General features: G+C 47.0%; 1 protein-coding gene across 1 annotated transcript; it reads right to left on the reverse strand.

Annotated features, from left to right (window-relative positions):
• Window positions 1-14,863: 14,863 nt before the first annotated feature.
• LOC144798116 (anillin-like) lies at window positions 14,864-52,032 on the reverse strand. Its single transcript, XM_078668874.1, is given in 3 exon segments — window positions 14,864-15,539; window positions 49,752-50,816; window positions 51,227-52,032. Coding segments are annotated over 3 exon segments (2,547 nt in total).
• Window positions 52,033-72,089: the final 20,057 nt, after the last annotated feature.

Genomic DNA, 72,089 nt, shown 5'->3' on the forward strand with positions numbered 1-72,089 from the left:
CAGGCATCCCGCCGCGGGGGGGCCGTAGTGGAGATTAAGCAAGCTATTGCCCAGAGCTGCAGAGTGCGAACCCATGATTCGAGTAGGCACCGAGGCGAGAATTATCGAGTCCGTGGACATTTGGGCTCAAGACCCTGCCGCGTCGGGAATTGAACCCTGGTCCCGGGTCTGACCTCTGCATCAGGGTCTGCCTCCTCTAACCAGTGAGCCACACTTCTCCACAGAGTGATGCTGTGGTGGTGCTGAGTGATGCTGTGGTGGTGCTGAGTGTTGCTGTGGTGGTGCTGAGTGAAACTGTGGTGGTGCTGAGTGAAGCTGTGGTGGTGCTGAGTGAAGCTGTGGTGGTGCTGAGTGATGCTGTGGTGGTGGTGAGTGAAGCTGTGGTAGTGCTGAGTGAAGCTGTGGTAGTGCTGAGTGAAGCTATGGTGTTGCTGAGTGATGCTATGGTGGCGCCGAGTGAAGCTGTGGTTTTGCTGAGTGAAGCTGTGGTGTTGTTGAGTGAAGCAGGCTGAAGGAATCATCTATTTAAGCCAACCAAATATTCAATATTGCTGACTGGTGGAAGGGGACATATGGTTGTGAAACTGTTTGAAATGCATACCACGGGAGCAGGGGCCAGTCGCGATGCAGTGTAATTCACATCACTGGCAGTATTCTAGCTTCAGGGGGCAGGGGGCAGGGGGCAGGTGGTAAAGCATGCAGATAAGGAACGTATTAAGCAGGAGAGACTAAAGACCTTTGGGTTTCGGCTCTGCAAGTATGTAGGTCGTGGCTGGTGTTAGTGAACACCACAAATGCTCCCAAAAGCGTGCATAGTGTTTTACAAAACATGCAAATACTACTTTTTAACAAAGATGATCTACGGTGGTGAAAGGCGGCAGGCAAGATGGCACGGAAGAAGCAGACATGGACAGCCAGCTGGGCATTGCTGTCGAGCCCCAAGCTCCTTGAGGCACGCTACAGATATAGGTAGCCACAATAAAGCTACCTGCCTCATGCACAGCCCCCGCCCCCAGTCACAAGTTCCAACAGAAGTAGGGGTGGGTGGTCATAGAAAGAAAGGAGGCGGCTTTGGCTTTCGCCCAATAATAAATATTGAAGTGGGAGCAAAACAGATAAAATTTCTTGGGCATAAATCACACAACATATATTGCAGAGACTAAACTAGGCTTCCTTTCAAGTCGGGTGGGGAAGCAGGGGAGCCAGCAAGTGGGAGGGAATAGCTCTCGGCATTGCTGGGTGGGCGGGGGAGCAGGAGCCTGTGGTGTGAGAGACAAATGTTGGTGTGCGAGGCTGCCTTTCAAGTCGGGTGGGGAGCAGGTAGTCTAAATGCAACAAATGGTAGTCTGGTGCGAGGGGTGGGGGAGGCGGAGCAGGGTAGCAAGCGGGAGTGGGAGGAATAAGTACGGTTGGGGAGTTTTCCGCATATTCGCAAAGGAAACAGCAATAATGGTGATAAAAAACGAGCGCAATGCAGTGTTCAAGGGCCACATGCATTTCTGTTATAAAAGCCGATCAACAATCCTGGATGTACGATGCGTTAAATCAAGGCCTTTAGTCGATCAGGTCCCTGTCACAGTAGTAAATTAAAGCCAACATTGAAACGGTCAATATAGCGCCCTATAACATTCCGTGTTCCTGACATGTGTACCTCTAACAACATTGAAGTAGCGTGGCCGCACCTGTATGGAAATTTAATAAAAAATAATTTTCAAAAATAGAACGGAGAGTGAAAAAAAGGAAAAAGAAACAAGCTCTTGGCATTGCTGTGGGGAGGGGGAGGAGAAATGCGGGGGAGGAGAAATGCGAGTGACGGCCTGGCGGCCGTGAAGTGTGAAGCAGTGGGAGTGGAAGGTAGCAAAGACTTCAAAGCGAAATTCTGAAATTAAAAAGTGTTGTTTCTACCAGTAAACATTACCATCCACAAGACCCAACGTCGAGCCGATCCTTCTCCTATTAGCGACCCTAGGCCCTGGCAGCCGCACTAAAATTATGAACTAAATTGTGCTGATACCTGAGCCTACTAAATCATTTTACAGAGTTCATCTCACTGGTAGGTTTCCATTATAGGACTTAACCACTGAAGGATAAAAGGCAGACACAGCGGACGTGGACCTGCTGAGATGGTTGTTAAAAGTGTGTTGATAGTGCCTCGAGGGTAGTGACTAACGGCACTGCCGTGGGCATTAAAGGGAAAGCAAGGGGTAACAGCGTGTACGTCTGTGTGGCGATGCTTCATTTAGGCAGCTTCTGGGGACAATGCGTGCGTGTGTGTATGTGTGGGAGGGCGGGCGGAAGGGGGTGCGTGTGTAGAAAACAAAAACATGTTAATTTACGTTGGAACCAGCAGTACAAAATATAAAACTAGGGGACACATTCCTTGAACTTAAGTGCAGAAGTGGCATTAAAATTCGGACTGCAGCATCAGGTCAAGATCGGCATTAAGAGCAGGACACTCACTGCAATCTCTTGAAACATGGCGGACAGACACTGCGAGAGCTAGCATTCTTAACCTTGTACACATTCACTTAAAAGTCCCAGGTTGGTACGGTGCCTATGTTTATATACCCCTAATGATTGTGGGCATGTTTGCAAATCAAAAATAATGCTTTAAAATTGTTAGGCGAGCAGTGCAGCAGAAAAGAAGGCGCGCGTGACCGACATGATAAAGATGAAGAGCAGTGTGAAGTATTCTAAAAAAAAAAAATAGAATGTTTGTCCGTAGTAAATAAAAAAAAGAAGAAGGTGCTGGCACCATTTTTAAAGATAAAACGCAACGTTACCACAAGCGCTTTTTGGTAATATAAAGCATCCGCACAAGCTCCCAGAGAAGTGCCCGTTCATAGTAAATGTTTTTCAAAAACGTTATTGGCAATATATTTAAAGATAAAGAGCAACTGTTAATAGAAAGCAACCTGGAAGGATAGAGGGAGTCAGCAGCTGTAGCCAAGGAGGGGGTGCCAGCATTAGCAAATATGAAGAGCAGTTGTATGAGGAGAGGGAGCAAGTGTGGGTGCGAGTGAGTTCCGGAGCATAAAAGAACAAAAAAGGAAAACAAGCATAAGCCGGAAGAAGGGGGTAGGGGGATACTTTGAAACACGCGCACACACACGCTACCTTGCCCTTTTCGGATGCCGGCCGTGAAAGTGAAAGTACGGCCGTGAATAATTAGGGGAGGAGCAGCCAGGAGAGAGCAGGAGCGGAGGCGCCAAGCTGGGGAACAGATGGCTGGCGATTTGCTGCTGTGCACGTGCATTTTAGGTCAATGCGCTTGCGCATTGACCTAAAAGCGCACGGGCACAGCAGCAAATCGCCAGTGTAGGTAAAGTCTGTTTAAACCCCTATAGTCTCGCTCCGCTCAATGCGCATGCGCATTGACAGGTCGCGCGACCTAAAAATGACAAATACTGCCACGCAAGCCATTCTTATTCTGTGGGGGCCTAAAATAGTCGGATTTGTCACACTTGTAGTGTGACTAGTGTGTTGGCTTGGAGTTGTGTTGGTACTGTTATTTGGCTCCTGACTAGGGCGGCCCTGGCACTTATTTTTTTCTCTTACAAATTAAGCACTGAGGTATTCTTGGCTCACAAACTGATAGGATAGACGACTCATGCAAGATTTATATTGCTTGTTGGGAGGCCTATGTTCCCTGGGGCAGTCCTTCCTTTTCACCCCTTGGAAAGGATTGTCTGCCACAATATTACCATCACTAACACAGACCAGCGAGATTTGGCGCTGTTGCTCTGTTTCAAATATGTTTATTGGGTTTTAAGAAATATTAGGATACAGTAGGCACCCACAATTCTACCAGACTAAAGCAAAGCCCTAACAGTTAAATAGGCAATTATAGTGGCTAGATAAACACAGCAATAGCTAATATCTACTTAAAAAGTAAAAGAGAAAAAAGACTGAACTACTCGAAATATAATAGTATCATAGAAGTAAATGATATGTGCAGTAAGTAATTGCTAGGAGTGCATTTTGAATTTTGTGTTCTGAATGTATGAATAAGCCCATTTTCAATGTAGTGCTTAACCGATCAACCTCCCAAGGGCTCCAAGTTTTTGGAGGCAAGGAATTGTCTAAGCTGGTCAGATTGGAACCACTGCCATCCCCTCTTGAGGTCCTAGCAGACAGATCACTGAAGTGCCACAGGGCTATTTGCACCACCTAGGGCATTTCCTTATTACAGAAAGAGCGGCTGTGGAATTACCATTGTGTATTATCCACTGCGCAGGAGACTATTTTGTGCCTTCTAAATATCAAGGGGTTGTTGCTTTATTAGCATGTGGACTCGTTATATAAAAATGAGAGAACACCTTTGTCCCTTCTCCCGCGTGATATTTCTGGAGCAGGTACAGGGACAAACAGGCTCATGGGAGGAATACAAATGGTGCACTCCATAGGACTTGCGTACATGCCAACATTTTAGAAGAGGAAAGTGGGAGATTTAAAGAAAATAATCAGAGAAATGTATTTCACCCGTTGACTTCAATTGAAACAGAGATTTCAGGCGGGACACAGCCAAAATGAAGCAATTTTAGGCTTCAAAAATCAAGACTCTCCCGCCTGAACAGGGTCTATTGGCATGTCTGGACGTGGCACCCAGTTAACTCCCACCAGGTGGGAAGAGGTCGCCGCTGTTGCAGCTGGCCCCAAGCCTCCGTCCAGGGATGGTCAGGCCTACAGGGCAACCAGGCAGTGTCTGATTGGCCTGTCTGACAGTGTGTGGGCCATTTTTTGGTTATTTGTAGGCAGTCGCGGCTCGCTTGACTCGCGGGTAGGGGTCGCTGGGGGGATTTAAAAAATAAAAAAATTAACCTACCTTATGGGGTCCTGCGATGCCTACGCTCCTGGCCAGGTCCCACGCCCGGGTTTTCCTGCTGCTTTCCTGCCTCCGGCAGGAACATGGAGCAGGCATTCCCCTCCCCTCCCCTAAGCCAAGCACAATGCTGCAATGGCAGTGTTGTAATTAGTGTAGATGGGAGGCCATTTTCTCTAGGCTGCATGCAGCCTACGTAGAGAAATAACAAAGTGCGCACGACTGGTTTGGTCGGCCCCAGAGGGCTGACCAAACAGTCAAGGCTCACAGCATCAGGCTAGTCACTCCTCCCCGGCCCGAGCCAACCAGGAATACCATTCTGCTTTCTCGCAGCGCGAGAAGAAGAAACATAAAATGGTATTTAAAATACCATTTTATGTTTCTGCTTCTCGCACTGCGAGAAAGCAGTGGGGTGACACTCCTCCACCCTAATTGTGGTTGGCTAGGCCGATTTTTACTCTTAATTTCTCCCTTTTTAAAACAACATTTCCTGCAGCAAACTCAAATCAACACATCCTTCCATAACTTGCAAAACACTAACAGAATGTGTCTTTACAAGGTCAAAAGTGCCCCAATATGTAAGCATGGTCACTTTTTTTAATAGCTATCTAATGGTACACTCCACTTATTCTTCAGGGTCATATAAGGCACCAGCGACCATTCATGCCAATGTACCCGATTCAGGGGGGAGACTCCTGATTCTCGAAGCCAAAAATTATTTTTTAAAAGGTGTCGCCCCAACTAAAATTGCCTCTGCTTATTGAAGTATATTGATGTCAATAGGGGAAATACAGCACCCTCCCCAACTTTATCCTCAAAAGCACGAAGTAGTCTACCCTCCTTCTCTCTTCAGGTTCCAGCTGCAGTGAAGTGTATTCCTCATTCTTGAGTATATCTTCCACTCCTCAGGGAGGTAGACAAAGTATGCTTCCCCTGGTAACAGCCTTTCTCTAAATAGGTGTGCAGATCTGTTCTAGGTCAAAAGGTGAACTCTAAAAGTGCACTTTTCCACGGTTGTTCTACACTGTCTTGGCACCAGCAAACACAGACACATCGTGATACTGGTTGCCTTGGGACCGATATCCATCCCATAATATTCATTGTATTTTGTATGTTGACACTGACAACCCCCTGATCATTCAGAGTTGTTGTTGGGCTCTTGCTTCAGAAGCAGGTCGGGACACAAAATGCCGGAGATGAGCCGCCACCCTTCTTTTCTATGGTGGCATCAAGCTTTGGCCTTCCTTTGGACAAAGTCAATATTTCAGGTGTTGCACCTCTCAGGGCACATGCTGGACTGGCGTTTCCAGGGCGTGTGAGCACAATCATTTACTGCTGCTCCCTTTAAAGGTGTGCGACTTCAAACCAAAGACACATGCCTGACTTTAACATGGAGGAGATGGAGAGCATTGCAGGAGGGCAGGCAAGGGATGGGAAACGACACCTCTGGCTACCACTAACCTACCCATATGAAGCTCCCGACAGCTGCATACAGGGGGATCCCAATCTGAAGATACCACTCATGCACACCTCTTACACTTAAATCAGAGGCCTCAGTCGTGCAGACGAGAGAGATTTACTCAGGGAGAACAGTAGACCTACACAGCAACCCGGACGTTTTCTGAAGGTAAGGTAAATTTCGGCAGGTCAGAAGTGCTGATATTTCCTGGGTGGAAGTGCCTGGTAAACACTGAGGCATGTGGATTTTGGTGTTTATAAGGACCAAAATGTGCATATTATGCATCGGTTTGTAAGGTAAAACTCAAGAGTAAGTGATAATTGTCACACCCGATAAATTTCGGACTAAGTGCAAGGTTCATTTAATCTGACACCAAGGCAAACGAAACCTATCTTATCAAGTGGCAAAAACGAGATATTAATTGCTGTATAAATAAACAAGCTTTCATCAATGGTAAACACTCAGGTTTAGTTTTGGGTGGGAAGGTATCCATATCTTTATTTACGTTTACGTTGTGCCAGCACAACTGGTGATGGCTTACTTCCATCACATGGCAAGCAAAGAAGGCATTTGGTAGATCCTGATCTGATACAGGTCTATCTGGGCCAAATAACGCAGTGAAACTATTGGTATTAGGGGATAGAGATATATAGTGACTATACAGTATGGTCACTATATATCTCTAACCCCTAATATCAATAGTCTCACTGCGTTATGTGGCCCAGATAGACCTATACCTATACTATTAGCTGTATCGTTACAAGATTTTAGTCACTGCTTTCATGCAGCAAATTGTGTGATCCTGGGAACATCGTGTATTGATTTCATTCTATAATTTCCCAAAGTGTTGAGTGTCTGGAATGATTCTAATCACAGCACACAAAAAAACTCGGACATTTGTGAACTGGAGCAGGCACAGTTCCCTCAGAGGTGCTGTTAGCTGAGAAACACAGTATTTTGAGTGCAATTGAGTTTTTCCGTGCACTGTGCTGTGTGATCCTAGGCAAAATCGTAAATAAAAAAAATAGTAGGCATTTGTATTTATTTTTTAACTGCAACAGACATGGCTCAATTTCTGCTGCTCTGTGAAATGAGCACACCAACTCATACTTCTAGTGGGCCGAGGTCACCAAGGCCACCGAAAAGGTCAACAGCCCCTAATAACCAGTTAGGAGAGGGGCCTGCTGAACTCTGGTCCTAATTCTGGCCTGGAGGTCAGCCTACAACAGCAAGCCCTAAAAGGTTAAGGGAGCCGGGCCTGCCTGCTCCTGCAGGGCCTGGAGGGGTCTGCTGCAAGTGATGGAGTGGAGCAAGACAGAAGGAGGTGGAAGATGTCACTGGAGAGATGTCAGCAGGCAGTGGGGGTGGGGGCAGCTGAAGGGCTCAGAGACCTAGAAATACATGTAGGTCAAGTAATGATGCACTGACCACCGGCTACTAGGCCTCGCCATATTTATGTATTCGTAATTCTGGCCTAGAAAAAGGTCAGCTGTTTCGCCAGCGTAATGTATATATATATAAAAAAAAAATGCTTATATAAATACATTGTGGAGAAGTGTGGCTCAGGGGTTAGAGGCAGCAGACCCGGAAGCTGAGATCGGTCCTGGACCAGGGTTCAATTCCCCGCCTCGGCGGGTCTTGGGCTAAAAATTCCACGGACTCGATAATTCTCGCCCCGGTGCCTCCTCGACTCATGGGTTCACACTCTGCGACTCTGGGCAATAGCTTGCTTAATCTCCACAACGGCCCCTCGCCTGACTTTCACCTTGTGGATACCCTGCTATCTCACAGGGGAATACCAGGAAGGGTTCCCTAAGCAAGCGCCGGGACACCCACTGCGGGTAGCTGTGCGCTATATAAGCTCAACTACATTTACATTTACATAGAAGAGCTTTGGTTTAACGCTCTCCATCCATTAGTCTGTTAAATTGCCTTTTACATTTTGCTTCCAATGTCCACAGCACACACCATGGGGCAATGTGTAATCTGAATTCAGTGCACAGTGAGGAAAAGTATCAATCAATCAATAAAAACTTTATTCGGGTCCAAGGAGCCATAAAAGTGAGCAATACAGATATAAACGATGCATAACAAAACATACAATACACATATAAAACATTAAGAATTATCACACAGCGCCCTGAAGCTCAAGGACATCATTCCCTCTAAAAGCAAATAAGACCATAAATCAGCAAAATACCTCTAAGAAACCCTACAGTGTTGGGCTAAAAAAGATCTGTCTAAGGTATCAAAGCTTAATAGAAATTAATTAATTAATTAAAAACTCTAAAACATAAAAACTGATAAAAATTCAAATAAAAAATACATTAAAACAAATACGAATTCCTGGCCTGGCCTGGGCACAAAACATAAAATCATCCCCTCAACCTGGCAACCTCCCCATTTGTAAATACACCAGCGCTGGTCTTACTTGCTGAAAAGCTTGATCCTTATATAAAGTGATGAACAGTAATTTTCTCTTCTGCATGCGCACATCCAGCTAAAACGTATTGCAATTCGGGGACAGGTTTGGACGGGCAATCTGCTCTTTCATTTATTTGTTTTCTGATTAACTTTCGTGGAGTTGCTCACATTTACTGTTTTTCTTTGCGGTGGTGGAGGGGTGGTGGTGGGGGGGGGGGGGGATTCCTAATGTCTACCCAGAGGTATTTTTGTACTTTAAAATTTTTTATTTCAGGTGCACGTTTTTGCAGAAACAAATAAATACAAACAATTGCAGGCTTGCCAAAGCTAGACCTATGTATTGGCTTTGCTAATGATTGCTGTATAATGCGCCCATCTTTAAATATAAATTGATCCAATAAAATTCTCAACTAACTCAACAGATTACTGTCTGAAACCTTCAATATTTTTTAATCCTAAGAGATGTGTGATATAGTATGGTTACTGTATACATATGAAAGTTGACCACTCCCACAAACAGGCTTTGCCCGTGCGCGGTGCGAGGTTGGCCGCAGTCCTCGGCCTGTGGTCCAGCCCTGCACCCTACCACTCCCTGGCGGCCAACCCCTGCTGTTAGCAACCCTCTGCCGTGCATGGCCTTCTCAACTCCAATGGACTCCCCCCCCTTTTTTTCCCCGTTAGTGCAGAAGCAGGGGCCAGGACTGACTCCCTTTAAACTTTCTTTAAAATCTGACCTCATGTCCAAGGGGTCAGGGTACCACTATCCTGCCCCCTTATACCTTATCTTATTTTAATTTTCAGAGTATGGCCATGTTGTGGCCAGTCAATCTGAGCACGTGCTCCCGCGAGACTTGCAGGAGCCTCTCGCTCACATGGAAGTGAGGCAGCCAATGGGAAAAAAGCTTCCTCTGCCAATCAGATTGCTCTATTATTCGAAGGTATATGGCCACAGGACTCCTGCTGGAGTCCTGTGTAGCCAACATCCGAATATCCATAACATTTTAACCTTAATTTCTCACAAACTACTCAAGTCATTTACATCAAATCATCAAAAACATGCTTTCTGGTTAAAGAACTTGCTTTCTGCCAAATGTGGTGTAATTCATTTCAGCCGTTTGGGCTTAATAACTGTTCAGAAATCTCTATGAAAATTTAATGGGGAAATTGTGTTTTAGACCCACTTTTTTCTTGGTCCCTGACTGATGGATCACTTGGAAACTTTTAAGACAGGCGCTGAGTTAGATTCACTTTTTTTGGAAGGTTTCGTGAAGATTTGTCAAACGGCATCAAAGTTATTAGCAAACCCAAAAATCTAATTTCTATGTTAACCAGGTCCTAACTATAACTACACAGTGACTCGTGAACATATTTTAATTGGGAAATACACTTGATGAGCCCTCCAGATCTGAATACAATATTCCAGATACAGCCTTATTAATTAGTTGCAAAACCGAAGATGAGACCTTGAGAAATGGACAAAATACTACATTTAGGGCCTTGAAAAAGGACTAAACGCTCTAGCCAATGTCTCAAGAACTGGACAAAATATTACAACGAATGTCTTGAAATATCGATAAAATATTCCAGCTAAGGTTTAGGTAAATAGACAAAATACTCCATCTATGACCTGGAAAATGGACAATATTCTCCAGCTATGGTTTTGAGAAATCGTAAAAATACTTAAGCTGAGGTCTTGATTAATGCAGTAAAGACTTCTTAAGAAGCCTAAAGAAATGGCAAATCAGGATAAAACCCCAAGAAAATGTCAAAATAAATACTTCCTACAAGTACCTCTAGATCCACAGTAATATGCCAGAAAATTCCGCAAGAACTGACACAACATGTCAAAGGTAACTTCCTTTAGACCTGTCAGATGCCTACTACTTGGCCATCGCGTTTTGATCAAACCAAGCATGTGATCAGGCAGGGTTGAAACAGGCAGTGGGCAAGGCGACATAGCAGATCCCTACTTTCAAGAACACATTTGAGACCACCCCAGTTTTGTGCAACAGTTTATGCTTACTCTAGGATGTACTTTTTTGGAGAAGGTTTTACCAAGTCGAATTACCAGAAGCAATTAGTTCAACTTTAAAACTAATTTCAGAAGGGTGGACATCCCAAAGATCACAATCAAATGAGTAACAACCTCTCCAGTGGAATTCTCCAAAACCTTTTCGAGTTGGTGCTTGATGATTTCTCAAACACTAAATGACCAGATAAATACATAAACAACTGTGCAGAATACTCCCAATAATGACTCCTGGAATAGATGTGAGAATCCAGATGTTTCTACAGACCTGTGCACTCTACTCCCGGCGAGGATCCTCAAATGGGCACGATGCTCCAGAGGAGGTTTAGTTGATGACATCCATGTCGCTAACATGCCCGTCCCCCCAACTCATCGTGTGCAATATTTTATTTCTTTTGATCCCCCACATCCTTACAATAGAGCTCCCAAATTGCCTCCAGTCACAATCAGCTAACAAAAATATACACACAATACAGTAAATAATGTACCTCAAAAATGATACATTTGGAATGGTAGAGGATGGCCCTGCATAAGTACTAGATGTACCAACTTGGATGGATTTCACTCCAGTGGAACCTATTTGCGAAAAAATTATTTGCGAATTGTGGAAGGCATTCTTCTACATAAGGACGGAAAACGTTTCAGTACCTTATTGTTCCGGAAGACTCTGGAGTGTCATAGAGGACTGAGGGGAACTGCCTGTACCCCAACTTTCCCTTCCCAACCCACTCACCTGACACATCTTCACTGTCGTGTCTATGCTCCAAAGAAGCTCAGGAGACAGGTAAGGATCGTTACTTCTTCATTTGCTACAGCTTGGCATCGGCATGCCCACACACATCTGTATCCCGTGATGTCCAACCCTGAATCCCCTTCCCCACACCCCTGACCGGATGTGGTGTCCGGTTCCCTCAGTGTCCCCCTAGTGACCTGCAGGGTCCTAGTGCCCTGTTAGCAGGTCACTACATCTCCCCCCTTTGTCACAAAGATTTGACGAGAACGGTGAGAGACGCAGTGATGCGTGAGTGGAGACAAAGATAGATGTGGGTTTCCCTTGGCACCGGTCAGTGTGCCTCTCCTCATCACATTTCTTCTATTAGTCGTCTTGGATGTCTGCAAACTCTTCTTGGGCTTGCTTCTGTCGGTTGTTCTTCCTCTGGCCCTTGCTCTACTTGGTCCTTGACCTGGTCTTCCTTTTTGTTTCCTTTTAGTTCTCTGAAGTGCGAACTGTTCCTTGTTATCTGCTGGTGTTCAGACTCTGCCGTTATCATTGGTCCCTTTACGTTCGTCACTAGTAACGGGTCTTTGGAGAACATGCTGTAAGATTTCCTTTGTTGCCTCTGTCGCACTACCACTGTGTCTCCTTCCTTAAGGTCTGGCACAATGGCGTGTCGCTTTGCGTCTGCGTATCTTTTCATTTTCTCTTTCGGCTCTTTATCTTTTTCTGCAATGTCGCCGCGATCCGGTGCCAATGTTGCTTCTAGTTGAGGTAGCCTTGTTCTGCTTGTTCTTCCCAGTACCAACTCTGCTGGACATCCTCCTGTGGAGCTATAGGGTGTGTTTCTGTAGTCACGTAGGACTTGGCACAGAGCTTGAGCAAGCGATACTTGCGCCAGCCTGGCCCTCTGAATGGCCTTCTTGATGTTGCCCATAAATCTCTCTACCATTCCATTTGCTTGAGGCCACAGCGGTGTTATCTTCCTGTGATTTATCCCCAGGTAGTTCATGAATCTTCAGAAATCTTACCCTGAGAACGGAGGGCCATTGTCTGTTTTTAGTGTTTCTGGTGAGCCCCAGGCTGCAAATATGTCATCCAGTATCGTCAGTATCGCTGTGGCTGATGTTGATGGGGCGTGTCGTACTATTGGGAACCTTGAATATTCGTTGATGACCACAAGGAGGTAGTTGCCTGTCTCCAAAGGCCCAAAGAAGTCCGCTGCTAGCGTTGTCCACACCGCTCTTGGAAGTTCCGACATTTGTAGAGGTTCATTCTTTGCCGGTGTTCCTGTTACTTGACAGAGGTGGCAGGTCGTTATGGTGTCTTCTACCATGCGATCTAGTCCAGGGAACCACACTTTCTTCCTTATCAGTTTTTTCGTTGCTACTACGCCTCTGTGGGACTCATGAGCCAGGTCTACCAACTGCCTCCTCAGTGAACTTGGTATCACTATTCTTGTTCCTCTCATCATGATCCCGGTCTCTGTTTCTGACAGTTTCTCATGTATCTTCTTCAGAGCTAGCACTTCTTCCTTGCATACTCCCGTTCCCCAGGTGCAATTATTGTTGACATGCCTCCACTTCTGCCTTCTCGTTATCTCCATGGCCGTTTGCATCGTGGCATCCTTCTTGGTCTCTCTCGCTAGCTCCGCCACTGTTATGTGCGCTGGAGTGTTCTGTTTCAGTACGAAGTTTAGGTATTCTTCTGCCATCGACGTCGTCTCTTGTGTCAGCGGCAGGGGGTGTCTCGACATGTAGTCTGCCAGGTTGTCTTCCTTCCCCGGATTGTGTACAATTGTGAAGTCATAATCCATCAGACTTATGCCCCAGCGTTCAATCCTGGGTGGCAGTTTGGCTGACGGGCTGCCTTAGATTGTCACTAGCGCCTGGTGGTCAGTTATGATTGTGAATGACTTTCCGTAGACAAACATGTGGTAGTCTTCACACGCCCATACCACTGCTAGGCTCTCTTTTTCTGGTTCCGTGTATGCCCTTTCAACGTCTGTTAAACTTTTACTCGCATATGCAACAATCTTTCTTTGTGAGTCTCTTCCTGGAAGGTGCTGCGCTAGTATTGCTCCGAGCCCTACCGGGCTAGCGTCAACCGTTAGTTCGGTGCATAGTAGGGGGTCAAAATAAGCTAGATGCTCCACGGTCACCACTGCTCGTCTTATTTCTTCGAATGCCTTGTTGCATTCCAGGGACCAGATACATTTCTGCCCTTGCTTTGTTAGTTCTCTTAGTGGGGTGCTCACTGTGGCGAAATCCTGTATGTAGCGCGCACAATAGCTTGCGAGCCCTAGAAATGATCGTACTTCTGCAACGTCCGTTGGCGCCTTTGCATTCTTCAATGTTTCAACTTTGCTGGGATCTGGCCTCCTCCCTTGCTTGGAAAAGATGTGACTGAAGAATACTAGTTCTCCTCTTCCCAGCTCACATTTTCCTTCATTTAGCGTCAGGCCTGCTCGCTCTAGTAGTGTGCACACCTCAAGTAGAGCTGCATCATGTTCTTTGTCTGTTTTTCCAAATACCAGAATGTCATCACTGTAATTCAGGCTGTTCCGTACCGGTCTTATCACCTGTCTTATGGTCTACTGGAATATATCCGCTGCCGATGATACTCAAAAGCTCAACCGCTTGTATCTGAATAGAGCTAGGTGTGTGGAGAATGTCGTGATGTATCTGGACTGGTGGTCTAGTTCTAATTGATGGTACCCTTTGCATAGGTCCAACTTCAAAAATCGACAAGCCCCAGTGAGACAGCTGATCATGTCATTAAGGTGTGGTGCCAGGTGACGTTCCCTTGCTATTGCAGTGTTTGGGATCCTCATGTCCACACAGATGCGGATCTTTGAAGTGTTCTTCTTCGGGACTGCCACGATCGGAGACACCCAAGGCGTTGGCCCTTCAGCATGTTCAATGATATCTTGTGCCAGTAAGCTTGTTATCTCTTCTTCCACCTGTGGTTGTAAGTGGATTGGTACTCTTCTGTGATGCTGGGCCACCGGCTTGACCTCTTCATTGATGTGCAGAGTAATCTGCTTTCCTTTCAGCTTCCCAAGACCTTTCAATATTGCTGGGTACTCTTGTAGGATGCTTCCAGTTTCTGACATGTGATTTGTCATGGCCAGTAGTCCCATTATCTGAGCTGTCACGTTGCTGAGTAGGCATGGTGCTGGAATGTCACCTTTGAGTACATGTATTTCTTCTTTGTATGCTTTGCACGTTATGGTTTCTTTGAACTTCCCCATGTTTTCTACTGGCCGTCGGGAGCCCCAAGTGAACACATCTACTGTTGACGGTGAAAGTGGTGGTTTCACTCTCATCTTTTGGTATTCTGATACGCACATGATGTTGCAAGTTGCTCCACTGTCGAGTATGAACTGTGCTTGGTGGCTTCCCCCGCCAATGTCTACAGTGCTGTTTTCTTTATTTGCTTCTTCTCCCCGAGGTGAACGTGCTCCATGTCATGGTTCTCTCTTGGTGCGTCTGACATCAGATATAGCCTCTCCCCAGTCACAGGTGCTGCCGTCTCTTCTGACTCATCTGAGGAGCTGCGATTGGCAGTTTCCATGTGCCTTGCATATCTGTTACTTGTCATCCGTGGTCTCATCGTTCTGCTTCTTTCGTGTCTGAATTGTCTGGTCATGCGCGTGCTCGAGAAATGATTGTCTCTGTTGCACTTCCTGCACTTTTGACCCATTGCGGGGCAAGGACAGATGTGCGGGAATTCGAGGCCACATCGATAGCATGTTTGTTCGCCTTTCTTTTGCAGGACCGGCCCCTGGTACTCTTTCTTCTTGTAATTCCCAGTGACGTGATGTGCTACCTCCACTCTCTTCTCTTTTCCCATTACCATCTGCTTTGCGTGTTCCGTGGCCTGTGATTCATTTCGAGCCATCATCAATATTGTCGCCAGCGTTGCTGGTTCCTTCAGAACACGTGCTCGGAACTCCACTGATTTGCAACCTTCAATGATGCAGAGTCTTATCGCTTGCTCATTGTCGAATGTTACCAGCTTCCTTAGTCTCGTTGCAAAATCGTCCAGGCTCTCTTCTCCTTGCTGGCATGCCGCGTTGAAGGTGTATCTTTCGAAATCGACATTTGTGTGAGACACTGCATCACTCCTTTGTAGGCCTCGGTCTGGTCAGCGGGGAATGTTAGTGATAGATCTTCTATTTCGTCCCCAGCAAAATTCATTAGTAGTAGTAGTTGCTTGTTTTCCGGGACGTCTGTAGCGATCATGTAGCGTTCAAACTTCCTGACCCATCTTTCCCACCTGATGCCTGCTTGCGGCTCTGGTAGGCGGAACGGTAGCAGCCTGCAGAAAATCGCTTTCGTGCTCTGTTTCTCATCATTGTCACTCATTTTCTTCTTTAGCACTCTTCTTCTCTTTTTCTCCTTTTTATTTTCTTTTATTTCCTTTATTTATTGCTTTATTTTCTTTATTTGCTACAGCTTGGCATCGGCATGCCCACACACATCTGTATCCTGTGATGTCCAACCCTGAATCCCCTTCTCCACACCCCAGACCGGATGTGGTGTACGGTTCCCTCTGTGTCCCCCTAGTGACGTGCAGGGTTCTAGTGCCCTGTTAGCAGGTCACTACATCTACCGAACTAGGTTAGAAACTTAAGAGGGAGGCAACACATTTTCTGCCCAGTATTGGAGTGGATTATGTACCCAAGTAACAGGACTTCAATAAGTGGCACATGGATAGGGTCTTGATTATACCCTATGCATAGAGCCCAGCTGAGTGTCACATATAGAATTATAGATGGGTAACAGTGATTTATGGGGATGCTTTTTACCAAGGGGTTCTGAGTGACATCAAACAGACAACAAGAACGAAGCTCAAGTTGTCTATGACATCACTCAGAACTCCAAGGTGAAAAATATCCACGTAAATTACTTATTACACATCCATAACTTTCTATTTTGTATGTCCCCAAAACTTATCTGCTCCTGGTTTCAATTGTTGCCACAGGACAGAGGAGTATTGAAGGAGCTATACATAACATGACTTCGCCTCTCGGTCCCAAATTTAAAAAAAGATCCATGGCCTCCTGCAGCCCACCTCCACCACTCTCTGTGTCTCTGCTTCCCTTTGCTACAAAAGCCATGCTCCCTGCTTTCCAGCACTGCTCTGACAAGCTGTCAGAAAGCAGCCTTCCTTTGAGGGCCGGACTGGGAACCAAAGCACCCTGGCAATGTTAACGGACCAGTCCCCCCCCTGTTGCTTTTGTTACTGGCTGCCGATGTAGGAACACTACTGCAAAACCGGCCCCCCATCCTTCCAGCCTCCCGGGGAAATGCCTGTTGCCCGCTACTGCCAGTCTGGCCCTAGTTCCTTAACTGACGTAAAAGGTCTGATGGAGATTGTAAAAGTACGTTTGTGGATTACGCACACACATAAATGCAGAGCCAGCAGTTCTGTAACTGCATTTCCCAGACTATGTTCTGTGCAGTTTTGCATTTATTCTGTACTGTGTCTTATTGAGTGACGAGCTCAGCTAAATGTAGCAGTGCTTTCTGCTGTTCCCAGAGTTCCCTGGGGAAGAGACCGTGTTTATTCTCTTTTATTGACTCAGGACATGCTTTTCTTCACACGGCATTGGGAGGCACTACTTTGAATGACCGGGAGTACATGACGTGGTACTGGACGGTCTCTGCTGCTCCAAGTCAATCTGATGCCAGGTCATAGCTTTTCTGGATTTCTCTCTGACTCCATGTTGGGCGGCCTTCAGTTCTCTGCAGGAAGTCTTGTTCAAATGATACATAGCTTTCTAATGCATAACCCTGGCTGTGTCTCCTAGCAGGTCCAAGATTTGTTATGTGACCCTTCCTGAGGCTCTATGTAGGTCAAGGACTGCGTTGTGTTGCCTGCCATTTGTCTCTCAGTAGGTTACAGATTAGTAGTATCGTCCTAGCTGTGTTCTCCCACTAGGTGAAAGAACGGTTGTGTTACCCTAGCTGTGTCTCTAATATGGCGGGCCAAAGATTTGCTCCATTGCCAAGGTGGCCGCTGGGCTGGAGCTCTGTGATGTAGCTCCGGGGCTAGGGATCACTTTTTTGTGAATATTCCCGTTCATGCCCGCACGTCCACCCGTATGCTCGACACCGCCACAGAGAGGACTGTTTCCGCTTTGCTGTGGTCTGCTTCACTTCCCCGCAAGGAAGAATATGCCGTGGTGGCTGCAGATTTTCCTGGCAATCTACCCGGTAGCCGACTATGACGACAAGGCTCCCCTTGAACTGCTGCGGACCAGGAAGTGGATTGCCACATCATCGCAAGGAAGCTTTGGACGTATTTGCAACTGCTCTCCCTACAACTGACCCGGATACTCGACGAAGATGCTGATGATCATCGGGGGCTATGTCGGTACCGTGAGTGGATTGGAGAAGACTGAGTCCCGACGCGCAGATGCTGGTGAGTCCTGCGGATGCATTGAGGCAGTCTAGGCTCTCTGAGACTGATTGCACCCAGACCACTGGCAACCTACCCCTGCTGGCCGTCCTCTGCGAAATTGCTCCCTTGGGACCCACTTTGGTACAGGAGCTGTGCTACACCCGCAAATCCTGACTCCCCAGCTGCTGGGTGAGTTGGTTCTCCTCGCAGCATGACCCGGGCTCCGAGTGTTACAGAGGCTGATTGCTGGGCTCTCAGGGTGTTCCTCCCACCCGCCTGATCCTTGATGGGGGAGCGTGCATGAAGATTCGGGCTGCCTCCGAAGCATACCCCGTTGTTGTGGCTTTTCATTCCCTTGTCTGCCGACCACCACGAAGCCTCGCTTCCCTGACTTCCCGAGAGCAGTAGTGCCTTGACCCCAGGTGCTTCTGCACCCCCGCCCCGTTGATCCACTCGCGCCCCACCTGACCCCAATATGGCAGAAAATCATGGCAGGGTTGCTTGAAGGAGGGCCAGGCAAGGGCTGTGCCTGTCCTTAAAAATGGTGCCCGGAGCGTGATTTCGTTGCTCACATCAGGGTCTCCACAGCGCAAAAGTCTTGCATTGGGACTGTTTTTTACACTTAGTCTTATGTCAGCCTCACTCACACTGAGAGGATTGCTTGGGGCAACAGCTGTGTGCCCTACAACCCCGGTCCTACACATTCTATATGCCTGACTTTAAGGTGGCTGTCCTGGCCTGTCCCCAGGAAGCATTGTTATCGATTGCATATCAACCCTACAGTAAGTCTTGGCCTCCCAGGAACTCCGGGATGGGTGCAACCAATTTGATCTATAACAATGCCCCCCGGACAGAAACCATGAGCATTGTACATTCCGAGCCGGATCAACAGGGCCCATAACCGGTGGAAATTTGATGGAACTTTCGATGGACTTTGGACGATGCCCCCTGGGCGGATGCCAAAACTGTTTGTACTTACCTTGGTGCACGAGCAACCCTGGCCGATGCCCGGTGGAGCTGTCATATGCAGCTATAGAGGAGTCTTGCCCTGGTTTCACCCACTCGGCCGTCACCTACTAGGCCGGTCATTTCACATTGTTTTCCTTGTTCCCCCGTTGTGTTTTCTCCCTCCCCCTCCTCCTCCCTCCTCGATTCTTCAATTTAATTGATGTAACTATGTAACCCATAACTCGCTGATCCTCTGAAACCTTGAACATTGTACACACCACGGAGCCGGATCAACAGGGCCCTCACCCGTTGGAACTTTGGCCGATGCCCGGTGGAGCTGTCATATTAAGCTATAGAGAAGTCTGGCCCTGGTTTCACCCCCTCGGCTGTCACCTACTAGGCCGGTCATTTGACATTGTTTTCCTCGTTTCCCCGTAGTGTCTCCCTCCCGCCCCTCCTCCTCCCTCCGTGATTCTTTGATTTAATTGATGTAACTATGTAACCTGTAACTCGCAGATCCTCTTGTAAAGAGCTCTGATATCTTCAGGTCTAGTCAGCGCTATATAAAACTTTTCAAATAAAATCAAATAAATCTGTATCGCTCAGGAAGTTAAAAGTGTGTTGTGTTGCCATAGCTGTTTCTCTCCGTACATCAAAGATTTGTGTTGTGGCCCTTGCTGTGTCTCCCAGGAGAGGAAGGGTTTGTTGCACAGCCTTCGCTCTGTCTTCCAGCAGGTCACAGAGTCCTTTGCACAGCCCTAGTTCCTCCCCGAGGTGCAAAGAGTTGTTGTGATTACCCTTGTGGTGGTTCTCAGTGGGCACAACAGTTGCTCCGAAACGTTATCTCTCCCCAATAGGTTAAGAAATTGTTGTATTTATTTATTTATTTATGCATTTTTATATAGCGCGGACTTTACCCGAAGGTGTCATAGCGCTTCACAATAGGAACAGAACTGATACATGAGAACATTACAAGTGAACAAAATACAAAAGCAAACGTTACATTAAATGAAGCAAAAATGACAATCGTGAGCCAACAAAATACAAGAGGTTGTACTGCCTCAGCAGGCCTGAGTAGGTGAAAGAGTTGTACAGAGCCCTGGCTGGCCCCATGAAGGTCGGAGGTTTGCTGCAGTGCCCTTGTTGTTGGTCAGAGGGGGCCTGACCCGGAAACGCTTAACGTCCAGTGAGTTTGGGCAGTCAGACGCATGGGGGCCGAGCCTGACACGTAACTGGCCCTACCCCAGCCTTCGGGGGCACTACGTTTTCTGCAAATCTACCAGTTTTGCAGTAGGCCTGCCCAACTCTGCCCCGAAACGATTCCTCTCTGCCCAAATTCCTTTCTGTATCTCTGGCAGGGTTACTGCCTTGTCCAATCCAGGGTGTCACCTCCACACCCAGGGGGGAAGCGCGCCAGAGCAGGGGGCAGAGGTGTTGGGGGATGACATCCCTTTGGGGCGCAGCGAGCACACCACGACTGAGTAACTCTCACAACTTTCTCATGGCACCCGGACTGCTCATGCAGAATGCCCTTTGACCCGCTCTCCGTTCCCTGCAGCCATTTGTCCAGCGCAGCACAAACAAGTGCTTTGTCCGGAGTCCCTGCCAGTGATTCGCAATGGGTCGCCCTCCCCCATGTCAGGTCACTATTGAGAAGGGGGTGGACCCGGCCTGAGATCTATTACCGCCCTGCTGACCTCTCCACAGGGCAGGTCAAAGATGAGGGGCCTGGAAAAGAAATTAGCTTGTCATGTACAGTCAGGTGTCCAGACTCGGCAATAAAAGTGTTACTTTTACCGCTAAGTGAGTATTTTAGCAATTCGGCTGGGTGGGGAGGGAGATAGTGGGTTTGAGGGGGTGGGTTTTGGTGGGGATCGGGGTAATGGAAGATAAAAGTTTGAGCTGGGGTGCTACAGGCCATAGAAAAGTAGAACATATTCAAGAATCGCAGCAGTGTTCGCACACATTGTGCCCCTGCATGGGAGAACCTCACATTATAACGTTTTTTGCAGGTATGGGTAGTATGTTGCGTTGTATGGTGGTTAATGTTATTCGCTTATGTGTAGCGCCAAACACAATTGTTATAATCTGTTTTTGTTGCACGTAGTTTGTAGAGTAATTTTTTTTAGAGTTTTATATAGCGCGGACTAGACCCAGGTATCAGAGCGCTTTCCATAGCACCAGTTTCGTTACACAAGGACACATTCATTTTTGTAAGGCACGGGGTGATGAAGTGATTTGCCCAGAATCGCAGGCCGTGGAGTCCAGACTCGAACCCGGTCCCCCAGCTTCGAGGTCGACCGCTCTAGCCTTAATACTACATCCTCTCCCCTATTTGTCCACCCTCGAGTTTTATGATGGTTTGTGTTCGTCTGGAAAACAGATTCGTTTGATCGAGGAATACTTTGGTGGTGTATTAGCTGAGTGGGTGCGTGCTTGCCTAAAGAACTTTCGGGTTTTCTCCCTTTTGGAGAGTAGGGTCAAGGTTGGTGTCTCATGTGATTCTGTGCGCCACTGTGTGTGGTTTATGGCGGGTTCTTCCGCATGTTCTAGCGTTGATGTGGTTGTTGCGTGTAGCAGTGGCTTTGATTTAAAAATATATGGCTTGGGTGCTGCTGTGCGGAAGATTTTGAGTCGTTTCTGACTAATGGGTGCTAAATGAGTTTGACCATTTGTTGGCGAGACTTGTACACTAGTGTGCAATTTTATCGCCAGCAGACTTTTTTTTGGGGGGGATGGTGGTTATGGGCAGCGGCGGTGCGTCCATTGGGGCGTTGCCCTCCCTATGCGCACTGCCGCCATCCGGGACCGCCACTGTGTGCCTAAAATTAAACATTCAGCAACTAGTTTCTGTCCGGCCGGTCACCGGGCCGGACCAGAAACCATCAGGAAAGGGGGGGGGGGCTGTGCAGACGCGCTAGTATGCGTGCCTCTTTCGGACAGGTCATTTTTCTGCCCGGCAGGAACATGCACACTAGCCCCCCCCACCCCCCCACCCCCCCTCGAGAAACCGGTGGTTGCCTCATGCGCAGACCCCAGCCTCCTAATGGGGCGGGGAGTTTGGCTGCTCCAGCCAATCCTGAGCTGGGGTCTGTCCGACCTGCCTGATGACGTCTGGCATGACGTGACGTCACCTCCTTAGTCACTCTCACCCCGCACCCGCAGCCACTGCCACACACAGTGCTGCCCGCTTCAAACGTGGTGTGCGTGCTCCTGTCCTGATGGTAACTCTTCCTGCCTCGTGGTCGTGGAGGTGGACTATCGCCGTTACCGTACTGTAACTGGACATCGACAACGAGAACTACTGAGGTGAGCCACAATGGTGATCACAATGGTGATTACCGCCCTTTTGTATTGTATTTCAAACTCCCACCCGTTAAGTATTACCCATGATCCCCCACAGCTGTACCCCTGAGAGTGCCATGGCGGGTTTGGGCATCCGGCATCATTCGGTCTGTAAGGTTTTTTGTTTAAATACAGAGCTTCCTATGGCAGGTTTGATGTTTTGTAGTGCTGCGACTCTTGTTCCGGATAATTGCCCGGGCACCCGGCTCACGCCCAGCCTCTGCCCGGCCATTGTATTATGGATGTGGCCACGGTTTCGACTGTCCCAACCACTAATGGAAGCAGATAATATCAGGGGAGCTTGAATTAATGTCCTTAGAGAAGCTGAAGCGTTTTTTTCCATTATGCCTATGGATACCTTGATAACGAAGATTCTATGCATGATGGTTGCCGAGGCAACTTAAAGTATTTTGGTGGAGGCCGTTACGCAGTATGAAAGTTCCCTGGTAACCGTTTCTGACGATAGTAGATGCCTGGTGTTAGACGGACCGGGAGGGTCGGCCGAGGATACGGGGAGAGGTCTCCGGGGAGAGCCGTCTCCAGTGAATCGTACAGACAAGTAACTTCCCCCCCACAGACGGACACCACACAATGATAAAGTTCAACGATACTTTATAGACAGTTCTTCAAGTACGGTAGAATGGTACAAGGAGGTCTGGACTCAGGGGTCCCCTCTATTCTGGTCTCTGTTTGGGAAAAGGGTAGCGGGACAGTCTTGTTACCAAAAAGATGGAAAATAGCTCTCAATCCTCGAGCTCGGTGGTGTAGATGAACGGGCCGCGGCGGAGCCAGCAGGTCCCGAGATGGATGAAGGAAGACGACGGTCCGCGGCAGAGCCAGCAGGTCCCGATGAAGGTGGTGGTTACAAACGGTCCGCGGCCACGCCAGCAGGTCCCGACGATGATGAAGGATAGGGTGGTTCCCAAAGCCGCGGCAGCGCCAGCAGGCAAGACGAGGGTGCACAAGACAGAGCTACGGCAGCGCCAGTAGTCCGTCAAGGATGAGTTCTTCTTTGCGTCTCTCGACTCCAAGATACAACTGCCCTCCTGCTCTGGAGCTGCCCCAGTTATAGGGCTGGTGTGCTTTGATGTCCGGACCCTCGCACTTGGAGGTCGGGAGGTCCGGGATGAGGGGGTTCAGACACCCAGCAGGGGGGTGGAGCCAGCGCCCGGGGAGGCGATGGGCGAGCGGCACTTGGCGGGGGAGAGCCATCGACACCTCCTGCTCCCATTGACTGACCAAGTAGCCCGCTCACCTCCTGGGTGGATGTTGGTGCCGGAATGTCTGAGGCCTGGCCAGGCCCAGGGTTGAGGTCGATCGGGGGCCAGGCGGCCTCGTGGTGGAGTGTCCAAGATGGCGCCCAGGATGGGCGCGCAGGCCGGTAGTGGGTCGGCCTACGCGGTCAACAGGTTCGAGTGTAGGGGTCCCTGCGGGGACGGTGGACGTGCAATGGTGGTGGGTGGTACTTTCGTGGCTGGTTCGGGCCTGGTTGGGCCGGGGGAGAGCGGCCCTTCATGTGGCCTGTCCAACATGCGTCCCCCCCAGCTGAAGGCGGGGAGAGTTACCCATTCTCTTGGGGACTCTTCTCGTCGAGGCGGAAGAACCGGGACAGGCCATCTGCGTTGGCGTGATCGGGCCCAGGCCGATGTTCAACTGTGAAGTCCATCCCTTGTAGGGAGATGGACCAGCGTAGTAACTTCGGGTTTTCCCCCCGCATCTGCATCAGCCACTGCAGGGGTCGGTGGTCGGTCTGTACCCGAAAGGGTGTGCCAAAAAGGTAGGGCCGGAGCTTCTTGAGGGCCCATACCACCGCGAAGGCCTCCCTCTCTATGGTGCTCCAGCGTTGTTCCCGTGGTAGGAGTCGCCGGCTGATGAAGGCCACCGGCTGGTCATGGCCTTCGGTGTTCACTTGGGACAGGACTGCCCCAATGCCATGGTCGGAGGCATCCGTCTGGACGATGAACTCCCGGCTGTAGTCGGGGGCCTGGAGCACAGGGGCGGAGCACATGGCGGCTTTCAATTGTTCAAATGCAGCTTGACACTCTGGGGTCCAGTTGACTTTCTGGGGCTGATTTTTTGACGTGAGCTCTGTGAGGGGCCTCACGATAGTACCATAGTCTTTCACGAACCTTCGGTAATAGCCCGTGAGGCCCAGGAAGGCTCGTACCTCGGTCTGGGTAGTGGGGGGCTGCCAGGACTGGATGGCGGCAATTTTTAGCTGCAGAGGGGCCACCAGGCCGCTTCCCACCTGGTGCCCGAGGTAGGTTACAGACCCTTGCCCAATTTGACATTTGCTGGCCTTGATCGTGAGGCCAGCTTGCTGAAGGGCGTGCAGTACTGCTCGGAGGTGGTGGAGGTGCTCGGACCACTGGTTGCTGTATACAGCGATGTCGTCTAAGTAGGCGGCGCTGAATCCTTCGAGCCCCGCCAGGACCTGATTGACGAGCCGTTGGAACGTTGCTGGGGCATTCTTCATGCCGAAGGGCATGACTGTGAAATGGTAATGGCCATCGGGCGTGGAAAAGGCAGAACGTTCTTGTGCCCGGGGTGTGAGGCCGATTTGCCAGTAGCCCGCCGTCAGGTCGAAGATACTGAGGTAGCGGGCAGCTCCCATGCGGTCGATTAGTTCATCTGCCCGGGGGATGGGATGTGCGTCTGTCCTGGTGACCGCATTCAAGCCCCGGTAGTCGACGCAGAACCGGAGTTCTGGTGTGGTGCCGGGGGCAGCTGCTTTGGGGACCAGTACTACAGGGCTGGCCCAGGGGCTGTCTGAGGGCTCGATGACCCCGAGCGTGAGCATTTTGGCTACTTCCTCCTGGATGCAGGCCCGTACCCGATCTGGCACGCGGTAGGCCCGGTGGCGGATAGGGGGGCTGTCCCCCGTGTCCACATCGTGCGTACACCAGGAAGTGACACCTGGGGTGAGGGAGAACAGGCTGGCGAATTGTGACAGGAGAACTTGGCACTCCTGGTGTTGCTCTCGGGTGAGGGCCTCTGAGAGTCGGACCCCGTCTACGGAACCGTCTTTCTCCCGCGTTCGTAGGAGGTCCGGGAGGGGCTCGGAGTCCTCTTCAGCCCCATTGTCTGTGGCCATCAGGAGGCTGAGTTCTGTCTGTACAAAGTGCGGTTTCAGTCTGTTAGCGTGGAGGACCCGGAGGGGGTTCCGGGAAGATTCCAAGTCGATGAGATAGGTAGCCGGACCCTTGCGCTCGACCACTTTGAAGGGCCCTGTCCACTTGTCTTGTAGGGCGCAGGGTTCGGTGGGGGACATCACCCATACCTGTTGCCCAGGTTCAAATTCGATGGAGGAGGCATTCCGGTCATACCACCTTTTCATGTCCTCCTGACTGGCCTCTAGGTTGGCTTTTGCTAGTTCTCGGAATCGCCGGGTCTGGTTGCGGAGTGTTAGGAGGTAGCGGAAAACATCTGGTGGGTTCTTTAGAGGGGGCATCTCCCAGCCTTCCTTAACTAGGCTGAGCGGCCCGCGCACGGGGTGTCCATATAGCAGTTCAAATGGGCTGAAGCCCAGGGACTTCTGGGGAACCTCTCGATATGCGAAGAGAAGGCACGGCAACAGTACATCCCACTGGCGACGGAGGGGCTCTTCCAACCCCCCGATCATCCCTTTGAGCGTGCGGTTGAACCGCTCAACGAGTCCGTTTCCTTGAGGGTGATAGGGGGTCGTGAACCGGTAGGTAACCCCGCACTGTTGCCAGAGAGATTTCATATATTTCGAAATAAAGTTCGTGCCTCTGTCACTGACGACCTCCCGGGGGAAGCCCACCCGGGAGAAGATCCCCATCAGAGCTCGGCCGACTACCGGGGCTGTCACAGTCCGCAGGGGAACAGCCTCCGGGTAGCGGGTGGCGTGGTCCACTAGCACCAGGATGAATCGATGGCCTTGTTTTGTGCGCGGGTCCAGGGGCCCTACGATATCGATTCCGACCCTCTCGAACGGGGTGGTGACCACGGGAAAAGGTTGCAGGGGGGCTTTCAGTTTGCGGCCGCTCTTCCCACTGGCTTGGCACGTGGGGCAAGATCGGCAATGCTGGTGTACATTGTCCCTCATTTTGGGCCAGAAGAAGTGGGTCACCAGGCGGCTATAGGTTTTGTCTTGACCCAAGTGTCCTGCCAGGGGGACATCGTGGGCCAGGTTTAGCAGAAAGTCTCTAAAACGGAGGGGTACCACTAGGACTCGGCTGGCCCCCAGCTCCGCGATTCTTTGCTCACTGTACAGCAGATCATTGTCCCAGTAGACCCAGTGGGTTCCGGAGGTATCCCCTGCGCTTTGGGCTAGCGCTTGCTGGCGGAGTCCCTCGAGGGAGGGACAGGTCTTTTGTTCTTGGCGAAATTGTTCTTGCGTGGGCCCCCCCTCTTGAGGCCACTGGTCGAGGTTAGCGAGGTCTGGAGGTTGAGCTGGTTCGGGGGGGACGTCACGGTCGGTGGTTTCGGCGGGGGCGACCGGAGGCGGTGGCGCCGGCCATTCGAGTTCCTCTGGGCGGGTGTTGGCACGGGCGGTCATGGACCGGGTGGTGACGCTCGCCCAGTCCGGGACGCCCAGCATCCCCAGGTGCTCTTTTCGTTCGACTGCTGCCCATGGAGAGCTTTCCAGGTCATTACCCAGGAGGCAGTCTACGGGGGCATCATCTCGGACCGTCACCTTCAACATGCCGGAGACCCCTCCCCATTCGAAGGGGACGCAGGCCATCCGACACAGACTTTCTGAGTTATCGGCTGAACGTACAGGGCAGAGAATGTTTGGTAAGTATTGTTCGGGGGTCACCAGGTGACAGCGGACGGCTGTTACACTGGCCCCAGTGTCACGAAGGGCTTCAGCCCGGCGTCCATTGATGCCCACCCATTGGCTGTACTTCTGGGTATTAGCGGGTAGGGGGACCCGCGGGACCATGTCTCTCCCCCCTAGGCAGGCGAGAGCCATGGCGGCTGGCTCCCATTCTTGGTGTTCCTGTTCATATTCTTCTTGTTCCTCTGAGATCCGTTCCTCCCCCAGAGCAGCAGCGGCTACTTGGCGGGGTCTTGGGCTCTGGTACTGGGGGCAGTTTGGGTCGTTTGCATAGTGTCCGACCCGTTGACATCGATGGCAGGTAACATTGGCTCGATGTCCCGGTCGCGCTGGGGTGCTGCCCCGGTTGGCCGGGGGGGTGGGGCTGGTAGTGGGGGTGACCGGAGCGTTGCTTCTTCCGCGTCCTTGGCCTCCACCTCCTCGGGGACGGTGCTGACCATTGTTGTTCCGGTTCTGTTCGGAGGACCCATTTCGACTCACTCTGGTGATCTCCCACCGGTCTGCTTCGGCTGCGAGCTGCCGGGGATCCGTTAACTTGCTGTCGAGGAGGTGCTGGCGAAGTTCAATGAAGCAATTGTTCGACAGATGCTCCCATACCATAAGATTGAACAGTTGTTCGTAGGTTGTGACCTTGCTTCCTTTGATCCAGCCCTCGAAGGCTCGGCTAAAGTAATTGACATAGTCCACCCAAGTTGTACCTGGGATGCGGGTGCAGTCTCGGAACCTCTGACGGTACATCTCGGGTGTGAGGCCATAGCGGGTGAGGAGTGCAGCTTTCATATGGTCATAGGAGGTCATCTGCTGGTCCGGGAGTTGCAGCAGGGCGTCGCGGCCCTCATTGAGGAATCTCCCCCACAGACCGGCCCCCCAATCGCTTCTATCGATCCGGTGTGCAGTCATAGCGATTTCATAGGCCTTAAACCATTGCTGGATGTCGTCCTCTCGGAAGTATTCTCGAACGACATCCTTGGGGATGTGTACCTTCTTCTCTGTTGCCCCTGGAGTGTGGGGTTGCTCGGGCACCCCTGTTTCTTTATTCTGTTTGCGTAGGTCGATTTCAGCTAATTTCCGCTCATGTTCATATGCCAGTTTCTTTTCCTCGAGCTCCCTTTGTCTCTGTTTCTCCTCTCTTTCTTCTCGGAGACGCAGGTGCTCTAAGTTGATTTTCTGTTCGGCCAACTTTAGTTCGACGTCCATTTTGAGCCGGGCCATTTCCAGCTCGTGTAGTCGGGTTCTTTCTCGTTCCTGGATCTCGTCTGGCGAGAGACCCGTTCTTCGTTCTTCAGGGCCCATGGGGGTTTGTGCTGCGATGTCTTGATCGGGGGTTCCGGCAGCCCCGGTTTCTGCCCAAGATTCCAGGGCCTGCTTAAAGTCATCTTTGGTATTTAGTCCGGTGGTAGCGATACCTAATTCGATACAGAACTGTTTAAGTTCACGATGGCTGTACTCGCCCAATTTCTCCATCTGGAATTTCTCCGTTGATCCGCTGTCTTTAGTTGACATCGTGATTCGCCGTGGGGTGAGCTACTCTCTGTACGGTTTATGCGGTGATTCGGATCCCGTCGCTGGCCACCAATGTTAGACGGACCGGGAGGGTCGGCCGAGGATACGGGGAGAGGTCTCCGGGGAGAGCCGTCTCCAGTGAATCGTACAGACAAGTAACTTCCCCCCCACAGACGGACACCACACAATGATAAAGTTCAACGATACTTTATAGACAGTTCTTCAAGTACGGTAGAATGGTACAAGGAGGTCTGGACTCAGGGGTCCCCTCTATTCTGGTCTCTGTTTGGGAAAAGGGTAGCGGGACAGTCTTGTTACCAAAAAGATGGAAAATAGCTCTCAATCCTCGAGCTCGGTGGTGTAGATGAACGGGCCGCGGCGGAGCCAGCAGGTCCCGAGATGGATGAAGGAAGACGACGGTCCGCGGCAGAGCCAGCAGGTCCCGATGAAGGTGGTGGTTACAAACGGTCCGCGGCCACGCCAGCAGGTCCCGACGATGATGAAGGATAGGGTGGTTCCCAAAGCCGCGGCAGCGCCAGCAGGCAAGACGAGGGTGCACAAGACAGAGCTACGGCAGCGCCAGTAGTCCGTCAAGGATGAGTTCTTCTTTGCGTCTCTCGACTCCAAGATACAACTGCCCTCCTGCTCTGGAGCTGCCCCAGTTATAGGGCTGGTGTGCTTTGATGTCCGGACCCTCGCACTTGGAGGTCGGGAGGTCCGGGATGAGGGGGTTCAGACACCCAGCAGGGGGGTGGAGCCAGCGCCCGGGGAGGCGATGGGCGAGCGGCACTTGGCGGGGGAGAGCCATCGACACCTCCTGCTCCCATTGACTGACCAAGTAGCCCGCTCACCTCCTGGGTGGATGTTGGTGCCGGAATGTCTGAGGCCTGGCCAGGCCCAGGGTTGAGGTCGATCGGGGGCCAGGCGGCCTCGTGGTGGAGTGTCCAAGATGGCGCCCAGGATGGGCGCGCAGGCCGGTAGTGGGTCGGCCTACGCGGTCAACAGGTTCGAGTGTAGGGGTCCCTGCGGGGACGGTGGACGTGCAATGGTGGTGGGTGGTACTTTCGTGGCTGGTTCGGGCCTGGTTGGGCCGGGGGAGAGCGGCCCTTCATGTGGCCTGTCCAACACCTGGGTTGTCTGGAGGCAGGCACCGAGCCACCAAGAAATGTTTCTGTTGAAGCTGCAGTTGGAGGGGAGGAGCCAAGCTCGCGTCCGAGATGGCCGCGCTTTAGCTCGGCTCCGTCTACTTTCCTGTTCGAAACATAAATCCTGCTTTTATCCTGCCCCGGGACGATACTTTCTGCTACGCTGTGGATCTGCGACGATTTATAGGCACTCACCGTCTGTTCCGGTTGTCTCTGGGTGCCGTGGTTCCGGAACTGTGCCTTCGCTCGCTTCGGGGCCTCCGGAGCGGACTGGCCTGAGTCTCCTTGGCGGCGCCCGGACGGGGCGCTACGCTATGGCCGGCCCTTGATGGCGCAGTGGGCTCAACCGACGAGGCGGTTGTGCGGAGAGGCCGGATGCGGCTTTCTGGCCTGATCAGGCGGTTCCACGGCCTGGGGTGGAGGCGCTGCCTTCTGTCGACGGGACTCACCGTAAATGTGGCTTGTCCCCCCCTTTGTTCTCCGGTCCGGCCATTTTGAGTGCCTTCGCCCGGACTCGGAGAACGGGGCCGGTGGCATTGGGGGGACGGCGATCCTCCTTCTTCTGGTGGCCCCCCGTCCTGCTCAGGCCGTGCCTCTGCTGGTGGTTGACTGAATTCCGTTTGCCTTGCTGCGGCCCGGTCGGGGGTCGAGGATCGCTGCGACCCCGCCGGGCTTCCAAGATGGCGGCCGCCACTATATATCTCAGCCGGGCCGAGATGGGCGGCGGTGGTCCACGATGTGGCACAGAAGCCGGATACTGTAAAGGTGTTCCTACACTTGCCGACATCCTCGCCGCCCTGCGCTCCTGGGGTACTCCTGTGGCCGCACCCGCTGTTCGCACGGAGGAGGCTCGTTTCGCTGGGCCGTTTGAGCCCCCCTTGGCGTGTGCGGCTACGTCGCTGCTAGCTGCGGCTGGAACTATCCTGGAAATTGTGGACCCGGAGACTGCCGTCTCTACGGATGTGCGGAGTTCCGCTGCCCTCCATCTTGATGTGTCCTCTCCTGTGCTGTGGGTCGGTGGGCCGGGTCCTGTCCGAGCTGGTCTTGGTGGTTCTTCCTGTTCTTCATCTCCTCGAATGGCCGAGCATAGATCCGGTGCTGACTCCGCTGGATCGGCTTCTTTTAGATCCTCTTCGGAACTGTGCCTGCATTGTGTACAATGGTTTCTGAACGTTCCGGTTCATCCGAGTGGTACACGAAACGTCTTCTGTGGATTGAAGTTTGACCGCCCTGTTCTCTGCCTCCTGTTCCTCGTGGTCTGGTTCTTCGTGAGGCGGACTGCCACAGATTTGGAAAAACAAGGACAGGGATGAGACGATTTTGCCTTTGTGGACTGATGTCTTGTAATGGCTGGATGATCGGCTGGTATGGTATGATCATGTCGGATTTTTGTCGTATTCCTGGACTGTATCCTTAAAATCTTTTTCTTCCCGTGGACATTGATGTTTCGGACGGGAGGGCGGGAGCCTATGATTCTGTTTTATGGCCCTCTCCCGTGTTCCTTTTTCCCTTGTTCCTTCTTTCCCCCCCCCCTTTTTTGTCTTTATGGTTCTATCTTGCTTTAGCTCTTCTATATTTCGGGTTCTGATTAGGGCGACAGGCACGCTGCTGGGGGGTAGGCCATAGCCTTCTGCAGGGGTGCAGGGTGGGCTTGCGGGGTGGGGGGGGGGGTCTGTTATTTCTTTGTGGGGTTTTTCTCTCCCCTCATTTTTCTTAACCTTTTGGTTCTATGGCTCTTGTGTGTCCTCTTTTTCGGGACGCGGTCTTAGCATGTGTCCCTCTGGGTGGCTTATTTTTGATACACTAGTCGTTTGATCCTACTGTGACTTTGGCTCACTACGTAATTTTATTCCGGTTACTACTGGTGCTGTATACCGATCTGTGGTTTTTGGCCTCGTTTGCCATGGGGCGCGTGCTTGAGGTTGCGTTCTTTCTTTCACCTTTTGTCCCCCTTTTTCCTCTTTCTTTTCCCTTCCTCCCCCCTCTCGTGGGGGGTTTTTTCCTTATTCCCTGGGTTGTGTGACGGAGGGCTTTATTTGATAAGCTTTTTCGACTTTGTTTGATATATGTTCTTGTTGTGGTGGGTGGGCGCTGAACGGCGGTTGTCACTGTTTTAATGGCGATACTCCTATTCTGATTTTATCGATATGTGTTTGATACTATTGAGTTATCCTGTATTTTCTGCTGCGGCTTGTTCGCGGCCCACCACGGCCCTCCGAGACTTCCTACCTGTTATTATCCTGTCATACCTGTTATTGTATTAGAAAATCAACCTTCTCGTATCCTGCCCCTGTGGGTTGCTGTATGGCTTTAAGCCCTTATTTCCTGTATGTTTTGTTGTGATATTCTGTATGCGTTTCTGTATTGTTGACTATGTTCCTTATTTGTGGTGGCCGGCCCGCTGGGTTGTAGGCCCGTATTTGTGAGCATTCTCTGTACAATAAAGGTTTTAAAAAAAAAAAAAAAAAGAAGCTGCAGTTGGAGATGCAGGCCCCTCCAGAGAATATGCGAACTATGATGTGAATGTGGTCAAGTGAAGTTATGTTCGGGCACGCGCGCCGCGCTCGCGAGCTACAGTGCGGAAATCATTTTCCGCCTACCAGGTTCAAATGTCACCAGCCGCCACTGGTTATGGGTTATTAGAGATGTGTTGCATATTTTGCTTGTGGTAAGGGTTACCTACAACATATTGACAGTGTGGATGTGTGCCTGCTTAGGGTTTAGATTTCCACAGTAGTCAGATAAAAAAACAGTTGTTCTCCAAAACTCAAATCGCTCTTATATATTTGTGTGACATTGAGTGTGATTTCCATTGACATTCAAATTAAATATTTGAGTAGTGTGTCCAGTATCACACTTATCGAATACGAGCTTAGTGTGATGTAGTGTAGTTCCTATTATCCCAATAGGCTCTGCACATTGGAATAATATCTTCAATAGTATAGACCTAGGGCAGAGGTTAACTGGGTCTTCTACCGACGATATTAGACTTAAAGTTTTGTGTTTGCCAGCTAGCTCAGAGTTCACTAGAAACTTTCTCGAATAGGCAAGGAGGATTTTAACCTCCCTGGATAGACAAGAAGGGATTTAGTTTCTGACAACCATAGAACATGACAACTTTGCTCTCCCCTAATCAAGAGTGTATCTCTAGAGTCGTGTGAAAACAATAGACAACTTATTTTACTCAGTCAGTACGTGCATTCTTAGTTTCACCAGTTTGTAGAGAAATAAGAGATGGGCGTGGTTCAATAAAAGATGTTATTTATTGATCAGTCTCTTTTCTCATACAAGAGAAATGAATCGCTATTATTGCAATACTTGTAGTTAAGTAAAGTGCATACAGTAGAGACAGAATTATAAAATAATACTGTAAAAGCATTGATATGGTTTCTGAGCCATATGATACTTTAAAATGGATAAAATAGATACATACATATATACATTTGACTAATCGTACTCAACTGGTGCTTCTAACCACGCCTACCCCAATGTACCTGACCTAAGCCTAATACATGGGCGGGAGTAGATAAGTAGCAGTTTAAGTTAAGTTTGGTTTGCCAAGGGACTGACTCGAGAATTCTCTGCAAGGGGTTATTCAGTTCTGTACCTGAGATCTAGAATGATGGAGGGCTGGTATCTCTTATCCCAGGTCTTGATATTCCAGCTGCCTGCGAGGGCTGCTTGGAAGCGCCGGAGCTGGATTTCGCGGCAGGAGAAAGGCAGCGTCTCGTTCTCAGCGCGTCAGGAAGGCGGGGCAGCGTCTGTGGGCTTCGCTCTCTGCTGGGCTCCTCAGCACGTCTCGCTGCTCCGATCTCGTCACCACCGCATGTGTTTGCTTAAGGCAACGTCGGTAATATTTATACCTGAAAGGTGCCGAGATTGACGTAAGGATGGACATATATACGTCAATAAGGATGTCATATGAACGGGCTCGTTCGCACATTCTTTTGCTGAAGTTCTCGGTGAAATCAAAACAATGGCTATGGGAATTTCCCAGGTCGCTGTAGGTTTGATTTGTTTTGAGAACTCCGTATGCCTTATCAGGGGCTGGAGGAATATCGCTTGTCTAATTAGATGGCATGCGTTATGACCTAATCAGATAACGCGCTTCTGTGCCGTGGTGTGGCTTAATCAGATAACGGTTTTTGCACCGTTGGATGGCTGCTAGTTAATTATTAACCAAACCAGGGTCAGGAATAGGGGAATCGATACAGTACCTATAGGAATACATCACACCCACTCCACGTAGACTATGTCCATATTTACAAATCTAGGCATAGTGAATATCAGTAGCGTTTGTGTATACCGTACCACCCCAAAAATACATTTATATGCATTCCGGAAATTGGATTTTATAGAATATATGAAACACAATCACATATACTGTCACGTATACTATATGCACAAGCTGTCTAATAATGCTAAACATATAACGCATATTTCTAAATTCAGCATCAATAAACGCGAAAATTACACATGAAATGGCTCTAAATACAGAAGAAAAAAAAATGCGAGACCATTTCATCACAATCATAAATTTATGTATAACAGTGCTAGCATAGCGAATGTCTTGTGACTACCTAAAAATAGAAATTTAGTTCTCTAAGAATAACGTCTACTTTAAGCAGAAGATAAGTGTCCCAAAAATCGTAAATATTTTGGAATTGGGGAAAAGTTCTTGCAGTCTGAAAATATTATGAGAGAATTTTTCATATCGCTTTTCTTTAAAAAGTTGAAGGCCAAATTCAGCATGTAGGGAACTCCGAGTGCCAATTTGCTCAAAGTTATTCCTGCTGTTCTGGTGAAAACATCATATCATTTAGACTGTTGAAAAAACTGTCAACAGCTTCTTGCGTAAGTTCCACTAATTCGGAAAAAGTTGTTACCATGCATTCATGAGCTTAAGCATGATTGCCTCCATTGATGTTTTGATCAGCATAGCTGACTGAAGGTCGTACCTGATCGATGCTGCTTTCATCTTGTACTTCACTACCCCTCAATCGTAGTGGTGAAGACTCCACGAATGCCGTCATCAGGATTGGTAGCCGCTGGGGACAGCACAATGCATGAGCCGTTACCGGACCCAACAAGGTATCTGCGTCCATTGGCACATCCGATTGTAGTGCCAGACAGGTGTCCAACACGCATTCTTCGCCGCATAGCAAGCATCTTAATACAGGCATAACACAACTTTGCCACATTGGTCTAAATGAAAGAAACCAAGTCATGTTCAGGTCTCTAAGCCGGGATAGTCCAAGGATTTTAGTTACCCGGTCCCGGTAGCCAATGGCTAGGATAATTTCTTCCCTTGTCGCAGGTGTTTTGTCTGTGACATGGTTTGCCATAGCGAAATAACAGGATCAAAAATAGAATACCCGCTACTAGTCCTAAAAGGAGAGGAAGTCCGCCAAAAATGGAATGGACAAAGTCTGGAAAAATACCCAGGATGGCTTTGAATGGAGTTAAAGCACCCGAAAACACTGCTTTAAATACACTGGAGATACCAGTGGTATCAGAAATATTTAAGATTTCGTTCAGTATTTTTGCGAAATGTATGGGGGAATTAGTTGATAACAATGAATGAATCTCTTCTGTTGTCCTTGCAACTTGGAGATCATACGTTTCTTTTGATGACGTGAGCCTCGTCGGCGTCTGTAGGAGCACAGTCTTCATTCTGCTTAAAGTATCTATTCGAATAGAAGCAATTTTCAAATTGGGCCATAACCTTGCCTCCCTGTCTGCAGAGTCGCTGGGGAACAATACATGTTCACAGCACATGACCTTCCTAGTCACATTTATGAGATAAGGTTTTCCGGGCAGCAAACTACAATATCTGCGATCTACAATTAGAATGTAACTACCGTTCGAGAGTCTCCTAAAGAATGGTTCTATTCGTGTTGCAGGTGTGCCTAGCTGGTAACATGAAAGGTTATTTGGGGTCCCTTCACAGGCTCCGTGCAAACTAATACCCTGACACAGAAGTGTACCGCTCAGTGATCTTGCACAATTATCGCCACTGAGAAAAACTTTCTGGCCTTTATTGCTGACACATTCGTGTGTATAGGGCAAGTTCCATATTGACTTAATGTATCCTTTACCCAACCTTTCATACTGGCCTGCTGGTATATATTTTTGGCAGAATTGAAACTGGAAAGTAGTTATCGGAATATTTATTATTCCATGTATTATCCATTCAATGACAGGTCGTTCTGACATTGTCAATGGTAATCTCTCAAGTTTTTCAATGCTCAGAATTGTATAGTCAGCACCCTTCTGTGCCAAACTGATTTGTTTATCAGTGAGATTAAAGATATTAAATAATGACGTTGTGTTGATTAAACGCCAAGGCACATAGCCAGAACGCAAATTTTGTAACGTCCAGCCAAGCTGTACAATAGAACGCAATTGGGACTGACCGTGTTGTAACATCAGTAAGTCTTGCGATATTATATCGATTGCTGAAGACACAATGCTGTCCAGAGAATATATTCCGGAGGACAGAGTCATTAACCCATTGTCCACCACAGAAAGTGATTTTTCCAAATTAATACGGTCAATTTCCCGTATTTTTTCTGCTGTCTCAATTTGAGTTACTTTCCAAACTTCGTTATAAGCTGCATATATAGAGGCCGCTATGAAACGTTTTTGACGCTGTTTGCGTGGTCCCAATATGAAATCACGCAAGTCAGCACCTTCTGTAAGTAAAGTTAGGTGTTGCTTAATTTCAGCCAGTGTGGACGTTTGTAGCCATTGAAGGCAGAGCTTGCCCACGCTGTAGGTTGTTACTATCCCTGGATGTTGTCTTTGGGAATATCTAGGGTCTGGCCTAGTCAATGTGAACCCCTGTTCTTTGTTCAGGAATCTGTCTTGACAGTTATTTGTATCTGTGGGCCAGATCAACCATTTGTTCCATTCAGGATGTGTTCTGTTTTGGTTTAATATATGGTTTACGTCTATCTCAACATCTATAGAGCTATTACTGTTCACTGTTGGCTTTGGAATAGACGGTTTGTTCAAATCTTTGATTTTGGCTAAGCCAAGACAGGTAGTTTGTTGAATAGTGTCGTTCAAAAATATAATTTGTTCTGGGATCATGCAGGCTCTAAACAATGATTCTATACCTTGTACTTGCCAATCTCTTGTACCCCAAACAGTTTTTGCTTCAATATTATTTTTCCAGAAATCAAACCCAAATGTATTCATTTGTTCAAAGAATGAATCGGAATATATCAATTTTGTGTTTGTAAGCATGGTCTTCATACCTGTCTTATTGGACAATTTGAAATAAAATGTTTCTGCATTACTTGTGTTAAACCCTGAAAAGTATGAATATTTATCATAAAATGTTTTTGAGCTATCTTTTGGAGGAGTAGCACAATGTTCCCATTGGTTATAATTTAAAACATTTCTAGGTTGAGCAGATTTATGTAGATAATGGTTACCATAATGGTTGTAGCAGAACATCTGATCATAATTAGACGAACCCTGAAAATAATCATGTTCTGTGAATTTAGCAGACATAACAAGATCAGACATCATATCATTGATACTTTCAAAGTCCCAATCATCTGCAAATGAGCTTGGTTTTACAAAGTCACTCAATGAGATCTTGAATTGGTGTGGATACTTCAGGATTGCAACCGGACCATATATTTCATAATCAGTTTTGTCCCATGCTACACCGCCTGGTATAGGATTGGCTGTGAAGTTTACTGAAGAAAGTTCTCTTTTCTCGATGTGTGAAGATGTGTGTGGTTTAAGGACCAAGTTGATTTTCTGGCTTGCTGTGTCCATTTTAGCATATTTCCCCTCAATGAAATGTCCCAAACATAGTACTAGGATGAGCCAAAGAATGAGGATAAATGCACCGAAGGCCACCCAAAATTCAATCCATGGAGAGATCAGATAGGTTTCTTTCAGCTGTTGAAAAAGTTCCTTAGCTTTGTCTTTAAAAGTTTTTGTTGATGGCTGTTTCTTTGCTTCACTCAGGTCTTCAGATGAATCATCGAAGTTGATGAAGTAGCCGGATGCTGTTCTGTCAATTGTTCCAATTGTTTTTGGATTTTGTTTTGTTTCATTAGCAAAGTCTGCAGTTACATCATCATAGGTTGTTGTTTCTTGATGAAAAGTTTTAATTTGGGTTTTAAGAGGTTCAAGTTCCATTGCTTTGTTGCATAGTCCTTGTTGATGCACTGTAGATTTCCCAAATGTGATCAGTCTTCCAGTTTGAGCCTCTGTATTCATAGCAAACATTGGTGTTCTTCTACTTCTTGGGAGTCCACTTGGCCTACTGTTTGTTATCGGCCACATGATTGTGGTTTAACCAGGTCGATGGATACAACTCGGTTCTCCTTTTTACCAGCAAGGGGCGGTAGTACTACTGATCTTGTCCCGTTGACAGACAAGACAGGAACTGCTTTTCTGTAAGAAGGCCCAAATTCCTTCTTTACCGCGATCTTCTCTCTGACTAGATCCCCGACTTTTGGAATCCAGACAGGCCTTGCTGGGACAGGTGGTTTCTCTTCTGTGGTTGTTGGCTGTTGTTTCAACTTTATGTTGCTCAGGTCTTTTCTTGTTTCATTTAAGTCCTGTAAAATAGCCAAACGATCTTTGATATCAAAGCTTTTGTCTTTAACCACTGAAGTCTGACTATCAAGATCTTGGATTATCATTCTAGTCCCGAACAATAGTTCGTACGGACTGAACCCTTTCAGTGAATTCCTTGGCAGGTTATTTAGACTACGTTGGACACTTATTAGATGTTTGACCCACCCAGTACCCGAACCTAATACCTTTTCCGTTATAGATTGCTTTATGTCTTGTTTTTTTCTTTACACCATCCCGTATCCCTCAGGAAGGAAGTGAGAAGAGTCCCGCTATGCTATGCTCATTTGGCCATGCTTCCCCATAAGCTTGAGGGCTAAAGGGAATACATTAGTCAAAATGTAGCATGCTCCTAGCGTATATGCCATTCTAGACTCGCAAATCCTTGTATAACAGTCCAGACGTCAGCCGAGCGCTGGGGTCTACATTATAAGTGAAAATTAATCTTTTTATGTTAATATAACGATTTTTCGTGATGGGTACTTTCTTATTGTTGTTCTTTTTCTGGAGTGAAGTGCCATGGTAATAGCCCTCCTCGCTCGCAACTGCGATCTCTATTGCAGTCTGGGCAGTTTTTTACAAAAATGTGATGATGCAGGCTCATGCCTGGCCACCAGTACACTGATTGTAATTCCTCCAGAGAATCTTTTAGCTTAAGGTGTCTGAGACCCTCACCCATATGTGCGTCTGCTATTAACAAGCCTCTCCTGTCCGTGTTTGGAATCACTCTATCCCCCACTCCAGGGATTCGAGCAAAGGGAACGGAGTTTGCATCGATTATGTATGTATAATTGAGTGGATAATTGATCGGTAGCGCAGAGCAGTCGCCTTTTGATGACGTTTTCACCGCCAGCACAGTTTCACCGTCAATGTGTTTTTCTGTACGCTTTTTTGTAGCTACGGAAGCCGGTTTAGTTGCTACCGCTGTGGCTGTCTCAGCCAATGAATTCCCTGCAACGTGAACGCCATCACGCTGATGACTCAGTGAATGTATCACGTGAGTTTTTGGTAGTTCTTTCTGTAAAAGAACTACTTGTTCCCAAAGCACTTTTTGCTTTATTGTTGCACCTGTGTCATCTTTGTAATCGTTTTGAATCAATTTCTTCAAATCGTTATTGTATGTTTTGACGCAGTAATACGAATCGCACACAATAAGTGTCGGGAATTCGCGATCGGCATTATCTAGCGCCATTTTTAATGAAATTATTTCCGTTTGTTGTTCTGAATTATTTTCCACTGAGTGTGTTTTTGTAAGTAGAGGTCTTAATTTACCTCAGCGCCACACTTCTTTTACAATTTCGCATGTGGCCTTGTAAGCCAGCTCTCCCCAAACTGAGGGTTGAGCATGCCCGTCTGTATGTATTACACAGGCGTACTGTCGTAAAGGCAGAATGTCGATTGGCAGAGGGTATTCTTTCTCATATTCTAGATATTTTAATTCTTTAATTTCCGGGTCAAAATAGTATTTTACTTTGTCTGTAGCAACAGAATTTACCCATTGTATCCATTCTGGATTTAGTGCAGTTGTCGGTAAATTACATGGTGTTGTTAATGCCTCAAAAGCTGATTCTGCTGTTCTGACTGTAACCTGTCTACCGTCTGCTTGGTATTTTTCTTTTTCTACAGCTGTTTGAACAGAATGAACAATGTTTTCCTTAATGCTGAACCTTTTTTCCGCTTCTGTGTACAAATGTGATTTGTATGCTATTGGTACCTTCTCTCCCTCATTAGAGGTCAGGTATGTGAATCCGCATCTTCCTGGGATGACTCGAATCACAAGGTTTCGTGTGTTGTCACGTGTTTGTAATTTTGTTTTAACTAACATATCTGTTTGTAAAGATCTCAACATTTCTGTGTGTTTTTGAGTCCAATTGATTCTTTTAAAATCTGGTTTTATTAGATCATAGAGAGGTTTAATTCTCTCTGCATAATTTATAATGTAAGTTCTTCCGAAATTCAGGAAGCCTAAAATTGATTGTAGGTTTTTTAGTGTTCTGGGTGCTTGGATTACAGCACATTTCTCTAGGAAATTGTCAGCCAGGCTTTTGCCTTCACTTGATAGTTCATATCCTAAAAACAGGACTGTTAGATGGGCAATTCTTGACTTTTTAAAGTTGAATTTGTAACCCTCTGCTGCAAACCCAAGTATTATGGTGTTCACTCTCTTCAAGTGAGTATCCAAGTCATCGTCTGTTAGATAGATGTCGTCGACATAAGATAATGCCTCGTCATCATAGGTTTGTAGTAACTCTGTTAGCCTCGCTGAGAATAACCCTGGGCTGTTCTTGAACCCCTGGGGCAAACGACAGAAATTCTTTTGCGTGCGATTTATTGAGAACGCCGTCAAATATCTGCTCTCTGGTGCTATATTTTGACAAAAGAAACCATTAGAAATGTCTAAGGTTGTTTTGTATTTTTTGCGCACTATGTTATTCATTAGTGCAGCACTGTGCGAGTTTTGTACTGCAAATGTTTTGCAACATGAGTTAAGGTGTCTGTAGTCCAAAACAAGACGATATGAATTGTCTGGCTTGGAGACAGGAAACAAAGGGTTGTTCATTTGTGAGGTGCAAGTTTCAATCACCCCCTGGTATTCAAGTTGATCTAGGATCTCTTTTACCTGTTTTTTAGCTTCTTGCTTAATCGGGTACTGCCTCTGGGCAGTAGGTTGTGATTTTAACTGGATTTTGTGAGGAGGAGAGTCCTCATCCCATCCCACATGATTTTTATATAAGGCAGGGGCTTGAGCTACTGCCCACTTTCTTGCAAGTGTATATTTTTTATGAATTGGAATATGGTTTGAGAAGGCAGGCATAATTATTTCTTCGCCATGTGGGCACTCCCTGACAAACTCTGGAGGCCAGTCTTGTTCAGCTAGAAGGATGTCATAGCCCTTGGACAAATTATCCCAAAATAGTCCCCTTATTTTTCTAGTCTTATCCCCCTCTATACGCAATGTTATTTCATATATTTTATGAGGTTTGCTAACTCTGGTATCTGCAGTTTCCACCTGAATGTATTCATTCGTGTCCACTGTCTCCAGATGATTCATAAGGACTTTGCGAGCTATGCTCACTTCTGCTGCGCTGTCTAGCATTGTCTGAGCCCATTCTCCGTTTTTCAGCTGTGTCCTCAGTATTCTCGGCATTGTTGATTACTTTAATACTGGCTACCTTCTTTTTTGGAAATTGTAATTTTTTATTCAGATGAGCAGGTTCTTTGTCTTTGGACTTGACGTGCTCTTTCCTTTGTTCTGATCGTCCTCTTCTTTCCGATTTCTGCGGGGAAGTCTGAAAAGATTGAGAGGGACGTGTATCAATATCTTGATATCTATCAGGTTTCTTTATATTACCCCTATTTCTAAGGTTGTATTTTTTCACAGAGGGCTCCCGTTGGGGAGACTTGCGTCCTTGGTCGGGAGATCTTTCTCTCTGCCAAGGAGACCTTCCTCTGGACTGGAATCTTTTTTCTTTAGGATTGGATTGTTTATTTCCATCCCAGCTCTTTTTTGATTGTTTAAATTATTTTTTATAAATACCTTTTCAGGACTTTCAACTAGTTGGGGTTTCACTGGTATTCCACCCAAACTATCTCTTCCTAGTTCTTCATAGGTTTTTTCTATGATTCTGGCAATTTCAGATGGTTGGTCTGCTATATTTGTCTCTTTTAACCTCTGGCGAATTGCCACATTTGCTGCTTCTCCCTTTATGTTGGCTAATAATATTGCCGAGACTTGCTTGAAATCTTTCAGTAATTTCATACCGAGAGTTAAGGCGGGTTCTGGACCGTATTCATCTTGAATCTGTTTTAGCACATCTGGTATTACTGACATGGATGGTACACCATGTGTTTTTGTGTAAATGGAAGCAAAGACTGTTCCCCAAGTGTCACAGTCCTCCACATGTGGTGCGATTCCCATTGGAAGACAGATAGTCAGAATCCTATGTTTCTCAACAGGGGTGGTATCTGGAAACACCGCCTCTATTTGAGTTATTTTTTGTGCTAGCCAGAAAGGAATTTGTTCCCGTTTTGCGGGGACCTTACCTAGACAGGACTGTATGTTCTGTGGTGTAATTTTATTTGTGTTCCCCTGATGACTGGTCAGCTGTGGAATTTTAATTGCTGGTTGGATTGTTGAAGTCCGCATTACATATTGGACTAATTGTCTATGTATTTTTATTAATTGTTTTAGCTGTGTTAAAAGCTCTGGTGCAGGCATTTCTTCAATGTCTGGATGTGGTGTATATCCGGCTAGGACCGGCCACGTTGCTCCTGGTCTACCTAGTGGACCGAGCCTGGTGATGTGATTATTATGTTTTAGGGCGCCATGAAACAAGAGCAGGTGCTCTTGGAATTTGAGTGGTATTTCCACTTCCTCGAAAGGAGTGTACTCACTAGGAGGTTCCTCTATTTTGTAATAGTGGAAGTCCTTTGTTACAGCGTTTGCTGCTGGAAAGTTTATCCATGAATAGAATACCTCTGTCTGCCGATATTCGTGTGCCTCAATTACGAATATGACTGTACCACCTCTTGGTGTCAGTCCATTTTCTATAAGTTTTAAGGTTATAGATTTCCTTATGTTGACCGGGATGAGTATTGCATTTGGGTCATTTTCCAGCAGAGTATTGTCTGCTTCTAGGAGTTCAGCTGCTAGTCTAACTGTCTCCCTTTCTTCTTCACTTTCTGTCATTTTACTGACAGGAAGGTTATTCTGTTTGTTTGCAGATCAGGTTTCTATGGAAACAAAGATTAGATGCACAATATTTTGGAACAGTGTATCCTTCAACGTTGAATAAACCAAGAACCATACATAGGAGTCTCCTCCTGCGAGGTTTGGCGGATATGACCTTTCACCCACTCCAGACGTCTTTGGAGTATTATGGGAAAAAGGGGTTCTGTGTGAAAAAGCACGACTGAGTTACTCTAATGTCTTGCGTTAGTTTTCTCGCCTATCCAAACGTTGGGCGCCATGTAGTGTAGTTCCTATTATCCCAATAGGCTCTGCGCATTGGAATAATATCTTCAATAGTATAGACCTAGGGCAGAGGTTAACTAGGTCTTCTACTGACGATATTAGACTTAAAGTTTTGTGTTTGCCAGCTAGCTCCGAGTTCACTAGAAACTTTCTCGAATAGGCAAGGAGGATTTTAACCTCCCTGGATAGACAAGAAGGGATTTACAGCCTGATTCATGTAGCCAAAAGCGCTCGCAAAAGGGCCAGATTCTGAGAATCTGGCCCTTTGCGAGTGCGATTTTTGCATTTGGTATTCACAATCCCAAATGCAAAAATCGCTATGTAAGAATTCGCATATTTGCGAGGAATGGCATTTAAGGAATCTCTAATAGAGATTCCTCAAATGCTATTCATGACACAAAAAAAAATTGCGATTTTGCACTTTTGGGCCGCTATTTACCGAGAGGTCAGACCTCTCGGTAAATAGCAAAAACTCAGAAAAATGCTTTTAAAAGCATTTTTCTAAGTTGCATGTTGCACACACACATGTCCTTTGGACATGTGTGTGCGCAACACCTGTTCAAATGTGCATTTTAGGGGTGCTACAGGGTGTCCTTTGGACACCCCTGGCACCCTTAAAATCGCTATCTGATTTGCGAGTAGCAAATTGCTACTCGCAAATGAGGGATACTCCCCATTCATTCCTATGGGCCTTTTGGCCCATAGGAATGAATGGGGAGTTATTCCTTTTTTTGCGAGTAGCAATTTTCTACTCGCAAATAGAGATCATGTAGGAATCGCTATTTATTTAGCAATTCCTACATGAATGCCGTTTTGCGTGTCCTCAATAGCGAGTCGCTATGATTCGCTATTAGGGCCACGCAAAACGGCCCGTACATGAATCAGGCTGTTAGTTTCTGACAACCATAGAACATGACAACTTTGCTCTCCCCTAATCAAGAGTGTATCTCTAGAGTCGTGTGAAAACAATAGACAACTTATTTTACTCAGTCAGTACGTGCATTCTTAGTTTCACCAGTTTGTAGAGAAATAAGAGATGGGCGTGGTTCAATAAAAGATGTTATTTATTGATCAGTCTCTTTTCTCATACAAGAGAAATGAATCGCTATTATTGCAATACTTGTAGTTAAGTAAAGTGCATACAGTAGAGACAGAATTATAAAATAATACTGTAAAAGCATTGATATGGTTTCTGAGCCATATGATACTTTAAAATGGATAAAATAGATACATACATATATACATTTGACTAATCGTACTCAACTGGTGCTTCTAACCACGCCTACCCCAATGTACCTGACCTAAGCCTAATACGTGGGCGGGAGTAGATAAGTAGCAGTTTAAGTTAAGTTTGGTTTGCCAAGGGACTGACTCGAGAATTCTCTGCAAGGGGTTATTCAGTTCTGTACCTGAGATCTAGAATGATGGAGGGCTGGTATCTCTTATCCCAGGTCTTGATATTCCAGCTGCCTGCGAGGGCTGCTTGGAAGCGCCGGAGCTGGATTTCTCGGCAGGAGAAAGGCAGCGTCTCGTTCTCAGCGCGTCAGGAAGGCGGGGCAGCGTCTGTGGGCTTCGCTCTCTGCTGGGCTCCTCAGCACGTCTCGCTGCTCCGATCTCGCCACCACCGCATGTGTTTGCTTAAGGCAATGTCGGTAATATTTATACCTGAAAGGTGCCGAGATTGACGTAAGGATGGACATATATACGTCAATAAGGATGTCATATGAACGGGCTCGTTCGCACATTCTTTTGCTGAAGTTCTCGGTGAAATCAAAACAATGGCTATGGGAATTTCCCAGGTCGCTGTAGGTTTGATTTGTTTTGAGAACTCCGTATGCCTTATCAGGGGCTGGAGGAATATCGCTTGTCTAATTAGATGGCATGCGTTATGACCTAATCAGATAACGCGCTTCTGTGCCGTGGTGTGGCTTAATCAGATAACGGTTTTTGCACCGTTGGATGGCTGCTAGTTAATTATTAACCAAACCAGGGTCAGGAATAGGGGAATCGATACAGTACCTATAGGAATACATCACAGTGAAGCTAGACACACAATGTAAGTAAAATTTTTATAGGTCTGGTTTTTAAAAGGGCAGCTGTTAAAGAAACCTATTGTTAACAACATGCCTAGAGTGGGCTTTGGGTCCACCCTTTCCTATAATTGGCTGTCTTTGACCAGCCTCTTTCACCTATTGATTTGGGACTTGGTCACTCATGTCTTTGTTCCTCCCAGTGGAGTAGTCATCTCTTACCTAATGCTATTGGCTGTTTGTGAGAACTCTTTCACCTCCACGTGATTGTTTGATTTGGACCGTATGATGGGCTACTTCCTAACCATAACCCTCGCAGCCTGCTCTTGATGGCTCACTCACGTGTCATGCACTACCATGCATGAAGCTAGTACATTAAACCCAACCCCATTATTTTGCCTAAACTCGGTTGTATAGTCATTGCGATGCACTATTTATATATTTCCTTATCCAAGCATTGTGATACATAATTAAACACGTATGCAATTAAATTGTTGGTTTGCTAATAAATGTGGCACTGTCTTGTGACTATGAAGAAAGACTGTCAATCCCTTGCCATGTGCAGCTCATATGGAGTTATTAAGGAGCATTTCCTATTTAATTTACCTTGGTATTTTTAGCTCGCTATACTACCAGGGTAGTGCTGTTTTTTCTAAATCTTCATTTGGTTTAGTGTAACTCACAATTTTTTAACATATTAGAATTTCAAAAAAGGTTTCAGGCGGGCTTCCAATGGTTATTCATTGGTTTGTTTTGACGAATAGTATGTGGCTGAAAAAATAACACAACAGACCAGGAAGATGTGTGCCCTAAGGCTCTCTAGAATGGGAGTGGAGTCAACATTATGGACTGCAAGGTGTCAGGCCAATAAAAGAAAGCCCTTGGTTGGACCTGGCCCGCCACCCTATATTACCTGAGCCTGCGTGGAAACTCACTTTGGCTTGGAGCGTGGCAATATGGCTGCCTGGGGTTAAAAAAGTCCAGTGAGACTGGACATGGTGTCTATGTTCCTGTCCTGTCTCGCCGAGAGGACCGTTGCCGCCAGTCACCACGAGACCTTCATCGCTCGGAAGCTGCCGTAGAGCCGGCGAGCTGTTTTCTCCTCCCACTCATCCCGTAGCTAGTAGTTCCGTTCTTGGCATCAGAGACGTTTTAAGGCATGGGCAAAGTGGGCTCTGGCTTAGGGCCCCAGCCTTTCAGGAGCCCCCTGATAGAGTCAGCTCTCTTCTGCAGAAAGTCTTTAATTTCATTTTCATTTTCATTTGAAAAGTTTTATATAGCGCTGGCTAGACCCGGAGGTATCAGAGCGCTTAACATGAGAAAGGACAGTGTTTCATAACATGTTTATAAAGTTACATCAGTTGCTGGAGTATCGCATAACATAGAAGGGGAACAGTATAATGTAGATACAAGAGCATAGAATGAACATTAGAAAACAACGGCAAGGGGAAAGTAGTTCAGGGGAAACAGGAAAGTCAGGCTGGAACAGGGGAGGCAGACAAAGAATCATGGAGGGAGGAGGCGGGGAGGGGAAAGAAACACAAAGGGGAGACGAGGAAAACCGTGTCCGATGTCCGGCTGGGTAGGTGACAGCCGAAGGGGTAAACCAGAGCCAAACTCCTCTATAGCTACAAAGGATAGCTCCACCTGTCATTGGCAAAAAATGCGTGGGCACCGCAGTACCAGTACGTTAAGAAGGTTCTGATTTCCGCCTAGGGGGCATTGTCAAAAGTTCCATAGAGAGCGCCGGTCATGGTGCTGTGCTCCCAGTGGTAGTGGGACCATTCCCAACCCTCTGAGTGAATCCCTTGTCACTGTGGTCTCTCTCAGAGGGGTTGATGAATCTCCAGGGAACAAATAGCTGGATCCCTCCCCAACAAGGTGAGAAGGAGTGCTTTTATTGAAGGCCCACTCATGGCGGCAATCTTAGTGACAGTCAGTCCTTCCACTGGGGAGTGTCGAGTTTATAGCTCCTGTTTCTCGCCAGCCCTCATGTCACCATAGTGACAATAGCCCCAGTATCTCTCAAGGCCTCTACTCTGGTACCATTAAATCAAGGGATGCTGCCTGTATTTTTGCGTATTAGTGGACCAGGCCATGCAGGATAAGTCTATACCTCCCTCAAAGACTAGAGTTGCCTCAGTGGGGTAACTGACATGCATGTATTGCAGGTTGGCTAGAGGCAATTTTCTTATTTTTACAGCTAGGGTCTCCAGTTTTTTGTCCCAATGACCTAGTCACGACACCAAGCATTTTTGGGATCCCAGTTTTTCCCCTGGTACCCCACCCTTTGGCTGTGAAGAGTCTCTGTGCCCACACCCCTGAGCAGAGGAGGAAGGAGGGGGGGCTTTTTGGCCTCTTTCTTTTAGTCTTCCCGACCAGAGTTAGTCTTGGTCACCCTTGTCTAGACCCAGTGGTCTGATTTCTTGCCTACTTCTTGAGAACATGGACCTAGGTATACCAGAATTGATGTAGTTTCTCTTGGTGACAATTATTTAAAAGATGATCCTTCATTATCAAGTGATAAAGCCCTTGAAAGTCATGTACATCGTTACCATCTAACTAACCACCAAGTGATTTCACGGAATAATCTACAAAATCGACGCAGGCCTGACTCTGGGTTTTTCGCGCCTCGCTGAATCTGATCCTATTCTCCTGACTAGTAAATGCGAAGTCCTCAATCAGGGTACCCTTCATGGGCGAACATATAACGAAGCATCTTTCTCATGGAGTGTAAGAAGTCTATCCCTGCACTTCCCTGAGATCATTTTCCACAGGATACCATTCCATAGCGTCCTGTTTTCACGGGGCACCTTTTAGGTGCCAACTGGGGACATATTTTTATACATCCCACACTGGCATCAGTGTGGGTTTATTTAGACAAACTGTTTGGTACCAAACACTCCTGGGTTCAGTGAAGCCATCATGATTCTGGGGAACTCGAGTTGTCAAGTTTCCTGCCCATGGCCTCTACTGCTTCCGTGGCACTTACAATATTACGGAATAGACCTAAATATTGTAGGGGTATATCGGTTCATGTTGATATGCCCACACGTGATAAGTGAACCCTGCTTTAGTGCTTGTAAGGCCTGCTAGATGGGTGACTTACCCACACCTTAGACAGTTCTGGTTTGCATGGCGCACAGGCAGTGGGCCATGTTGACTGCCATTTTTTACTGCACCAAGGAATGCAAGCTGCAGTGGCATGACCTTGATGAGTGGTTCCTAGGGGACATTCTTCACTTTCCATGCCCTAGGTACCAAGGGTACCATTTACTATGGATTTACAGAGGCCTGAAGTTGACTTTATGGAGCTGGACCCCTTGGTTATTGCCAGCCGTGCCAAGCAATTAAATATAGCCTACACTGTCGTCTGGTGGAGAGGGACTGGTAGGATATAGGTCAGGATCCTTGTCTGTGGGCGAGTCAGTGTTTTAGTCATCCAACTCATCTATAGGTCCTGGCTGACCATCTTCCCCCTCACCCTGATTGTCAGATATATGTGCTGGTGAATGCTCAGGTGAAGTTAGCCCAGGTAAAGACTGAGGCGAAGGTGGTGATGGAAGAGGAGAAGTAAGAAGAGGGGAAGAGTTTGTTCCAATATTTCTCTTCAATGTAATATGATATTCCTCTCGTCGAAAAAGCGCTTCAACGCCTCGTCAGGGGTAATAAGCACTACATAAATGCAATTCCAATGCAATACAACCGCTGCTTTAGATGGTATATTATCACCAAAGTTATGAGCCTTGGGTATGACATTTAGCTAGATACTTAGGGGGGGGGGGGCTCGTTTGAAGGAAGGGGTGGGGGGACGGTGGGACGGAGGCATTGGAAATAAAGAACAAGCATTTGCAATGCAAAAGGTCTCGCATTTACCCAAGACCTATTGCATTGCAAATGGTAGGCATCACAACGGGAGGGTGGGTGTGGGAGGGCTGGAAGGCAAGGACAACGGGAGGGAGAGCGGGGGGTGGAGAAGGCACGGACAACGGGAGGGTGGGGGGATAGATGGCGCGGACAACAGGATGGTGGGGGTGAGAAGGCACAGACAATGGGAGGGAGTAAGGGCAAGAAGGCAGACAACGGGAGGGCGGGGGCGAGACAGCACAGACAGCGGGAGGGCGAGGGGGGGTGGATTAGAAGGCACCAAAGCAAGTCGTGCCTGCAGTAGGAGAACCTCATTAAAGAAAATAGTGCTCACAGTTTAACAGTACCATGTAACAACTGAAGAAAGGGGTCAGTCACCATGGGAGGTGACAAATGAAGAGGCAGACCTAAGGAGGGACTAAGAAGCCTGTTGACGAATCAGAAGACAGCATTTAGGACAATGACTAAAGCCAATAGCAAATATGGGTTGAGCTTCTATTCACCTGCTCCTCTACAAAAAGCCTCAGAGCAGTGCATGCACGCTGGCTCTAGGCTCGACCTAAAAAGCAGGGACTTGAAGTTACTCCAGTTTAACAATGTTTGAATGTCAACATTTGCCATGTAATTAAAGAGGTTCCAAAGCATGTCCATCTAGACAGAAACTACTTACAGTGTTACTGAAGTAGGGAAAACGATGGCATCTCCACAAAGTGCATCTTGTACGCTGGCAAGGGGTGTGGCCACTATGTAATGAGATCCAAAGCGAATCAGTAACAGGAAGTAGTGACTAGGTTTTCCTGTCCGGTTCATCACAGAGCACAAGTAGTCCATTTTCAGGGGCAGACTGAGATCAAAAATAGTGACAGAGCCGCGGCATGGTTCTAGTCCTTGTACAGACTGGGGCGAGGAAGAGCCTGGAGATTCTGCAGATTTTAGATGTATCAGCATGTTCAGCAGTGAGACACGCTCCTCAGAGGAAACAAGCAGTAAACGTTCAGCCTCTGCCTCTTCCCGAGACCCTTTGCCGTGCTCTTCATCAACACAGCAATTTAATGCTTGGCTTGTCTGCTGAATAATGCGCTGAAGAGCAGCCACTTCCTCAATGACAAGCTTGATCTTTGCCTGCAGATTCATGTTCCTGCTATCCAGTACACTTTCTGGTGTCCCTCCAGCAAGTCCCAGAAGGGAGGGTTTCTTTTGAGGTGGTATGTCATTGACCCTGGCTTGTGCGAGATTGCGCCGCAGAGATCTATATGCATCAATGCTGTAGGGGGGACCAGCATCACCGTAAGGTGAGACAGGGGTGCTGGTGGTAGGAGTGTTATCATTGGAAGTTTCACTGAGTTCAGGCAAACTGGACACCACAGATTTCAATGGTGTGACAACAAACTCTAGGGTGAGAGACTTTCCGAGTGGTGATAAGACGGAGAAGGGAGGAAGAGAGTCTTGAAGCTCATCCTGAGCTTTTTCTTCTGGCTCTGATTTCTCAGAGTTCTCACTGTCGAGCATTCCCCTGAAGATATGGTCTATCATGGCAGAGTTATTCATTGCGCCATTCTGCTCCATTTCGGTGTGGTCATCTGGCTGGTCAGATTCATTTTCTGAAGACTTCTGAGAAATGTTTGAAATTGAATCACCATCTTCATACCTTGTGGATGGGATGATTTCAGATTGTGATGCAATGTAAGGTGAAACAGGGGTGCTGGTGGTAGGAGTGTTATCGTTGGAAGTTTCACTGAGTTCAGGCAAGCTGGACACAACAGAATTCAATGGTGTGACAACAAACTCTAGGGTGAGAGACTTTCCGAGTGGTGATAAGACGGAGAAGGGAGGAAGAGAGTCTTGAAGCTCATCCTGAGCGTTTTCTCCTGGCTCTGATTTCTCAGAGTTCTCACTGTCGAGCATTCCCCTGAAGATATGGTCTATCATGGCAGAGTTATTCATTGCGCCATTCTGCTCCATTTCGGTGTGGTCATCTGGCTGGTCAGATTCATTTTCTGAAGACTTCTGAGAAATGTTTGAAATTGAATCACCATCTTCATACCTTGTGGCACCGCGGAGTCCTCCGTACTTTGCAGAAATGAAGCACTTGTTGATGTCCCTTCGCCTGCCTGGGCGCGGTCTTGTAAGCTCTGCACACTAGACGGCACCGCGGAGTCCTCCGTACTTTGCAGAAATGAAGCACTTGTTGATGTCCCTTCGCCTGCCTGGGCGCGGTCTTGTAAGCACTCCGCACTAGACGGCACCACGGAGTCCTCCGTACTTTGCAGAAATGAAGCACTTGTTGATGTCCCTTCGCCTGCCTGGGCGCGGTCTTGTAAGCTCTCCGCACTAGACGGCACCATTTCCATCAGACACTGTTGTCTTGAGTTTTGCTGATTAGTCATCGCCTTTACCCACAGATTCTTGGGCTCGAATGTTCCACAAAGCGATGCTACCTCTGCCTCCCACTGCGTTCGCAGGCGGATGGCACTGGATAGTCTAGCTGAGGCCTGCGGCTGATTCAAGAGTTTCATAAGAATGGCACTGGTGCCTTCCGTTTCGATCTTTAGAGGTTCTGGGATTGAGGTTGGCATTGGATCTGGAGTCTTCCGCTTCTCAAACAGGTCAACAAGTGATTTTACTACCACCTGGTCAGTTTCTTGACTGCCGTCTTCATTTTCCACAACCATTGAACCAGGATTCCACATACCAGCATACTCCGCAGGTAAAGGATAAAGGTCACTCTGGTTGTTTCTAGTCACAGGGGCTTCAAATACGCCATCTGGTTTCACAGTAGATTCGTCTGCCAGCAGAACGGACGAGGGGCCAGGTTTTGGCGAGTTTAGAGAGCCCGCAGACTGCAGTGGATTTATGTTCTCTTATTCCTCCGTTTTCTCTTGCTTACTCTTCTTGGATGGTTCATTCGTTTGGTCTGAACGTGGTCTCTTTGGCGCCTGCCTTTCCGCCATCTTGCATCTGTAGCCCAGCTGCTGAGGTCGAGTTCAGTTTTCTGCCCTCAAATATCAGGCATAATGCCAGGACGAGATGCGGTGTTCTGGTCACGTAGGTGACATTGAATCATTCTTAAACAGATTGCTTTAAATACAGTTTTCCTTTAATTCATTTTAATGTGGGTGATGTGTGAGAGTCGATTACAGACATTTTGTAGAGAAATGTTGTTTTTATATTTTGTGCAACATCCATAAAAAAGTTTCTTTTAGATCAAAACAGGACCTCATATGGGTAACGGTAGAGTATCACAGGTTATTTGCAGTAGTATTACTGAGCCGCTACTGTTACAATATTGAATCACACTAACATTATCCCTGAAATTAAATGTAAACACATTTAGAATTGGGAATACTGCGCCTATGCACTGTCAGTGACCTGGTCAGAGGGGGCATGAAAGAGCTGAAATTTGATCATAAGTTCAAAGTTGTTGCAAATAGGTGCCCCCAAAATGTGTTTGGGCTGGCGCCCCCAAAACCCTTAAGATGCCCCTGTTTGGCATAATTTGGTCACATTGCTCTATACCTTGTTTTCAGCTGAAATGTAATGACGTCATCTGTTTTAAAGCCTCATTCATTGCAAGTGAATTCTATGTTATCCTGTAGTATGTTTATTATGTTATACCTTATGTCGCAGTGGGGCAGAGTGATTTCATGGTTGGTGGGGACCCTTCAGGTCATCTTGGCATCTCACATGAGGTTGGGCACAGAGATCACTAGTGTCTCCTGGATCTCAAAGGTAGTGCCAGCAGTAATAAGTAAACTGTTTGCTATTTGGTTGGGACTGGGTCAGTCGCTATCACTGTCCTTTACCGACCCTGCATGAATGTGCAGATGACATTTGGAAAACTGGACTCCTGAGGGTTGTTGAGGGATGCGGCCTGCAGAAAGGGACCAAGGAATTGCCCAGACTAGCTCTCCGGCAGCTGTAGTGGGTGGCACAGGTAGGGGTGCTCTGGGGTGAGTGGATATCCTGCACAAGTTTAGACAGCAGGGATTCTCTTAAGAGCGATGGTTCGATTGTTGCTCTGAGGAGAATAGGATCCAGAGGTGCATAGGAGGACTGGGTTAAAGGCCAAACAATGAGTTCACGGAATGGTTTAATGCATGGGGAGGTAATGGGTTGTAGGTGTGTGTGGTTGTGGTTGTGGTTGTGTGTGTGGTTGTGTGTGGTTATGTGTGGGTGCGGTTGTGGGTGCGTGTAGGAAGGTGGATACCTGACTATGGTTACCCCAGATTTTTTGCCTAGTGTTTAGCTGGTTTTCGACTTAGTTGGCCTGGGATCCTGCTAATCAGGGCCCCAGGCTATCTGCACTCTCTTTAAAATGGACTCCATGTACCCTAGGTGCATAACTAAATTGGATTGGGTCACCTTATCAGCCCCTGTACAGTGTACTATAGGGACCCAGGGCATAGGTGCATCCAAGGCCTATCAGGGGCTGCAGCATATATTTTACCACCCCTGGCTGGCCATCCAAACTGACACAACTGGCTGATCACTCAGCTGGGGCAAGGTGGTGTAATCACCCCTTGCTTAGATATAGTATACCTATATCTAAACCTATATCTGGACACATATATACCTATAAGTCACTCCTGTGGCAGGCCTTAACAATCCTGGAGGCAGAGTGCTTGGTTTTATGTGAGATGGTGCTCCAGCATGAGCTGAGCCTGTCTGCAGCGTTCGGAACCATTTCCTTACTGCTGTTCCAGGGTATTGCCATACACATATACTCTTAAGTGCATTATAATCCTCGCGGTTATTGCTAACTTTGGTTTGGCTTTATCAAAACATGTCGTGTAAGGTGTCATACACTTTGGAATACTACCCCCTTGCCAGTTCTGGCGACAGGGGTAGTATTCCACCCTTCTAGAGGGAGAAGACATGTTACTTTACTTAAACGCGGTTAATTCTAACCAGAGCCTCAGCATCACAAAATGGATGCTGCTGCCCCGACACAAGTCTGACCTCCTGCTGCTGACAGAAACTTGTCAGGGGAGGCCTGGACAAAGGGTTTCCTGTCACAGGGAGGTGCTACACCCCCCCAGACAGGAGATAGTGGATTGGAGTAGGGAGGGTTGAAAGAAACTAGACACTGCCTGGGGCACACAAGGTGTCCCATGCAAAATCCAGTCAAACCGGTTCTGGGGCACTCCAGCCCCAGCTCTGGCACGAAACTGGACAAAGGGAAAGGGGTGTAACCACCCCCTTCCTGGGTCCCACCCATAGGAGGGACCTAGCAGGGAATCCAGCCCCTTGATTTGGAATAAAGGTAGGAGCTGTGCCAATGCACATCAGATTATCCTGACTGAAACTTATGAAACGAAACTCTGGACCCTTCGACATCCTACTCGGCGTAGAAGACTGAAGAATCTCCCTTGTGGTCAAGGAGTGACCACCCTGTGCAAACAGGCACCATCCAGCGCCCAACAGTTTGCTTTGTTGCAGTTCCCGCCGGAACTCGAGCAACAGAGATCAACAAGACCCAGCGTTCCTGCGTTCCAACAGCCCGATCCACAGTCCCAGTGAATCTGAGACCCGTGGAGGCGACCTGAAGCGTGGGGCCAGCCATCTTGGAAAAACTACGAAGTGCTGACCCTGCAGCTTCCGAGGCTCCCTTGAAGCTGTGCATTAGGGTTTGAGAAGCTCAAGCCCCGAGCAGCTTTTGCACTGAAAATCTTCCCTCCACACTCACCGAGTGCTGTGAGGGGCCCTTTTGCATTTTCCTGCTTGACGCATTGGTCCGGTCGCTTGCCCGTTCGCTAGTGGCCCCAGTACCAACGAACCTTTGAATTTCCTCTGCTAGTCTGGTTGCTCCAGACTGGCCCTCGCTCCCCTGAAAAGGAGCAACCTCTATGACCTTGCTGGTCCGAGAAAGAAGCGATCTTCCAATATTGCGTGGGTTGCACTTACCAAGGCTTATTACCTCCGATCCGGAAGCCGACACCGCCGACAGCGAGAACCTTTGTGGGACAGCTTGTGATTCACTCCAGGACATCCTCGGTGCCCCAGAGTCTACGTGGCAGCGGAGACAAGCTTCACGACAACCACCTGATTGCGCCCGACATCGCCTGGTTCCTTCCTGGTCACTGGCTAGTGACCCAGACTCTGTCCCCTCTGCTTTCAGGTACTCTACATCTTCGAGCCACCCTTGATCCAACCGGACTCTTCTCTCCTGGCCGCCTGCAGCATCTTCATCTCCAGGCACCATAGAACTGCACGACGAAACCCGACACACATTGGCACCTATGCACCCGCTTCCTGTGGGTGAGGTAACTCGTGAACGCTGGTGCTCTTGTAGTGGTTTACACCTCTAGTGTCCTAGTTTAAAGTGTGGTAATTCTATTCCAGTCGGAAGACTCCTAAAACAGTAACTTTGTAACTTTTACGCACAATTGACTTTGCATTGGTGCATGCGTGTGCTTTTAGCGCTGCACCCGATTCCCGTGGGCTACTCCCGTCCTAACTGCTGTTAGTCCAGTGTAGTCCCAGCGATTCCCAAGGCCCTAGGCCTTACGACTGATCGAATAGTGATACTTATACCACTTTTTTGATATATGGTTTGAGTGGCCACCGGCCCTATCCATAAACGTGCAACTTTCATATGTTAAATTGTGCTTTTGTTTAAACGCTTGTGCTTCTATACTCATAAAGAGTACAGGGGATTATTCTAGTAATAAATACATATATATTTATAATATATAACTTGTGTGGTGTCCTTTCATTTGATATTACAGGATTGCATATGGTAAAACAACTGGCTTCACATGCCTTCTTGAGTTAAGCCTTTAGGCTGCTTAGTCCATGCTACCTCTAGGATAGCTTGACTATATGGTTGACTTACAACCACCACCATAAGGGATTGTTTGGACTGATACAAGGTGCCCCCAGAATTGGAGACATCATACATCAGGCCAACTTCTCACAGTGCGGGAGTGGGTGTGTGTGTGGTTGTGTGTGTGGTTGTGGCTGGGTGGGTGTATGGTTGTGTGTGTGTGGTTGTGTGTGTGGTTGTGTGTGTGGTTGTGGTTGGGTGTGGTTGTGTTTGTGTGGTTGTGTGTGTGGTTATGGTTATGTGTGTGGTTGCGTGTGTGGTTGTGTGTGTGACAGTAATACTAAAAGCATCTCAAGTAAAGGAACACAAACATTGAGTGTGTGGAAAAGAGAAAGCACATTGTAAGTCAAACGGTGTGTGGTTGTGTGTGTGTGGTTGTGTGTGTATGTGGTTGTGTGTGTGTGTGTGTGGTTGTGTGTGGTTGTGGTTAGGTGTGTGTGGTTGCGTGTGTGTGTTTGTGTGTGGTTGCAGTTGTGTGTGTGGTTGTGTGTGTGGTTGTATGTGTGGTTGTGTGTGTGGTTGTGTGGTTGTGGGTATGGTTGTGTGTGTGTGTGGTTGTGGGTGTGGTTGTGTGTGTGGTTGTGCGTGTGGGTGTGGTTGTGTGTAGGGTTGTGTGGTTGTTGTGTGTGTTGTAGTTGTGTGTGTGGCTGTGGTTGTGTGGTTGTGTATATGTGGTTGTGTGGTTGTATGTGTGGTTGTGTGTGTGGTTGTGTGTGTGGTTGTGGTTGTGTGTGTGGTTGCGTGTGTGGTTGTGTGCGTGACAGTAATACTAAAAGCACCACAAAATAAAGGAACACAAACATCGAGTTTGTGGAAAAGAGAAAGCACATTGTAAGTCAAACGGGCGCAGCAAAGCATTAACACAACAACATGTTCTTTGATGTTTGATTTGATGTTTGATGTTCTTTGAACGAGAACATCAAAAGGGGCACTGCTAAAGTGATCTCGGGCGCTTAATGAGTATGACGAAGTTTGCCATTTGGCGCCTCAGCTCCTAAGCGCGCGCCCGTGCACATGCACAGTAGTTGTAGGCTGGCCAGGCTGGCCCTGGTAGCATTTTTTGAGCCCTCACTAAATGTCTCACCAGACCAGCGCATGCGCTGGGTCAGGCGAGACCTAAAAATCGGTGGACATGGAGGGCATGGTGGTATGCTACACCTTGAAGTTGAGCTTGGGTGAGTCCCGCAGTGGTAGTGGTGGAAATTGCTAGCTACTTCCATAAATACCTATATTTAGCTGACTTTGGAAACAGCCTACAAACAATATATATTTTTTTAAAGTATGAGGGGTCTGAGTGTATCTCTTTACCCAGAACCATAACTCTAGCATTGATCTTTGGGACAAAGCATGGACCTGGGCGCAGTGTGGGGGCACAGAGACAGCCCTTCCCTAGTAGCTGTAGTTATTGGTAGATATTGGCTTCATTTGCAGCTGTAATATATATGTTTATGTATTGCTTATAATTTTCTTTGGTTTTGCATTACAATTCTACAAGAAACATTCCAAATCTTTATAGGCCCACATGAGTTTGTTCTAGAAAAGTTTTATACAGGTTGATTAAGGGTGAGGAATTTATATAGCGTGCCATATTTTCTTGTGGAATTATTAAGAAATGAGACCAAAAAGAACGATTTCCCGTTTGCTATGGATATTCACTACTGAAGGCCGAATAATCGCTGCAGGGTGTGGTTGAAGGGTACGTAAAGTGATCAGTACTCTCTGAGCCCATTGGACATTGGGTTTAAGTGTAAACCATTAGCTTTTTTCGATCAACCTCTTTCTGGAGAATTTGTCAATCACATCTTGACTCACTCCAGCGGTGTAGTAATATTTCACTGAATGCAATAACAGTTTGAGCGTACCCTTCCACTAACACTCGACTGTTTGCATTAAACTTCATAAGGAACTACTTTTGAACTATAGAAACCTATGTCTACCCTTGCTGGCTGTCACTCTAATGTGCTAAAGCTAAATGTTAGAGTTAGCACATTTCACCGTAACCTATTGGATTTGCTCATGCTTGTTCAACCCTGCCTTTCTCTTTCTCTGTCTATCCTTGTATTCACTTACTCCTTATTGCTCCTTTCCCTGAATTCCCCCCTCTCTCTGATGCTGGGGGTCAAAGTTTGATGATGCAAAATAAATTACAAACAACATTTGAAAAAAAGATGCAAATATAATTATTAAGTGATTACATTATGCCATGAGCATTGACTCTTTGTAAAGTTAGAAAAGGCAAGTGGATCACAGGAAAGTTCATAAAAGTTCATTGCTGGCATAGAGAACATGCTGATGTAATATACAAAGCGAAAAAACCCTGGCATTAATAATCACGCTTTGGCCTGCCAACGGGCAAGCCCTTCGAATTACAAGGCGGCTGAATAGGAAGTTCGTCCAGATACAACCAGAAGTAATGAACTGTCAGAAGAAATTGAAGAGAAATGTCAAAAAGCCGCAGATAGACCCATTGTCGTGTCAGTGGACAAGGCGTGCCATTGTCAGTGGCTTCCGTCACACAAACGCGCAGTGCCCTTACATTATAGCTCACTGTGAAAGCAGCCATAGAAACAAGCAAGTGGCCTTTCCACCAATCAGTAAATTGTATTTGTCTTGGGGACAAAGGAAGAGTTATTGGGGTCATAAGCCAACGTTTTTTCCTTGCCACAGAAAATACTCTGTCTAAAAAGGTCATGCAAATATACTGTGCAATTCAGACATTTGAATGTACTGTATTTTGCCCACTGGAAATATGGTAGTATAACCACGCCATTGGCATAATTAATTTGCCCTTCCTGCCCTACCCATATTCTCATGTCCTCTTCCTCCTAATGCAAAGTTACAGACAAACAATAGGGCTCCTCTACTCTCTGATACCATCATGGAGCAAAAGCAAAAATGTAACTCAACTGCACTAAGGCGCATGCACCGATATGGGAAGAAAGCTGCAAAGCAGTCTAAAAGATGGGAAAACAAGATAATATTTAGGGCAGAGGAATAGCCCGACATCGGTGTTATAGGGGCTGTATGAAGCTTAGCCTCAGGGTCCAAAGAGTTGCCTGTCTCTGGAAGAATCTTCAACCACTGTTATCAATCACATCCATTGTTTTATAACTGCACTAGCTAATAGAAGACTACTCCTGTTGGCAGGTCTACTTGGAGCCCATCGGGTCGACTGCATGGGATTCTTTACAGTGAGGCTTGAACTAGAGGCCTATGCCTGACTCCAAAATGGCGCAGCCTAACCCTTTTACTGCTTCTCTGACTGGAAAATGCTGGAAGGGGTTTCCTCCCATCTCTTCCCTTACAGGTGTTCAGTCGGCCTGCTGAGGTAGCAAGTTTGGTGGATTGGGGTCACAGAAGGCTGCAGAATTCTCAACTTGTTGAAATCTTTCACTAGTCACCTGGTTACAAATTGTTTGTGTCTGACCTTATGGCTTCTGCATCAGGAACATGCTTGCAGAGATTTCCCCTCTTCTCCCCTCTGTGGGGGTCTCCTGTTTTTTTTTCGAGATGGTTTGGCAGAAAGGAGCACCACAGAGTCATGCAACATGCTCACTTTGTGTTTTTACCCAGATTTGGCAGCAACATGACAACTCCTTGCCCTCTTAGTGCTTCTCAGCCCGGAACATGCTTGTTGGGATCACCTCTCTTTTCTAAATATGCACGAGGCAACAATGCCACAATAACATGACTATTTAGAGTCTAAGAATGCCTTGGAGATGAGACTGTACAGCAGTCATGAACTGATTAGCGATGCTTAGAAAGAAAGGCAGATGAGTTGCCAGAACAACAAAAAAAGATGCATTGACTGACCTACAATCCCCTGCAGGTCTGCCTTGTAGAGACCCCTTTAAGGTACGGACACTAAACGTTTTTATGGAAAAACCTGAGCTCGGTTATTTTGATACTCCCTGAGCATAAGCAAAAGAGCATGCATTGCTCAGTAATAATCTGCATTGTCTTGGAGAATGCACTGAGTATGTGCCTTACGGAAAAAGTCATTCATTCGATGCACTTACAACAAAAACACCTCTCTTGAGCTTTTTCCTGATGTAAGCATCTGGATGCCCTATCGGTTGATTAGCCACACTTTATAAATCCTGATTGATTGATGTGTGAAATCCCACTGAATATCTTGTTGAAGCTATGCTTCAGAGCCACATGTGAAGAATAAAAAACTATTGCGGAAATAATTTAAAGGTGCCTTTACAGCCAAGTGCCGGCACATGTAGTTTATTTACCTCCCAGCTCCTGCATTTATGCAGTGGTGTGCCTAAGTTTGTGCAATATCTGCATCATTTTCCTGAGTACTACATGCATATTATGCAAAACGAACACAACCAGTATGTAAAAATGCATCGTGTCTGCATACCTTGGGCTAAAAAATTATGTGGGATACAAGCATGAGACGGATTAGTCCACAAAATGTCTCTTGACGGGAGTTTTATATCCCACAAGATGTTTTATAATCGCAATCATACCAAATCTTTATTTCGATCACATGATCATAAAAGATGTACACAATTACCACATCAGGTAAAAACCAGAATATCAATATATCATTAGCTTAAAATACATTAAAAGTTGAAAAGAAACCAGTAAGTCGAGGGGTGAAAGTTTTTTCAAGGATCTCCAACCATCTTTGTCAATCGGGTTCGGGCATAGCACATTGCAGTTAGAAATTTTGCCAAAGCAAACACAATTGGCGGGGATAAATCAGTCTGTAAAACTCTATATGCGGGTAAAAAAGTTCTAAATCCCAAATTTTTAAGGAGGGGGACAAGCCAATATTTCCTGCTTTTCTGGTAGGCTCGACAGAAAAAAACCACGTGCACATCATTCTCCTTTGTATGGGCGCATGCAGGGCACGTCTCTGTGGGAGGCCGACAGGACCATAGTTTAGTAAAAGACCCTAAAGGAAGGGTCCCGTACCTCCACTGTAGGAATAGTTTTCTTGTTAGAGCAGGAGCCATGCCATCCATAACGCTTTCAAAGTTATATGAAACTTTAGTTTTAATGAAGCTATGTGTCAAAGATCCCTCTCGAGCGCTATCCAGAGCTAGGAGGAGCATTTTTTCATAATATGCTCTGGACAGCGCTTTCCTCGGAGTCCTGTTACTTGTACTTTCTGGATCTGGTAATCCAATGGTGTCGCAGGTTCTCTTAATATAATTTAACCAAGGGGTCTTGGTGGCGTTAGGCAGGGATAGAAATTCCTGTAGCTCAGTTCTATAGATGGTAAGATCTTGACTGCTCCAAAGGCGACGCCAAAAGGTTAGTGGTTTAAGCCCTAGTTCCTCCGTAATGGGACTCAGGCCCAGGTCCAGTCTCAGGGGCAGGAGTGGAGTACTTGGGGGAAGAGCTGTCAGCTGTCTAAGAAATTTATTTTCTGTGGTCAGCAGATTGGACGATGAAGTGTGGCCCCACAACTCTCCCCCGTAGGTGACACCCCCCGCGCCTGGGCTTTATAAATTTGGATTGCAGGGCTAAGTGGGCGATAAGATGACTTACTCGCAATTCTCATAATGCCATCCGCCTTCTGGGCCAGTTTCATGGTTGCTTTTGTCTGGTGTGTCCCCCACGTAAGGTGTTGGTTTAGGGTTATCCCCAAGTACTCTATTGTGTAGACCCTTTCCAGGCGCACTGTGCCAAGCAATGGGTTAGGGCGTTTGAAGGAGATGGGGTTCAGGATCATGAATTTAGTTTTCTGCGGGTTGATTTCAAGTCCCCTTTCTGTGCAGAATTCCAGGAAGCCGTCCAACACCTGCTGTATGCCCATGGGGGATTTGGACAGCAGCAGGGTGTCGTCCGCAAACATATTTGCGGGCACCCTGCTGCCGGTCAGTTTTGGGGCGTCAGTGTTGGCAATCCTTGTCAGGTGCGCGATTACCCCGTTCACAAAGAGGCAGAACAGGGTCGGTGCAAGCACACAACCCTGTCTCACCCCTCTGCGAACGGGGAATCTTTCAGTTAAGTTACCGCTTCTCCCGCTCCTGACGCGTGCGAAATTATTTTGATGTAGTTTCATCAAGATTGCGAGGATGTCTTTCGGGACGCCTAACTCCTCCATTACCTTCCACAATTTTGATCTTGGTACCAAATCGAAGGTGGCACGTAGATCCACGAAAACCGTGTACAAAGTGCCACCCTCGATCAGTGCAGTCCTCCAATAGATAAGATTTAATCTGAATATTTGATCGATTGTAGACACCCCCCTCCTGAATCCTGCCTGGTATGGGCTCAGGGTATCTGTCTCCTCCAGCCAGTTCTGCAACCGGTCCAATATTAGCCTACCGAAGAGCTTCTGTGATACGTCGATAAGGCTTATTCGACGATAGTTGGCTGGGAGCAGGGGGGAACCCTTTTTGAATATGGGAACCACCTCTGCCCCCAGCCAAGTATCCGGGACCTCCATTCCCTTAAGGACCGCATTAAATATCAGCAGTAGATAGGGGGCCCATATCCCTGGCTCCTGCTTGAATAGATCACCTGGCACCCCATCGAGGCCCGGGGCTTTACCTGTTGACAACCCCACAATAGCTGCTCGAACTTCTTTTTCAGTAAAGGGTTCGCCCTCCGGGTCACTCGCTATGGTACAGTGGGGGGTACACAGGACCTCATCCTCTATTGCATATAAGGACTGAAAATGGTTTTGCCATATGCTCGGGCAATATTGGGTTCAATTGCCGAGGGCAGTTCTTCCGATCCATTATTAACTACCCGCCAGAATTTACGAGAATCTCTGGTAGCCAATGCGCCAGAGAGTTCCTCCCAGTATTGTTGATCCCATTCGGCCTTGGCATTTGCCAGCAATTTCTTGTATGCCCGTCTTCTGGCTTGTATCTCCTCCCGGCTTCGACACGCCTTAATTGCGAGTAGAAGTTCTCGTTTGGAGTCCCAACATGTGGCATTGTACCAGGTCTTCTTGTATGTCCCACTAGTTCTACCTGTGCCCTTTACGAAAAGATTTCGCTCCATAGTGTTTATTAGATCTTCATGGGTTCGCCATAGCTGCTCTCTATTTTTCCCATTACTAAGATCTTCTCCAAGAGCAAATGCCTTTTCCAGCACTGGGGTGATTCTGGCATAAAGCCTGGGTAGCTTATCGTCACTTGTGGCCAATTTTCCCCATCTTACTCTCCTTCTGTTGTTCTCCAGGAGTAACCCTGGCTTTGCACTTTGTTTGTCCTGTCCCATGTCCTCATTACCAGGCATAGCATATTCAAGTTCCAGGGCGTTATGATCACTGTCCCCTCTGTCAATTACCCTAAAATCAATGATTTGTGACCAGTATTACAATTGGACTAGGACATAATCTAGTCTGGATTCACTTCCTACTTTATTAAAGGTGCATTTACTTGAGTTTTTTGATTTAATGCGCCCATTACAGGCCCTTAGGCCGTGATTGAGAGTAAGGGCGGTTATCTGCAGTGCGAGGGGAGTCCAAGCTCTTGGTGGGGGTGCCACCGTGGCAGGTATCAGCCATCTTAAATCCTCCTCTAGGGAGGGTCCATCAAAAAGGCCAGGCAAAGGCTCGTAATGCGAGTTCAGGTCTCCTCCAACCACGTAGTGGAGATCCCTTGGAATTTCGCTCAAAAAAGCGGAGAGCTCCTCAATGGTGTTCGATTCTCGTGGTGTGGCTACAGGTCTCGAATAGACATTTATTATCACCAGTTTAGAGGAGTTTGGCCATTCTAACAGGACAGGCAATATGTCAGTTGATTAGCCACACTTTATAAATCCTGATTGATTGATGTGTGAAATTCCACTGAATATCTTGTTGAAGCTGTGCTTCAGAGCCACATGTGAAGAATAAAAAACTATTGCGGAAATAATTTAAAGGTGTCTTTACAGCCAAGTGCCGGCACATGTAGTTTATTTACCTCCCAGCTCCTGCATTTATGCAGTGGTGTGCCTAAGTTTGTGCAATATGTGCATCATTTTCCTGAGTACTACATGCATATTATGCAAAACGAACACAACCAGTTTGTAAAAATGCATCGTGTCTGCATACCTTGGGTTAAAAAAGTATGTGGGATACAAGCATGAGACGGATTAGTCCACAAAATGTCTCTTGACGGGAGTTTTATTTCCCACAAGATGTTTTATAATCAAACCAGCCTTCTGTGGGTAAAAATGGCACAAAATTTGCAGAACACGAAATGGGGGGGGGGGTGGGGGGGCAATCACAAACTTAGCTTCACATGAAATACACACATTTTATATGATTTTGCCTGTATATGAATACACATTTTTTTTGTGTCTCATTTACAATCTTCAAGTTTCCACTCCGGAATAGTGGCTGGCCAAAAATATCCGTACCTACATTTGATCTAGAAAAACTTCAAGCATGAACATGTATTCTTTCAGAAAGATGGTGGCTTTTTAAGTATACCACCATGGCTTATGTACTGTTCAGAAATCAGCTACTTCTTTTGTTTCACAAATATAGCCCACATGGGGTTTTGTTGCTGTTCAGTTCTCGAAAGAGACTGCTTCAAAAAGTTACTATTAAGATTTAAGTTCTCACAGTTTGCTAAACTTATTTTAAAAATGTAAAATTTGAGTGTGGGTAATTTAAATAAAGTGGCCCTGTGAAAGTGGTGGAGATGAAACAGTTTTTCAGGTTATGTCTTTATCCCCCTACATTTTATTGGTTTATATCTTATTGAGGTGGTTCAGCACTCATCATTTTTTTCAACAGTACGATTCTACTGGACCAAACTGAAAATACTGGAGCATTTGAAAATGTGAAAAAAGCAGTATCCGAAATAGACTTGAAATACGTAATTTGATAGCTATTACCTGGCCAACCTAAGTCACTGAGATTTGATTCTCTTTTTTTTAACTTAATTGTGTAATTGTGAGGTGAAAGAATAAGCCAGAAATTTCCGACCCTTCCTTTAATTCAAATGATTTTATTTTGAGCCTATTAGGTTCCCGCTGATAAGATAATCGTTGAATGTTTTTCAGTATCAACGCAGGGAGATGTGGATCCCAGCAAGAAACTGGGCTAGTTGTATTACACATTATCAATCCCTGAAATATCAACCTACGCTTCTATCAGGACTACGATATCGACTGCCAAAATATTATCCATTTGAGTATAGATTTACAATCATGCCAAAATATTGGCCGGGATAATGTGGAAGGAACACCAAGAACACAGGACAGTTTATCTGATCCTCCAAGAACACAGGACAGTTTATCTGATCCTCCAAGAACACAGGACAGTTTATCTGAGCCTTCAAGAACACTGGACAGTATCTGTGATCCTCCAAGAACACTGGACCGTTTATCTGAGCCTTCAAGAACACAGGACAGTTGCTCTGATCCTCCAAGAACACAGGACAGTTTATCTGATCCTCCAAGAACACAGGACAGTTTATCTGATCCTCCAAGAACACAGGACAGTTTCTGTGATCCTCCAAGAACACGGGACAGTTTATCTGAGCCTTCAAGAACACTGGACAGTTTATGTGATCCTCCAAGAACACAGGACAGTTTATCTGATCCTCCAAGAACACAGGACAGTTTATCTGATCCTTCAAGAACACAGGACAGTTTCTGTGATCCTCCAAGAACACAGGACAGTTTATCTGAGCCTTCAAGAACACAGGACAGTTTATCTGATCCTTCAAGAACACAGGACAGTTTATCTGATCCTTGAATAACACAGGACAATTTACCTGATCCTCGAAGAACCCAGGGCAGTTTCTCTGATCCTCCAAGAAAGCAGGACAGTTTATCTGATCCTTCAAGAACACAGGACAGTTTATCTGATCCTTCATGAACACAGGACAGTTTATCTGATTCTCCAAGAACACAGGACAGTTGATCTGATCCTCCAAGAACACGGGACAGTTTATTTGAGCCTTCAAGAACACTGGACAGTTTCTGTGATCCTCCAAGAACACAGGACAGTTTATCTGATCCTCCAAGAACACAACACAGGACAGTTTATCTGATCCTTCAAGAACACCGGACAGTTTATCTGATCCTTCAAGAACACAGTACAGTTTCTCTGATCCTTCAAGAACACATGATCCTCCAAGAACACAAGGCCATTTTTCTGATCCTCCAAGAATACATGATCCGTCAAGAACACAGACCGTTTTTCGGATACTTCAAGCACACAGGACAGTTCTTCTGATCCAACTCAGGACAGTTTCCCTGATCCTCCAAGATACACAGGTCAGTTTCTCGGATCCTTCAAGCACATAGGACAGTTTGTCTGATACTCTGGCCAGTTATATTACTTCAGAGAAAAAGTCTTGGGACTGTTGGCTGACCTATATGTTTCCCGGTACCTACGTCATCTGACACCAGTTGATTTTACCAACGATGTGGGCAGTAGAAAGGGTTCACAAGAGCTTTAGCTGACTCATCAGGTTGTAACTTTGATGCAGTGTGAGTAAAGGCAAAGCCATGCACTGGGTGGTCCCTGGAACAGTGTTTACACAGAACGTTGGAACCAAAAATATTATAGAACAACATATTGCATCAAGAATATTGAGGGCAAAAATATTATAAAGGTAAGTTTCTATAGGTAAAAAAGTTTTACTATATATAACTCCACATATATGTACCATGACAATATATATATATATTCAAGGTATGTAGATGTGGAGTTAAAAATAGTAAACATGGAGGAGCTACGCTAGCAACCAAGATGGCCCCGTAAGCTCCCGGCTCTGCCGACCTCTGCCAGAAGCTCGTATATCCTGATATAGATCCTGAATCTGCACCAGACCTCCGTGTTCATGAGGTGTTCCTGAATCTAAGGGTGCAATTCCGAGATTTCCATCTTCTCGACTGATGAAGATACGCCGTGTTTTCATTCTCGGCCTAACCCAACACGGAAGCCGGGGCCTCGATTTCTGACCCATCCGGGTTGGAGTTGAATAACATCGGCTGCAGGACTTGGGCTGAGTCCGGTCTCCTGAAGTGAGGCATATTCTGATCGTTTTGGATGGCGACACTGTGATCGGTTGATTCCGAGGATATAGCAGCGTGACGCACTGGTTGCTGTGGTTGGGGGTCCGTCGCCCGGAGACTCTGCTGCCCGCCCCGGGTCGGCGGGCCTGGGCCCCCGCCTGAGGCGAAGGTGTCGATATTGCGAGACTGAGAGCGCCCATCGTTGTCATTGGTTTTACGTGTGCCTATTATCCCGGAGTAGTCGACCTCCGGGGTTTGAGTCCTGCCCCGTCGCTTCGTGAGAGGTGATGGAGCGGGCGGACGGTATGCCATCGCTGCAGGTCGTAATGGCCGCCATTGGGGCGCTCCACTCGCAGTTCACCGCCATCATCCAGAAGATGACTGTAATAGTGGACGATATCTGCCTGAGACCGGACCACGACCCTTCGGTACGTTTTCAGCAAGCTGAGGTACCCGCGGTGCAGAGTGTGCTAGAGACTGAGGACCCCGTGCTGACGCCGGTTTTGATGTGTCTTGTCGGTTCTCGAATAATGGCCTGCGAGCTTGGAACTATCGTAAGCTCATCCTGTTCAATCCCGATACCGCCCAAGATAGACATGGACAGTTTTCTATTTCACAATGATTTCCTCAGTGACTATCGGAGTGCTTCACTATCCTTTTCCTCCTTCTTGATTCCACCGGGTTCTTGTGACTCTTTTTTGATGGACAGCTATCCTCGTACGATTTGTGGACATCTAGAACTAATATCCTGGTTTCGATCCTGCTGCACTGACTTGGACTTTTCTGAATGCTTTGATTCTTCCATCGAGATGGCGGTACGGGGGAGGCGGGCTCGCATGAAAAATTGTAGTGGCCAGGGTTTGACTGCCTGGGCTTGATACACTACCTTGATTTGATAAGGGAATTGTTACCTGTAACGATGTTGGGGTCTGGTGGTTTTTGCTAACTTCCCCGTTTGGTCTCTATTCATAGCTCTCATATTGTCTTGATTATTCTCAGGGTGGTCACTTCTGGCGGGGGGTAAGGGAGACCGGGGGCATGTTTGACTTCTCCTCCTCCGCTCTTTTTCCTTCTTTTAGGGTTAGTTCTTGGGCGACAGGCACGCTGCTAGTGGGGTTAGGCCGTAGCCATTGCAGGGGTGCAGGGTGGGGGGTTTGGGGGGGGTTTACTATTTTGCCTTTATTTTGTTCTATGGCCTTTATCTTTCCTTCTTCCTTTTGCGAGAGGTGGGTTGTTTACATTAAAATGATTTATCATTCATATGGGTGTCTACTTCGATCATAATTATTCTGTATCTTGGGTGGATGGGTCTTACAGACGGAAGTCAAACTGGATTGTTAATCGCATTGTCTATATTATCTATATGCTTAACTACCTTGACGTCATATACTTCTATGTATTTATATGTCTGCATCGCCGTACCCGCCCATCAACTATTGTACCATATCCTAAAGTATGACACCTTATATCTGTAATGCCTCCTCTTGTTTTCTTCAATAAAAAAATATATATAAAAAAAAAAAGTAAACATATACTTACCTATTTGCACTTACCTTCTCAATACTCTGCTCCTTGGTATTTATGACATGATATTATTTCCACACAATATTTTTGGTTCCAATATTCTGTCAGTGATCCCCTGGGACTTTTTGCATGACGGCTTCATATGACCCATTAATTACAAGGTATACAGAAAACATTGCACATAAGGGATTTTGGGATTATCATATAGAGTAATAATAATATCTTAAAATGTATATACTACAAAAACCCACTAGAGCTTGAAAAATGCTCCCACCCTCTGGGTGCGGACTTTAGATCTGTGTCCCTGCCCGCATTGATGCAGGCAGGGAAATGGATCTAAATATTTCTCCCACCCAAATAGGGTCCTCGGGGCCAAAAGGCAAGAATAGGCAAGAGGGGAGGAGGTCTGGCTACAGCCACCCGCCTAGGCCACCATATTAATATCTTGGACACCATTTCTACTCCGAATATGGAGTTAATGATATTCAGGCTGGAGCCTGCCCAAGGCAGTAGGCTGATGGGAGCTGTAGTTTACCATCCCCCTGGGGAAAGTAAGAAATCTTTCTGTTCGTTATTATTGGAAACTCTTGCCCCATACACCTTGCAAGAAGATAATTTCTTTCTCCTAGGGGATTTTAATCCTCATTTAGATATTACCTCCGACCCTGACTCTGCATGTTTAATTGCGGCTATGGAATCAATAGGTCTCTTCCCTAATGTACGCAGCCCGACACATACAGCGGGACATACGCTAGATAACATTTTCACGAACTACCAGGATCTTACAGTAGAACTCCCCTCAGTACTAAGTTGGACTGACCATCTGACTTTAGGATTCTCTTTGATCATCTCAAAACCATTAAGCCAACCCCAACGTCGTAGGAGTTCTCGTAGATCATGGAGGAAAGTGACACTAACAGCATTTAGTGCGGCATACTCTCCCCCGTCGTTTAGCAATTGTACTGACAGCAATACAGCTCTGCATTTATTGGAGACCTCTGTAATAGAGGCCCTTGACTCCATCGCTCCGATTAAGGCAGATACAGTTCGGGAAAGGGTTGCCCCAGCCCCGTGGTATTCTGAAAGCCTGAAGAAAGAAAAGGCCACCTGTAGGTTTAGAGAACAGAAATGGAGGGAATCAAAATTGGAGGAGGATAAACTGGAATATAAAATAGCACATAGAGCGTATTTAAACAATTGTAACACAGCCAGGAGATCGCATCTAGGTATGCGAATCTCCAAAGCAAAAAGCTCCTCTAAAGAACTCTTTAAGATCCTTAAGGAGTTCACCAATCCTAGAGCTAACAATTCCTCTCTCCCACCTATGCAGGGACTATGTGACAATTTAGCCAAACATTTTAAACAGAAGATTGACAAAATCTATAACTCCTTTGACTCGGTGAGGGCTGTAACACCGCCTCAGGAAGACACTCTCTTCCCTAGTCTAGAGTCTTTCTCAGCCATCACCTCTGAGCAAGTCTAATCTTTGCTGGCACACACTAAGTCAGGCTCTCCGGCAGATGTGCCCCCCCTCCCTCTTATATTATTTCAGATCTGGCTACGGCCTTGTCTCATTCGATTATGGAAGTATGCAATTTATCATTAGTTACATCCTCATTTCCTTCAAAACGGAAGAAGGCTCCTATCAAGCCACTGCTTAGGAAAGCATTAGCCGATCCAGCAGATTTACAAAACTATAGACCCATCTTGCTTCTCCCATACTGTTCAAAAATCATGGAAAACTTTATTAATCAACAACTCTCGGGCTATCTAGAACAAAACAACTTGCTCGATTCCTCGCAGTCAGGTTTCCGTGCATGCTACAGCACCAAGTCCGCTCTGACTGAGGTTACAGACTTGATAAGGATGTTACTGGACGAGGGAACCCCTACGATGTTAGTTCTTCTTGATTTGTCGGCAGACTTCGACACCATCTCTCACATAATCCTTTTGGAAAAGCTGCAAGAGATCGGTGTCAGAGGTATGGCATTAAAATGGATGCACAGTTTTCTGACCGACAGAACACAATTGTACAATTGGACACATTTATGTCACAAACCTCGGTAGTGGATAAGGGGGTAACACAGGGTTGCATCCTAAGTCATACCTTGTTCAATATCTATGTGTCTTCCCTGGCCTCGATTATTAGATCCTGTGGGTTTGATATGATCTCGTATGCAGAAGACACCCAGGTGATAGTCCCCATAGGTAAGGACCCCACTTTGATTAGAGAAAAATTCAAGACCTGCATGTAACAAATAGCCACATGGATGAGCAAGAACTTCCTACAGCTTAACTCCAATAAAACAGAGATTTTGCTGTTTGGGAAATCAGAGGAGCTATGGGCCTCTGAGTGGTGCCTGTGGAAACTGGGGAAGCCCCCATACCCAAAAAATGGGTAAAGAATCTGGGCATCGCATTTGATGACAGACTTTCTATGGAGGAGCATGTAAAAACTATATCGGGCAAGTGCCTTGGTACGATGCGCATGCTGAGAAAAGTCTTCCCTTGGATTCCTCTTTCCTGCAGAAAAGTCCTTATAAAGGTGCTTCTTATCAGTGGACTAGACTATGGAAATTCTCTATTGGTAGGGATTAGGGAAGACTTGTTATCAAGGCTGCAAGTCGTCCAAAACACAACAGCGCGCCTTGCCCTCAGCAAACCCACCCGAACTCCTTCATTCCCCTTCATTACCACTTGCACTAGCTTCCTATCAGGAAAAGATCAGTCTTTAAACTCCTATGTCTAGTGTTTAAATCACTCCAGGGGCTGGGCCCGGCATATTAAAAAAAAAAATAGAACCTTACATTCCGGTGCGCCACTTGAGATCAAACAGTTGAAATTTGCTCTGCACTCGGAGAATCAGGAAGACCAAAATGGGCGGGTGTACTTTTTCTCATCTAGCCCCCGCCCACTGGAACAGACTGCCTGATGAAATCCTAGCGTGTTCCAATTTTGCCCAATTTAAGAAACTTCCTAAGACCTAGCTGTTTTAATGAGCACTCCTTAATTATGTCGTCTGCTACCGAGGCGCCGGGAGATACCCTTGGGGATGATTTGTTGCGCATTACAAATAATAATAATAATAATAATAAAAGCCATCCAGAAAGGGGGGCCCCCATGCCCCCCTCCCCCTAAAATAATGAGCCAGGCCCTGGGAGAAGGTATCTCCCTGGATCCAAACGTTGCCCAGAGTGGGGTTTGTGTGCCCCCTCCCCCTATATGTTATGTTATGTTATGTTACTTTAGTTTGTATAGCGCCAACTCACCTACAGGTCTCAAGACGCTTTAGACCAAGGAAAACACAACAATTCTACCCACCAGAAGGGGAATAAGATAACATGTAATTAAATGGGGCCAAGGGCTTCCCTAAACAAAAATGTTTTCAGCTGCTTTCTGAACCGTAGAAGATTGGCCTCTTTACGAAGAAGGTCTGGCAACTTGTTCCACAGCTGTGGAATCTGTATGGAAAAGGATCTTCCGCCCTTTGTTGTCATTTTAAAACGAGGGCAGGCCAACAACTGAGCATCAGAGGATCTGAGCGATCGTTTAGGGTTATAAGGCATCAAACGATCCTTTATATAGACAGGTGCTTGTCCATATATTGCTTTATGTGCTATACACAAGTTCTTGAACTCCACCCTCTGTTTCACGGGGAGCCAGTGAAGCTTGAGCAGTAAGGGGGAGGCATGAGTTCTTCTGGGAAGCTTGAATATTAAA

The sequence above is a fragment of the Lissotriton helveticus genome, chromosome 12, assembly GCF_964261635.1.
Source record: "Lissotriton helveticus chromosome 12, aLisHel1.1, whole genome shotgun sequence".
NCBI classification, from domain to species: domain Eukaryota; kingdom Metazoa; phylum Chordata; class Amphibia; order Caudata; family Salamandridae; genus Lissotriton; species Lissotriton helveticus.